The sequence below is a fragment of the Phragmites australis genome, chromosome 1 (genome assembly GCF_958298935.1).
Source record: "Phragmites australis chromosome 1, lpPhrAust1.1, whole genome shotgun sequence".
Classification (NCBI taxonomy): domain Eukaryota; kingdom Viridiplantae; phylum Streptophyta; class Magnoliopsida; order Poales; family Poaceae; genus Phragmites; species Phragmites australis.
The window spans coordinates 17,659,835-17,731,209 of NC_084921.1; the positions used below are offsets into that span (position 1 = coordinate 17,659,835).

The 71,375-nt window shown below is 43.7% G+C and overlaps 5 protein-coding genes across 5 annotated transcripts in view; 2 read left to right on the forward strand and 3 right to left on the reverse strand.

Moving 5' to 3' along the window:
* Positions 1-1,787: 1,787 nt before the first annotated feature.
* Positions 1,788-5,713, reverse strand: LOC133883185 (uncharacterized). The gene is given in 7 exon segments (XM_062322419.1): positions 1,788-1,874; positions 2,054-2,137; positions 2,650-2,736; positions 2,986-3,088; positions 3,188-3,237; positions 3,337-3,441; positions 5,546-5,713. Coding segments are annotated over 7 exon segments (684 nt in total).
* An 11,139-nt stretch (positions 5,714-16,852) lies between these two features.
* On the forward strand, positions 16,853-21,952 carry LOC133911809 (dual specificity protein phosphatase PHS1-like). Its single transcript, XM_062354228.1, has 10 exons — positions 16,853-17,134; positions 17,221-17,309; positions 17,879-18,101; positions 18,433-18,609; positions 18,683-18,843; positions 18,925-19,918; positions 20,338-20,484; positions 20,547-20,774; positions 20,876-21,033; positions 21,289-21,952. Exons 1-10 carry the CDS (start codon positions 17,084-17,086, stop codon positions 21,647-21,649), a joined length of 2,589 nt encoding a protein of 862 aa, XP_062210212.1. The 5' UTR covers positions 16,853-17,083; the 3' UTR covers positions 21,650-21,952.
* A 175-nt stretch (positions 21,953-22,127) lies between these two features.
* LOC133911816 (glycine-rich domain-containing protein 2) lies at positions 22,128-27,622 on the reverse strand. Its single transcript, XM_062354240.1, has 7 exons — positions 27,090-27,622; positions 26,264-26,671; positions 25,902-26,183; positions 23,855-24,363; positions 23,492-23,622; positions 23,269-23,408; positions 22,128-22,814 (listed from the first exon to the last, which is right to left on the reverse strand). The coding sequence occupies exons 1-7, from the start codon at positions 27,339-27,341 to the stop codon at positions 22,344-22,346; spliced, it is 2,193 nt and encodes a 730-aa protein (XP_062210224.1). The 5' UTR covers positions 27,342-27,622; the 3' UTR covers positions 22,128-22,343.
* Positions 27,623-47,454: 19,832 nt separating this feature from the next.
* Positions 47,455-48,956, reverse strand: LOC133888167 (L10-interacting MYB domain-containing protein-like). Its single transcript, XM_062328320.1, has 2 exons — positions 48,193-48,956; positions 47,455-48,111 (listed from the first exon to the last, which is right to left on the reverse strand). Exons 1-2 carry the CDS (start codon positions 48,508-48,510, stop codon positions 47,581-47,583), a joined length of 849 nt encoding a protein of 282 aa, XP_062184304.1. The 5' UTR covers positions 48,511-48,956; the 3' UTR covers positions 47,455-47,580.
* Positions 48,957-66,178: 17,222 nt separating this feature from the next.
* The window catches only part of LOC133911825 (glyoxysomal fatty acid beta-oxidation multifunctional protein MFP-a-like), a 6,477-nt gene continuing 1,280 nt past the window's right edge, over positions 66,179-71,375 (forward strand). The window contains exons 1-15 of the mRNA XM_062354253.1: positions 66,179-66,620; positions 68,174-68,245; positions 68,375-68,440; positions 68,526-68,582; positions 68,677-68,744; positions 68,836-68,917; positions 69,034-69,089; positions 69,214-69,516; positions 69,612-69,698; positions 69,765-69,939; positions 70,046-70,167; positions 70,259-70,422; positions 70,499-70,753; positions 70,893-71,014; positions 71,122-71,243. Coding sequence (XP_062210237.1) covers positions 66,524-66,620; positions 68,174-68,245; positions 68,375-68,440; positions 68,526-68,582; positions 68,677-68,744; positions 68,836-68,917; positions 69,034-69,089; positions 69,214-69,516; positions 69,612-69,698; positions 69,765-69,939; positions 70,046-70,167; positions 70,259-70,422; positions 70,499-70,753; positions 70,893-71,014; positions 71,122-71,243 — 1,848 coding nt within the window. The 5' untranslated portion in view covers positions 66,179-66,523. The remainder of the gene's footprint in view (positions 66,621-68,173; positions 68,246-68,374; positions 68,441-68,525; positions 68,583-68,676; positions 68,745-68,835; positions 68,918-69,033; positions 69,090-69,213; positions 69,517-69,611; positions 69,699-69,764; positions 69,940-70,045; positions 70,168-70,258; positions 70,423-70,498; positions 70,754-70,892; positions 71,015-71,121; positions 71,244-71,375) is intronic.

A 71,375-nucleotide genomic window follows, 5' to 3' on the forward strand; every position in this document is an offset into this window, starting at 1 on the left:
AGGAGGCGGCCGCAGCCGCGGCGGCAGAGGCGGAGATCTCCATGGGTTCGTGGTGGGGAGACGTGGGCTGGTGCGCGCGAGTGCGGGTGGCTGTCGCGTGTGGTGGAAGGGAAGCGGAGGACGCACGGGCACGGACTCGGAGGGTGCGTGTGGATGCTCTCCTCTCCTTTCCTCGTGTGCCTCACGAGTTAAATGCATCGGCGAGAAATCCTAGTCGGAGAGGGCAATGCTGCGGCTCAATTCTTCCCTACCGTAGTCGGATTACCAGGTGTAACACACGACATAACAGAGGAGGCAAGAACGGAACAGGTGTGAAGTCACGTGTAAACATGGTCAAATGGGCTGTTTGTGCCGGTTCGGCACGGCCCAAATGGCCCATCTACAGTAACAGATCTTGTCGTGCCGGTCTGCGTGTCTTCCCCTCGGTCTACGGCACGGTCCGTCGGTGATTGTGCCGTGTCGGGTCGGCTCGGGCACGATTTCGGCCCGACGGGTCAAAATAGATAAAAAAATATAAAAAAATAAAAAAATACATAAAAAATATATAGAAAATAGATAAAAATATAAAAAATAGATAAAAAATATTTAAAAATAGATAAAAAAATATTTAAAAATAGCTAAAAAATTAAAAATATAAATAAAAAATAGAAAATAGTGCCGGGTCGGACTGTGCCGGGCCGTGCCGGCCCGAGCTGGGCCGTGCCCGTGCTAGCCCGACTTGACCGGGTCGTGCCGTGCCGGCCCGTCGTGCCGCGCGCTCGGCCCAGGCACGGTCCGTGGTGTCGTGCCGTGCCGTGCCTGGGCCGTGCCTACAGTGCCATGCCTCGGGCCGGCCCAGTAAGCACGGCTTATTTGAACGTCTTTAGTCGCGTGTGTAATTCATTCCTGACGGCAGTGTACACAGGGCCGGGCTTTTATAACCGGACCTGAGAAATGAAATTCACGATCTTTCATGTAAAGATCTCTATGAAACTCTAATTCATATCGTATTTTTTCTGATCTAATAGCTGACGTGTACAGGAGAGAAAGAGAAGGGCATGTATCGTGTTAGAGGAGGACATATGTCATGCTAAGAGAGGTCTTTCGAAAGATCCGATCATATAAAATTTCCTTCGAATCCTGGTAATGGTATTGGGTGATGAATGAATGAATAGAAATTCCTACCTCCGGTTCTTCTACTTCCCTAAGCAAATTTGAATCTCCGCGTCCCGGTGATCTTCATCGCTGGCCGAGGGTTATCAAACCAGGATAGGAGTTTCTCTGCATCCGGGAACATGAGCCAGAGGCCCATTTCAAATCACATACAACAAATGGTACCAAACTTTTCTTGCATCATTAAAATAATGTTGCAACAATGGGTGAGATAGAGTGTACAAACTTGATAGCATTATGGAGCAAAACAAAAATTAACACAACTCACCAATTTCTGCCTTAATCCCAGGACCAAAAAAGGAGGTGAATTTTACCTGCATGAGAAATGTATGCACAAGGCATCAATACTCTGATAATCTTACATACCTAATTCTATTATGGATTTTAGGTAAAAATAAACAATGTATTTTTCTAACAGCTCAGCTATCCAATATACTACATCCCAACTAATATTAAGCATCATACCTATATAGATGCATTATCTTGGGCGGATAGTCTGAAGCTATCTTAGACCACGTCATTGGTAGATCCCTGAACTTTATGAATTTGAATAATCAACTCTTGGAATGAGTACAAAATACAAATTCCAACATGAAATGTGTGATTCACAATATGCAATATATTGAAATACTACCTCACAGAATAAAGCAAATAGATAGTGAACTTACTTCTTCTCGTATCTTTTGTAATATAGGTGCACTACGTCTTGAAATGCCACCAACCTATGAGTCAGAAAAAAAAATGGCATATCTATAAATAAGATAAAGCAACAAAGTCCTTACTATGAAAGAGAGACAAGAAGACACCTCGTGCCAATGACCATTGGTTGAACTCGAAATTAATGATATTAATCAAGTAAAACTATGTTTATTTCATGAAAATGGAGAGAACAAAGAATTACCAAACCATATTGAAATATTCATTGTAGTGCTTTCTCCAGGTGCTACTCATGACCATATCTAAAACGTGTAACATCACTCCTGACCTAGATAAGAAATGCTACAAGATTTACAAATGGCACTACATAAATTTGTTGTTATTTGATTATATGCTTGGCCTGTCTATAGGAAAAGATTGTCAATTCAGAGCACAAGGTTCGACTTTTTTCCTTGCAAATGTATGACATTAGTACCATTGTTAGATCCTCGATGCAGCTTGCTGGAAATTAACTGAGAATCTTAGTGTTATGCATTTTTGTTTCAATCTCCAAGATTGAAACATGCGACATCATGCTATATTATATTATGATGCATAATGATAGTAAACAACTAGTGGGGTTGAAATAGCATCATTTTCTTTTCCCATATCTGCAATATTTAGAGATTTCAATTATTAATAATTGAATCCTCATGTCGAATTCCACTCATATTAAGAGCTCCACCACAGCAAACTATTGGTTATATAGCCCAATTTACCTCTAGATGAAATATAATGGAATATAAACAGTTCATCACATCATACTTATCGGTTACATTTGGTTGGGCAAGTAAATATTACCTGCTTGAGAATAGGGGTGGCACACTTTTCTCTTAGAGCAAAAGCATCAGCGTAGGTTATGCAGGGTACTGGTTTCAGTTTAGCATACTGCATATAGAAAATTCAAGAATCAGAACACACCGTATCAACAAAACCAAGCGCCTCCAACCTAATCAACTAAAGCATTTATCACTCAATCGAAATTTCATCGGTACAAACTGCATCTCAAGACTTAATTTCAAGTATAAAACATCGAGGTGCATAATTTAGGGAAGACAAATGACTGTTGGAGGCACTCCTAGAGGCTATAAGTAACATGATCCTTCCTGAAGATTGTACATGTACGAGATTTCTTGCCTTTAGAGCCATGTCGATGATTATGAGGGGAACCCCGTAGGTCAGCAGCAGAGAGGACCACTGGGAGCCAGGGAGAAGATTGAAATACGACCCAAATCCATACCTGAGATGAAAGAACACGTGAGCTAACAATTGCAATATCCATGATAGAGCATTCTAAATATCTTAAACTGGCACATCAAGATTGAAAGAAAGTCTGAACTCACCATAGGAGTGAGATCCAAGACCGAGCCCGATCACACCAAAGGACACCTACAAAGTAGGAGCGATTCAGCACATGATTGCTCGGCATGAAAACCGCCATTTGCTAGCATCATCTTCCAAGAAGCAAGAAATACTCTGGCCGCTCACCTTTGCGAGGGAGAACTCGTTGTCCGGGACGACGGCCTTGCCGCTGCCAAGGGCTAGCTGTGCCACGGAAGGGGACGCACCTTTCGAGCACCGATCTGGGCTTCCCTGTGGTAGCGCGTGTGGCAGCGGAGTCGACTAGGTGCGCACACCGACATGGACAAGCGAGCGAGCGAGATGCCAAGGGCGATAGAGAGATAGATGGTCTCGTTGAGCGGTGGATCAGTGGAAGAGAGAGGAGGCGAGGAGAGGCAAGTCAGCGGCCGGGCGGGGAAACCCTAACCCCGCCTATGCCCCTTTTATCTGCGTGCGTGTGCATGGGCGCCCCCCTTCCGGACCGGCTCAAAGGCCGCAACAGTCCAAGCCCAAGTTGAGATGCCTTGCGACCTATCGCTAGTGAGAAATGAACATTAGTGATGGGTGATAAATGACACTCGTCACTAACTTAGTCGTTGCTACCCATCACTAATGACCATATCACTAACTTAGTCATTGCGACCTATCTCTGGTGAGACATGACCATGTCATTAGTGATGGCTTGTCAACTGATCCATCACTATTGCCATTAGTAATGGGTGATTTCCTCATCCGTCACTAATGATCTATCATTAGTGACGGGTCTGATACAGGTCCTAGCCTGGGGTGACATTAGTGACATGTCGCCACTAGACCCATCACTAATGTGTCATTAGTAATACGTAATGAGCAGTCGTCACTAATGGTATGCCACCTTTGTTGGTTTCTTACGTAGTGGTCTTAAGAACTTGTTTTTCTCAAATAAATATATGTTTAGGGTTTTTCTTTTTCCAAAGAGCAGCTGTTAGAAGTTATTAGGAGTTGAAATTGAATAGAATAAGTATGATAGAGTGTGCCACTAACTATTGGTGGAACCAACCAAGATGGGTAGACAAACCATAGTATGAAGAATCAATCACTATGTGTTCTGTATTGGTAGCTAAAATTAACTACGTGAGAAACCGAGTTAAAATATGTCTTGGCTTATATATGATGAGTGATTGATAAGTTGTTGATTTGGTTTGTCGACTTTTTTATTGCTTAAGCTTGGTTTGAGCATTTTGATTATGCACTAACTGGATTTGGAGTTGGAGAAATGTGTTTATTTGTCTCATGGTGTGCAGGTGATGGATGCAACTTAGCGGTCGACAGCGGGTGATCTGGGCTAAGAGGGTGCTTGGTGCTAGACAATCAAAGAGACCGGGCGGAGTCAAGGGTGATTCTAGTTGTACACATAGAGCTCAAGCAAAGCATGAAACGAAGGATGAAGATGGCGCATTGACAAAGTCAAGCGAAATGGATGTCGGTGCAAGTGACAAGGAAGCCTGAGGGATCGGGAGTAGGAGAGACTTGCCGATAGTCAGGATCGTATAAAGGAGTACATGTATTGACATCAGAGTGCTTGCTTAAGGTGTAAGCAAGTGGTGAGTCATGCTTTGAGAAGCATGCAGAGGGTTTCACGGTTGAGCCTCAAAACTGTGGGAGTATTGGATGAATATGTGGCACCATCACGATGCTTACGTCGAGGCAAAGTTAAGTCGTGAAGGTGCCGCGACTGTTCGATGGATGAAGCAACAAATAGACTAAAATACCCCCTATGGTACGTAGAAGTGTACTACAAGAGAAATATATTTTGGTAACAAGCTAAGAAGATATAGGTCAAGTTTCTTAGACCTATAAATAGAGGGGTAGGGCTATGAGAGAATTTGAATCAGCTACTTGAGCCTCTTATGCCACCCATTTGAGAGCCTAGTGCTAGGGTTTCAGAGGAGAGGAGGATGAGTGCTTAGCCTATGTAATAGGTAAGAGTTTTTTAGAGAAAAATCCTTGTAATCCGTTTAAAATAGGGCTGACCTCTTTAAGTAATGAAGTTTATGTTTTTGCATATGCTTGAATTCTTCTCTTTCTAGTCTCTCTCTATTAGTTCCCTTGCAAGTTTGCGATTTTCTTGTTGATTTTTGTTTTTGCCTTTAAGCTGTGTTGCCAGATGATCGAGAATGTTGCCAACATTTGGTATTCAGAGCCGAGTTATGATGAAGACAATGTTGCGCGATGACGCTTCACCGAGCAGAGCCACTGTGAGCAGTGGCTTGGGCAACTCGACGATGACAGCGACTGCAGGGAGGCTCCCGTACCCGATGCTGACAAGGATGAACTACGCAGCGTGGGCGATGAGGATGAAGTACCTCCTGTGAACCAACGGCGCATGGGGTGCTGTTGTTCGTGAGAAGGCGTCCGAGGGCATCGATGAGAGCAAGGACCAGCTGGCCTTGACGATCATCTCCCAGTCGATCGACGACGAGATGCTGTTGCGAGTTATGGAGAAGGAAACTGCCTCTGATGTGTGGGCAGCGTTGCGCTCCATGCATGTGGGCGTCGAGCGCATCCGAGAGGCAAGGATTCAGTCCTTGCGCTCGGATTTTGATAACCTTAATATGAGTGATGCAGAGTCCGTGGATGATTTCGCGGAGAAGTTCATGACGCTAGTTGGGCGCATCCGTGAGCTTGGAGACGTGATGGGAGAGAAGTACATCGTGAAGAAGATGCTGCGAGCTATCTCCAATAAATTCATCAATGTTGCTTCGTTGATGATGCCATGGAGGAGGCCATTGGGTCGCTGAAGGCACATGAAGAGCTACTCAAGGGACGGGAGGTCCAAACGGAAGAGCAATTTCTCATGGCAAGAGGACATGACTCGTCATGAGGACGAGGCCGTGGCCGCAGCGAAGAGCGCAAAGACAAGAGCAAGGTACAATGCTATAACTGCCAAGTGTATGGACATTATGCTTGGGAATGTCCTAAGAAAGAAAAGGAGGAGAAAGCCCTGTTAGCTCAAGGCTACCCAAGCGACGAACCAGCCCTTCTTTGAAGCTGCGGGTGGAAAATTGCATATCAAGATTAGGGGGGTGATTGTTGAAGCTAATCTCGATATTTTGTATCTGCATGTTTATTTTTGTTTTGCATGTAGTTAGTATATTTGTGTAGTCCGGTGTGGCTTAGCAGGAAGAGCATGCATGGACATGGAGAGGTGCCGATGTGTCGTGCGAGACGGACGTTGCCGTGTGAAGCGGTGCTGCATGTGAGAGCAATGGAGCCAACATGCTGCATGAATTAGTCTCTAAGTCAGGTGGTGTCGCAGGCTGAGAGATTTGGCTAGGTAATTATCTAGTGGTTGCATGCATGAGCTAGTACCAAGTGATTTGGTCAAGATAGTTAGTACATGCATGTAATTAGCTAGTGGAGTAGTTGCACACATTCTGGACGTGACCTTAGGAAGCGGATCAAGGTGTTGGCCCTTGGACCGTGTTAGCTACGTGGGTGTCTGTTCTATTTAAAGCATTGTCATCAGTTTCTTCATTACGGAAATAGAGAAAAGAAAAGATGTTGGCTGTGTGAAACAGCACATCACCAAACTAAGAGCCTCTCCATTGTTTTGTGTGGGTTGTGTGAATCAACCAAGTGTCCAGACTGTTGAGCGATTCACCAAGCTTCTCGTGTTCCTGGCAAGCTGTGTTGCCAGGTGATCGAGAATGTTGCCAACAGCAAACAAGTTGGAGCTAGTTTTTCTTGTGCTAACACTTCACAGATTGGATTTGCTTTGTCTTCCTTAGTTTCTATCACAAATGAGTAGGTGGACGCATTGGATGATGAGAACCTTGCGCTCATTGTGAAGTTCTCTCGCTTCTACAACATCAAAAGAGACCAGAGGAGAGAGGGTTATCGTGCTTGTTTTGAGTGTGGTGAAACCACTCACTTCAAGGCAGAGTACCCCAAGCTCAAGAAGAAGGAAGACAATGACCATGACTACGCCAAGCATTTATATTGCATCGTATCATATAAGATAATCATAGTATTTGAGCTTTGACTTGTATGTCTTTAGCATTTTTTATTGCTAGACTTGAATTTGGACTAAGTTGAGTAGTTGTGCGGAGCAAACTTTTAATCTTAGGCTCATCTTGATGCTTTGACATGAAACAATTCAAGCAAGCTAGTTGTCCGTGTAAAGAATAGTAGGGTCCCCTCGCGGGCAGACCCACTTCGGTAGAATATCAGCAGTTATTGCGTGTCACATTTTATCCTGAACCATGGCCACCCCACGCGACTAGCCAGCAACCATGCAACTAGGCTCTCCGATCAAGCTCCGCGACCAGTCCTCAGGTCACAGGAGCAAACCCCATGATAGTCCCCTCTAGTCGCGGGGCAGGTATGTGTCTAAACAGTCTAAATCACAATAAATACCTTTTCACTCGAGTATTTCCTTTCCCCAGGTCCTCTTTCGGATCGTCCAAAGCAGGGCTAGCGGAGAGCTGCCATATCCCGTCCTATAGCATTAAAAGCTACGGGACGGCCTAACAGGCGTGGCAGGAGGTCTTTTGGCAGGGGCGCAGGCGGCGCGTGGGACGGGACAGGGCAGTCCAGGCGACCGGGATGATGTGGGCGGTGGAGCGATGGGACAAACTCTGTAGCGCCGTAGAGCAAATAGATATGTCTGCTCTTAGTAATGATGGGACTAGGTGGAAAGCTCTAGATAGGCCTGATTCTATGTCTTGACTCACGTGTTTCTCTCTCCCTCTGATATATAAAGGGAGGAGTACCAGGCTTGTAGCGGGGAGAAAGGGAAGAGAGGCCTAGAGGCGAAAGAGGCCGAGAAGAAGGCTGATCAAGATCATCATCTGTACCTCACTTAGACAACAATAAGAAGAATACACAGGATGTAGGGCTATTACCCTGATAGGGGCCTGAACCTGGATAAACCCCGGTGTTCTTGAGTCACACACACACATAGCCAGATCCAACATACGCATCCCGAGCAAAGATCATGCACCCATCGTCCGATACACCCCGGAATCATTGGCAGAGATTTACCCTCGACATTTGGTGCACCAGGTAGGGGGGCGCATTTCCGAGTTCGGGATTCAAGTTGTTGTAAGGTGTTCTTCGTTGGGTACGACCTAGACGTAGCCGATATGTCCCAAACTCAGGACATCGGATCAGGATCCGAGGGCTCCGGGAGGCTGCTGAGGCATCCATGCTCCCAGCACCAAGGAGAGCTCACGGACCGCAAGCTCTGGGGGAACGGGTTTCTTCGGTGGCAACCCCACCTGAAGGATCACTCACCGAACAAGGACTGCCACGCTCAGCCCTGTGACGTGAACTCAAACCATCGAGCAGGTATGATTCAATCCGACAAAAGAATATCGGGGAACTAATAGCGTGTGTCGTTTCTTCGAGTAGGCTCAACCCCAGGACGAACGGAAGGGTCTACACCTCGAACTTTGGGCATGAGTAACGATCACTCCCCACAAGAAGGGGGTCGTGACGCGGTATTGGTCGCTAAGCGGGGCATGCTTCCTCCCGAGTAGGAAGGAGTAAGCACCGAACCATTCATCGTCAGGTACATGGTTCAATTCCATTTTTTTTCCAGTTGTTAAATGTGAAGCGGAGTATGAGGGCCTCTTAACCGGAACACGAGCATCGCCCACGTGGGGAGAAACACCTACTAGCGATGAGGGACTCGCTATGAGGTGAACCCCGTCGCCAAGGGGTATTCAGTGCTCAGACCGGATGATGGCGACATACCTCTCCAAAGTGAGAAAGCTAGAGCAACGCTCCATCGGCTGGGAAGTTACACACGTCCCTCGCAAGGATTTCTTCCCTGGCCGATGGTCTGGCCCGTCTAGCCTCTTCTTGCGAACCTGTCCTGGTTAGAGTCTTTGAGAAAAAGACTCACACGGCCACCCTCTGCGGTCTCAGGACGGAGCGGAAGGGATGCTCCGCTTAGAAATGGAACACCAGAGGCAACACCTTTGGAGGCAATGCCTCCCTCAGTGTTGTCAACCTCGGGTAGACACTATGTGGACGCCCTGCTCGATTCAGGTACGACCTGGATGGATCAGATCTCGGACTACCTTCAGAATCAAGCAACCCCTGACGACGATGTGTTAGCAGAAAAGGTCACGCGGGCTAACTGCGAGAATACTCCTTGGTAGAGGGACGCCTCTACCACTAAGGGAGCAACGATCCTTTACTGAAGTACATCGCTCGGGATGGGGGGAGCACAGCGCTCCCTAACACCCTCGGAGGCAAACGTGGAGGCCGGTCCTCCCACCACCCTCGGTGCTCGCGAGCAGGTGAAAAGGTGTGAGTCATGCCAGCACCACGACCAGAATACCCACCTACCAGCCCAGGCACTGCAATCCATACCACTCTCTCGGCTTGTCGCTGTCTGGGGGTTGGACGTCGTGGGACCGTTCTCTAAAGCCCCAAGCAACCATAAATTCCTAACCTCAGGCACGACCGTGATCACCACATGCAGAACTCGTCGCAGGTCACTAACGACCTCCAGTTTCCTGGCCTTGCACAGTCGGGTTGACCGGGGTGGTTGGCCGCCAATCATATAACTCATAGAATGCCAGCTCTACATATGAGGCTGCTCGAAGACAAGCTTGTTTGACTATTTTGCAGGACCTTCCGGACGAGCATGGACATGACTTGTAAGTTTTTCCAAATTAAAGTAATCAAACCCTTTATGTTGCAGGACTCCATGGACAAACGCGGTTTCCCGTCACATTCCGAGATTTGTTAACCCGCTCACTCGTGTTGACGGGACGAGATCCGAAACTAACCCGCTCGCACGATGACAGGGTAAAGGCGCCCGAGGGTTAACGACCACATTGCCGCAAGTCCTAAATCGGGTCGAGCGCTGGTCACCACCGAAAGGCTCGTCGTGCTAAGGGTCTCCCTCAGCGTCAGGAATGTTGCTCACGAGCGGCTTAATGCGATCCTCCCTAAGCGATACAGGCACTCCGAAGACTATCCGTCATCCAAACACTTAGAAAAACCACATAAGGGCTAAATGCCCGTCATTACAAAGCCCAGGGGCTGCTTCCAGATAGGCCTACGACATTCCTCCTAGGACCTAAAAATACCCCTGAGGGGGTCGAACCGAACGGTTCACAGACAGGAACGAACGGCATACAAAAATGAATCAGCCCGGGCGCCGAGTTCCTCTGTGGTCATCCGAGTACCTTCAAAACCAGCACCGACTGTCGGCAAGAGGTCCAGGTCAGGAAAGTGGTCGCTTACGCAGGCGAGGGCCATGCAGGCGCCAAAGACTCTGACCTCGAAAAGATGGTCTCTGATGGTCTTGCGAATCCTCTGTTCAAGGCCACCTGCCTCCTCGGATGCCGCCAGGAACCACTCGACATGATCGGACACGATGTTCCTAGGGGTCGGACGGACCTGGACGCCGGCGAACCGAAGCAACGAGTCGAAGGGGGTGAAGGCTCGGCTGAGTTGGTTGTTTAATGCCACTCGCCGCTCGTTTCTCTCCTTGGTTAGCCACTCGAGTTCCTTTCGCACCACATAGAAATATTCCCGGCAGCGACGAAGGCGGTCATAGAACTCCTCCCTCTGCTTGGCACTTTCCCTGGTCGCCCATTCCAGATCCCTCTTTGCCCCGAGCAACTCCTCTCGGTAGGCTAGTAAAAAAACAGAGCGCAAGCCACACTGGTGTCAGCCGGATGAACCCTACGAGTGTAACCTAGGACCATCACACAATGCGAGTGGTCAGGGCAGCGCACCTTGAAGGTCGCTCGAGGTACTCACCCGTCAGCCACGGACCCCCGCACACGTCTGGCCGCCACCTCCAAGGATTATCGGTCGGAAGGGTGGTCGGCGGATATGGTCGAGGATTTGATGAGGGCTAATGGGCCAATCAGCGTGGGCGGCGGATCGGTTCGGGCGGGACGCTCGGACACTCTAGGAACTCTCTAACCACAACGACACAATCTTGTCAGGAAACAAAGGCGTGGGGGGCTCCATTCAAAAAATGTTACATAACAAAGGTTATAATCGAGTTTTTTACTCCTCGGTGGCCTCCACCCGGAAGATAGACACCACGTAGTCCACCGCCCCTAGCACTCCCGCTGAAGTCCCTCCTCGACTTCTGGTCTGGCAACCGCGGCCCCTTCTCGGACCTAGTCCAGGTTGAAGTTGGGTTCACGGCTACGGTAGCACCGGAAGACATACTCCGCGGTCGTCCTCACCGCCTGCGAAACGTCCTCCGCGCCCCTCAAAGCCCGGGTGGTAGGGAGCTCAGAGAAGTGCTCCGCGAAGACCCAGAGGGCATAGGCTTAGGCTCAGGCGATGTGGTCATCCTTCGCCTCGATCACCTGTAGCCCATGGCTACTTAGGGGATCCGCCAGCGCTCCGAAGGCTTCCCAAAGAATGTTGAGGGTAGTGAGCTCATCCTCCTTGAGCTGGGAGCGCTCGGCGGCCAGCGCGGCTTTTCTCTTGGGAGAACTCACTGCACCTCCTCTACAATCAGCTAGCTGCTTCTCTAGCCCAGCGCATTTGTTGGTCGTTGTCTCCTTCTCTTCAACCAGCTTGCGAACGGCGGTCGGGAAATGGCCAACCCACCAGAGGAAGTCAGGAGTCGAAGCAGACCCCTCGACCGAGCCCGTGGGGCCTGGAGCCACCGTCAATATACCGAGGGGCAAAGCCAACTTTGGCACAGGCGCCGGGGTATCAGGCCGGGGCACCGTGGGGGGGGGGGGATGTGGCAATCGCAGCAGTGCGGCGCGAAGTGGCCGTGCCGCAACCGAGAGCGGGGACCTTTTCTATGCCGCCGACAAGGACATGTGTCGATTACTCCAGAATCGAAATCACGGGAAAGAAACAGATGGATAGTTAACAAGCTCGTTAAATTGCACAAGCAATCCTTGAACGGAAGACTGCATGTTTGTGATGGAAGAAAGGGCCCGTTCACAGCTGGTCCACTCCCGTTCAAGGAGAAAGAGGGAACGAGACCCGCCAAGAAAAATGAAGTGAAGATTACGATCTCCCCCTGGCGAGGAGTAGGAATATCTCCCCTGGAGCGGTATCCGGAGGACAAACGACGCAAAAGCAGTCGATTCTCATATATCTGCTTCAACTTCGAGTCGGCGCACTTGGACTTGGGGAAGTCAGCCTCCTCTCCGGTGCGCGGTGCCATAGGGATGCAATGGTGGTTGATTGAAGGACTTTGGTGGGGGCTGGAGGCGGAGGTCTCTATCATAAGAGCTCAGGTGGTAGAGAGATTTCTGGGGCCTTCTGTCCTCCCATTTATAGGACTGACTCGGTTCCACCGCCCTGGCTCCCGAGGATCCATCTGGGGAACCCAACATTCCCTCAAAATCTAGCGTCCATTAAAGTTTTCTCTCTCCTGCAATTCTCTCCCTTACGCACACTTCCCTAAATTCTCTCTCCCACTATCTTTTTTCCTATGGACGATTAACCTCCCCTCGGAATGCGGTTTTCCGGGCTAAACCACGAAAGTAGACCGCATCACTGACCACTCCCCGGGTGAGTTCATGTTCACATAAGGGCTCAAGTGGTTCGACTGGGTCCAGTCACGACCATCTGACAAACTGCTCAGTCTACCGCATCCGTGAAGGAGCTTGGGGGCTACTATCGGTGTAAAGAATAGTAGAGTCCCCGGACCCACTTTGGTAAGATATCAGCAAGTATTGCGTGTTACATTTTGTCCTGAACCATGGCCGCCTCGCGCGACCAGCCAGCAACCATGCAACCAGGCTCTCCGACCAAGCTCCGCGACCAGTCCCCAGGTCACAAGAGCAAACTCCGCGACCAGTCCCCTCTAGTCGCAGGGCAGGTATATGTCCAAACAGTCTAAATCATAATAAATGCCTTTTCACTCGAGTATTTCCTTTCCTCAGGTCCTCTTTCGGGTCGTCCAAAGCAGGGCCGACGCAGAGCTATCGTGTCCTGTCCCGTAGCATTAAAAGCTATGGGACAGCCTGATGGGCGGGGCAAGAGGTCTTTTGGCAAGGGCGCAGGCGGCGCATGGGACGGGACAGGGCAATCCAGCAACAGGGATGACGCAGACGGTGGAGCGATGGGACAGGCTCTGTAGCGCCGTAGAGCAAATGGATACGTCTACTCTTAGTAATGATGGACCTAGGTGGGAAGCTCTAGCTAGACCTGAGTCTATATCTTGACTCACGTGTAAATCCTCTCTCCCTCTGATATATAAAGGGAGGAGTACCAAGCTTATATCAAGGAGAAAGGGAAGAGAAGCCTAGAGGCGACAGAGGCCTAGAGGCGAAAGAGGCCGAGAAGAAAGCTGATCAAGAACATCATATGTACCTCATTTAGACAACAAGAAGAAGAATACACAGGATGTAGGGCTATTACCCTGAGAGGGGCCTGAACCTGGATAAACCCCGGTGTTCTTGAGTCACACACACACAACCAGATCCAACATACGCATTCCGAGCAAAGATCACGCACCCATCGTCCGATACACCCCGAAATCATTGTCAGGGATTTACCCTTGACACTAGTTTTCCTTAAGATGGAATTAGGCAATTTTATGAATCATATAGACTATGAAATGCTACATTCTTGATTACCATATTCGTAATTACTTTGGCTTAGTCAATGTTTGTGTTAAGACTTGTTTGATGAATATCTTGCTATAGACTTCTTGGTTCAAGTCAGTGGATTGTGGAGCATTGCATTATATTTTTTTTGTCCTTGTCAAATGTTTAGCTTATGATAGAACATTGGAGGAATATGCGTTCCTTGTGTCACAATGACACTACTTGACTTGATCATGTGAAAACTTGATTCTTTGTGAAAATATGAATAATCTTGTGAAATCAAGTATCTTGTGCTAAAATGTGATCTAATACGGTTATCTTGAAGTCTCAAGGTGTTTGCCGTACCCAATCGTGCAACACTTTGCTTAGATAAGATGCAACTTGAGGATAAAAATGAAAGAAATGTTCATAATTGCTCAATTTTGTTTTAAATCAATTGATCTAGCTAAGTCTTGGTTTCATATATGAGCGATTTCAAAGCCTACTGTTATGAATGCTTGTTTGCCTAGTTTTTAATGCTTGTATTGCCTCGGCAGGAGTGGATGCTTATGTGATGGTCGCTTTGAACGTGACTCAGCTATATGAAATTAAATGTGCCAACTGATTCTTCGGGTTTAGATTATACAACTTCATTTTCTTGTGCCACTGTGTTTTTAGCCTTTGTGCATTTGTGAGCTCCATCTTCTACTTTCCATAGTTCATGCATTTCATAATGTTTTGTCTTTGATGTTTGCATTGCCAATGGGGAGAAATGAATGAAAAATTTGCACCAAATCAAAGAAAACTCTTGCATAAAGGAAAAATGTGCATTCATCAAGGGGACATTTGATTTTGTGTTTTTGAATTTTTATTGCTCTTTTGAGGTTTTTTATTGTCTTTGCCTCTCTTAGGCCTTATGCAATTTTTCTTATGTCAAGTGACATATTTTTGCTCTTTTATGAGTTTTGATCACTTGGATGAGCCTATCTTCTTCAAACTAAAATCTTTGTACTTTGAGGTGTTGTCTGCACTCATCAAGGGAAAGATTGAGAAATCAAGTTGAAATATACATTGGTTTATATGTGATGAGTGATTGATAAGGTTATCGATTTAGTTTGTAAAGTTTTGGATTGTTTTAGCTTGGTTTGAGGATTTTGGATATGTACTAACTGGATTTGGAGTTGGAGAAATGTGTTTGCTTGTCTCATGGTGTGCAGGTGAGAATGCAACTTGGTGGTCGACGACAGGTGATTGGGGCTAAGCGGGTGCTTGGTGCCAGATGATCGAGGAGGCCGGCGGAGTCAAGGGTGATCCTAACTGTACACGTGGAGGTCAAACGGAGGATGAAAATGGCGTGTTGTCAAAGTCAAGCGAAAGTGATACCGGTGCAAGTGACAAGGCGACCCGAGGGATCGGGAGCAGGAGTGACTTGCCAACAGTTAGGATCGCAAGACGAAATAAACATGTCGACATCAGAGCGTTTGCTTAAGGTGTAAGCAAGTGGCAAGTCACGCTTTGAAAAGCGTGCAGAGGGTTTTACGGTTGGGCCTTAAAACCATGGGAGGATTGAAGAAATATGTGACATCATCGCGAAGCTTGCGTCGAGACGAAGCTAAGTCATGAAGGTGCTGCGACCGTTCGATGGATGGAGCAAGAAATTGACCAAAATATCCTTATTGGTAGATAGGAGTGTACTACAAGAGAGATGTATTTTGGTAACAAACTAGGAAATTTAAATGTCAAGTTTTCTAGGCCTATAAATAGAGTAGTGGAATTATAGTAGGATTTGAATCAACCACTTAAGCCTCTTGTGCCACCCATTTAAGAGCCTAGTGCTAGGGTTATAGAGGAAAGAAAGATGAGTGCTTAGCATATACTTAAATTTTCTTCCTTCTAGTCTCTCTCTATTGGTTGCTTACAAGTTTGCAAGTTTTCTTTTTTTTTGTGATTTTCTTATTGATTTTCGTTTTTGCATTTAAGCTCTGATTTTTCAACCTTAGAAAGTTGTTCTTGTTGCTAGAGGTATAAACGTTCATATACTCATATATTTGAGAGGGTCTTGAATCACCTTGCCTCTAGACCATCAACTTGAAGAGTTGTTTCTTTCGGTGACTATCTTTTTGCTTTGTTACTCATTCAAGCTTCAAGCTTTTGTGCACAAAGACACATAGAATGATTTTGAATATAGCACATGGTTCATATTCCATCAGTGGAGTCGTGTTGTCTTGAAACTTTCTTTCTCATTCTGTCTCTCTAAAGTTTATACTTTCGTTTGTGCGTTTTTGAGGAGTGTTGGGTGAACAAGGAGTATATCATCTATTTCGAAAAAAAATTTAAAGCACCTATTTATCCCTCTCTAATCGTCTATCTCAATCCTACACAACGTCTATTTAAAAACATACTCCCTCCGTCTTAAAATAGAAGACGTTTTAGCCTCTTCTATAACATTCAAAATATATGATGTTATACAATTTCGAGGTAACTTTAGCCTAAGTTTTTATGTCTTACCACTTCATTAAGTAACTTTATTTTCAATTCAAGTCTCATTTTATCGGTAAATAATATTATTAAAAGAGAGTAAGATGATCATTTTTTTACCTTAATAATTATGATCAACTCTAAAATATATTTTATTTTGAAACGAAGGGAGGAGAATAGAGTGTTTTTAAGACTACCCTTAATGGCTGGTATCATGCACATTTATTATGTATCACATATGAACTTTTTTGCTAAATTGACAACGAATTAAATAGGAGAGAGAATAAAGCTATATTTTATATAATATATAGCTCTACATGAAACTCATCGTGTTGGAGATTTTACAATACCACACTAGGGTGTGTCTATTTTTTGGGTCCACTATCATTGCTTAACACATGCAATAACCAATTGTTTTGAGAGCCCCTAAGTAACAATGATATAATAATATACATTGGTGGAGTTCTTTCTACACACAAATTTAATGTTTTTCTTGTGACGTGTCAATTTTGGATATATTAATATGATACAATATGTTGAGAGTAGCCTAAGTATCAACTCATCTACTGCGATGAAGTCAAACACAATAATTATTGGATGCTAAGCATTATCACCTCCTTGGTTCTGATACGTGAAACCTTGTCAAGAGCAGGAAGAACGCGAAGAAATGAGAAATGCTTGCCACGTCTACACCCTGCCCTGCCGTTTCCTCCTCCCTCTCCTGTTTCCCCCTCCCAGGATGCAAAAAGGCGCCACCTTTCCCTTCTCCCGCAAACTTCTCCAACCCGCAACCCCACCAAACTCCGCATTCCACAAGAGATTTCTTCAAGAAACCCGGATCAATCCAATCTCCAGTCGCCCATTCAGCGAGATCTCCCTGCACTTGAGTTGCGATGGAAGAAAGGAGCACAGAGTCTGGAACGTTCTCCCGCTCCTCCTCCTTCGTAAGCGCATCGGAATTGAAGTTGTTGATTTGATTCTCGTCCGCTGTTCTTGGAGGATGACACGTTCTTGATCTCGATTCTTTCAGGGAGGGTTCGAGGAGTGGGTGGCATTGGTGAGAAAGCGCAATGGGCAGCCCTGCTCGTCCGGGCGTCTGGCTCTCCGATCCTCAGCCAGGTACCATTATTTGCCTTGGTCATGGGCTCGTGTGATCTACTAGTGGTGAAGAAATTGCTTCTGCATTGTGTTTAATTACCACGCTCGGTCCCGTAATTGGATAAGATAAGGGTCGGATTAGTTTTGTATGGTTCCTGTTTTGATTTGATAAGGTGATGATTAATTGTAATTGTTACAATCGGTCCTTAGTTTTAAGATCTAATCGTCTTAGTTTACTATGATCCTTTGTGTTACTGAATGATATGAAGTTTCTAGTATTTTATTGACCAGTGGCGCCAATATGCTTACATTTGTACATTTGATCAATCAGGATGAACTTTCTAAAGGCTATGAGTTCGTCCCTAATCATGCGAATCTTGAGTACTGTGTTGTGATTGTGGACGGTCCCAACTTCTCTTGAGCCTAAACTGGTTTCGGTCTGATACTCACTGATATAAACTGAAAATGAACATTATATCCAAATGTTTTCTACTACCGATATGATTTATTTCTTCATTGGATGAGTTTGTCAAGCTAAATTATACTAATATATTGCCAACTGAATGATCAGTGCACTAACTATATTGCAGTTCAGAAGGACTAGAACATGAAGATCCTGATAACAATGTGATTGACTCAAACCCTTGTGGCCAAATGTCAGAAACAAGCCTTTGGGAGAGGCTTGGGAGGGTTTCTATGATGGATATTGAGTCAAGTAACTTCAGCTGGAGCTCTCTCACTTCACTGCACCATACAAAACATACTACCACCAGTACCGAGCCCGCTGAGGATGATAACAACAGAAGTTTTGAGGTTTGTGTTTGTTTCACTTGTCCATGTTTCTTTGTAAGTTACTTTTCCTATTGTTGCAAAAATAATGGCAACAAAAGGTGGACACCATCTTTCCCTTTAAATACTACTCTAGTATTCTCTGTGCTCAAAGTTCGTCCCAGGAATGCTTTACCTGATGGAATTTCTTATTAATTCAATGTAGTGATAAAATTCGTATGAATCTCATTAACCCAGCAGAAATATCATTCATGAGTTTTGCCCTTCATACGAAATAATAGAAATATACCAAATAAAAAGTGAGTTTATAAGTCATGTCTCCAGTTCCTTCTACCAATTGGACCATTTTGCGTAGGTGACAGTAAATTCTGGGGGAGTTGTTTTCATAGCATTATTCAGAGCAACTGAAAATAATGATTCTCCATCCAAGGAGGCTGCTGCAGTAATTAAAATAGCACCTTCAAGGATGGCCACACAGTCAGAACGCTTTGGGTACGAACTTGCTAAATGGCTTAGAGTGAGGACCCCTCAAGTAAGTATCCATGATTCTGGGAGGCAGTCACGCTAACTAAATATTTCATTGACAATTCTCTTGAGCAATGCAGGGCAGAGTGATTCATAATTCCTCAACTGAATGGCAAAAAATCAAGGATGCAGTTGAGAATGCTCGACATGTGGCAATATCTGCTGGTGATGAACTCGAGGAGATGATTTGCACTGAGATGCTAGAAGCCCTTGAATTGAGTCGATGCCTATTCCTGATGAAGTATAAACATCATGTTACCCGTAGTGTACTCGGCAAAATGGTGCCCTTTTAACATGAAAGAATTTTTATGCTATTTTGCAGTTATGTGCATGGCTCCCCTCTTCTAGAGAGTGCAATGCCGTTTGATTCACGGGAATCTGCTGAGGCTTTAGGTAGGGTCTTAATATTGGACCTTGTACTGAGGAATGAGGATAGGCTGCGGTGTCGGCCCCTTGGTTGGCGTGGAAACTATGCAAATTTGCTTGTCGCTGACAAGGAAGCTTATTCAAACCTTGATTCGTTGGATGATGTTCACGATTCTGCTATCATCCGTTACAAGCCAGAGATCATCAGAAGCCCTCAGAAACAGCAGAGAAGAGCAGCATCAATAAGTGGCAGTATCAGCTCAGATGTCTCAGAGCTCATGTTGGAGGACTCTTATGATCCTAGTGAGTCTGGGTTTTCCAGCTTTAATATTGTAGCAATTGATTCAGGTGTACCACGAAGGCCGCCCGCTGGTAAACGAGCAAAAGATCAAGAAAGCTACCCAAGGCTTGTGGAGCTAACACTAAACAACTTGGACTACTCTTCCAACCTTTTGTTTGAGGTGTCCTTTGGAAAACTTGGTCTCCCAGGACCTGAAGCATTTGATGCGTCATCTGATTATAGTTATCGTTCTCCTCTCTCCGAGAGTAATATGGTAGCAACAGTCAATTCATTCCGAGGAGGTTTTCGTAGTGCTTTGAGGGACCTTCAGCGGTTCCATATTTTTCTCCTCACACTCTATCAGAAGCTGGACGGTCTATTGAAAATTTTCTTCAATCTTATGTATAAAGGTTGCAATGAATCTGATAAGGAAGATGCTGGTCCTTCTGATTCACCATTGTGTTTAGTAGATGCACAAACGGATTCAAATGATACTGACATTCCAAGGCATCTGCGCAGGCCTTCCCGTACCTTATCTCGTGACAGTCTCGACCTATCATCTCCTGCCTGTCGAGAGAACTTTATCACCAAACATTTCAAAGGAAATGGTGATGCATCCCGTGGTCTTCGGATGACAATGAAGCTACGAGATTTTAACAAGTATGCTAAGGTTAACATCTTGAATTGTGGATGGAATTTTTTTTTTTATTTGGAAAGATATTACAAGGGTATCCTGTTGATATCTAGCTGTAGAATGTTAAACTAAAGCATCCTTCAATTTGTTTATAGAGTTATGCTAACTTCTGGTAATATCATAAACTTCAAAGGGTTGACTACTATATCATAGCACAAAATTTTGGTAATATATCCTAGCACAAAATTAGCTGTAGGAAACCAAATAGCTATCTTCAACGGGTTCAGGCTTTCAGCACGCTACTTACATTCTACTTCATCATTTAGTTTCAGACGCATATAGATCCCTTTCAGACAATCATTTGCTCAATATGACTACTATATGGTGTTTTTATTACATCATTCCTTTAAGGTTATGGCCTATTTCTATTAGTCATGCAACACTATGTTTAACAGGTGGACAGTGAATTAAGCAAAGAGATAGAACAATGGAATGACATGTTCAGGACCGATGTTGTGAAGTTGTGTCAAGACAACAATTTCAACACAGGTTTCTTTGAAGGCACTGATAATAGCATTGCTGTTGATGCTTATGAGTTGAAGGTATCCCAAATATACCCTGTTTACTAACTAGTTATGAATGTAACAAATTCTTCTGTTGTCAGGTTCGACTTGAGCACATTCTTGAGAGGATATCTTTAATTTCTGATGCTGCAAACACTGAGCGTCCTTCACAGATCACAGATTACCTGTATATTGGTGGTGCTCTAGCTGCTCGATCAACGTACACACTTCAGCACCTTGGCATCACCCATATACTGTGCTTGTGCGCAAATGAAATTGGACAATCAGAATCTCAACAGCCTAGCCTTTTTGACTATAGGAACTTCTCTGTAAGTACACCTATGAATCTCTGACTAGTAACTCCAGTCTAGAGCTTCCTCGGTCATTGTGAACTTGAGATATTTTGGTGCTTTATTGTTTCTTTATGTAGATAAAGGACGATGACAATGCAGACATTGGTGATGTGTTTCAAGATGCTTCTGATTTCATAGATTACGTGGAGCACCTGTGCGGCAAAGTACTAGTGCATTGTTTCGAGGGAAAAAGTCGGAGTGCAACTGTTATTCTTGCTTACCTGATGATGAGAAAGTAAGACTGCCTAATAATTACTATGTCTTTTTTTTTCTTTTGAAATTGATATGTAATTTATCACCATTTGCCTAAGAATCTGACTAAAAGTAATGTAAAACTAGATTTTTCTTTTTTAATGCGACCTTAAGGTTGGTTAATAGGAAAGGATAGTTCATAGGAAGGGTTTCCACTTACTCAGTTATGGGTGAAAGCCACATCTTTTCGTTTCACTACTGTGCTAGACTCAGTTCAGTTACTCGTCTCATGATTTAGAAGTTGTACTCTTCTGGAAGCATGGAACATGCTGAAGAAGGTGCACCGACGAGCGCACCCCAATGATGGCTTCGCCAAGGTCTTGCTGGATCTTGATAAGAAGCTGCACGGGAAAATCTCCATGGAATGGCAGCACAAGAGGCCTGCGATGAAGGTGTGCCCCATCTGTGGCAAGAATGCTGGTCTCAGCAGCAGCTCACTGAAGCTCCACCTGCAGAAGGCGCACCGGAAGATATCCTCGGGGAGTGTAGACAGTGCAATGACCTTGGAGATACAGAAAGCAATAGAGGCGATGAAGGCTGGTCGTGGCGGCAGCGACAGCCCAACGCAGAAATCACAATCACACATAGAAGGATTTTGATGCTTCATCTGATGTTACTCGAGTAAGAAACCATACAGCCAGGTTTGCAGTGAATGGCTATTTTCAGACGAAACTGCTCTGCACCTAAATTTTGGCATGTGTAAGTAGCCCATTTATAGAACATCGAGATTCTGCAGGTATGTGTCAAATGAGTTTTTTTTTTTTTTTTTTGAGGTAATGTGTCAAATGAGTTGATTAGCATGATTGGGGATTGTCTGGTTAATTCATATGCTTTTGTTGCCCTGAATATGATTTTGTATCATACACACTGAAGAATAAAGAGCCTGCAATTGTTGGGATGTACGTTTCTGTTGTTATAAAATGCATGCGATTTTCCTTCTGAAAATATGCATGAGGTGAACATTCATAACACTTTTAGACCTGCGATCTTGAATCCTTATGTTCATTGAAATCAGTTTGTTTGACTGAATAGAACCTTTTACTTCATCAACAGACAAGACACATCAAGACATTTCAAGATGAAATGTGAAATTTCTGTTGTCATAAACCACATATCACAACAATCCATAACAACGATAATCATCAGTACGGAAACAACACCACCAAGCCAAAATTTGTCATGTACAAAGATCATCCGATGGAGAGGGAAAATAAACTAATTTCCCTATAGTAACGAAGGGATTAGGTGTAATTCCTGTCTATCCAAACACTAGGAATCATCTCTGTCAGTGCTTCAGGGTATAAGGGCTTGCCTGTACAGCTCATCCTTTCCGTCAGCAGGTGAATACTTAGTGGGCATCACACCATTTTCTGCAGAGCTCAAAACCTGCGCTGCATTCCGATACCAAGGCTGCAAATGAGGATCTGAGGAAGCCAAGTTAGGAAGCATCACCGAACCCCAGCCTCTCTGCCCTGTCCGTGCTTCACCTATTCTTCGTCGCACTAGAAGCCCTGCCACATCTTCTCTCCTGATCTCTATCATGGTCTTTGCAATTGCCATGCACAGGAGAAGGACAAAAGCTGCATCCTCTTCAGGTAAGAACTCCACCGCAAGTAATTTCCAGTTTAGAAGCACGGTTGCTCTGGCACCATGATGATCTGGTGACTTCCGAACTAGGGTGAGATATTGCTCCTCATTGCGGTTATCCGATGCACTATCCTTGCTTACTCTGTAGCTCAATCTCCTCCCCACAAGCAGCCTTGCCTGGTGAATAGTTCATTGCAGTGCAGTTAGAAGGCATAAAAAATGGCATCATAAATTTTGGAACAGTGCAAATAAACTGTATACTGATAAAATAGAAATCACAGTCCATATGGCAGATGAAAATTCTGTAAAACTGAAATTTAGTCCCAGAACACGAAAGGTAAACTGATACAACACAGTTCTACAGTTGAACAGAACACACATGTATTACAACATGTATCTATATGAAAGGACATTATATATCTTCTCCTATGAGATACTACTGCAGTCATGTTGCATTGTCGAGAAAAATGAAGAACTCTGCGGTCTGCACTCTTTTGTAATTTAAGTATTTAACACTTTCACTAGAGAAAGAGAGAGAGTTCTTCATACTGCTAGGTCTTTCAGTGACATTAACTTTACTGCAAAATAATCCATAAGAACTCTGATTTCAGACAAAATGTACTAATCATACCTCTTCTGAGCTCCCATCTTTCAGCTGAAAGCTGAGCTCATCTCCCAACCGTACTGTCAGTATGTCTCCAGTTGAAAAGCTCCAAACCACCTTGTTCTCCTGTTGATCTTTTGTCGCAGTTGCTGTGCCCACCACCTTCTCTGCAACACCCAGGGAAATAAATGCCGACATCTTAATTACTATGATCCTGAACAAAACCAATTGTTGTGCATACTGAAGTTACCAGGAACATAACCAACGGAGCTTGTACTTGCAATGTACGACCATGAACCTTCTCGAACCTCGATGCCCCTGTCCTCCCATTTCACTGCCACGGGAGTTTCAGCACCTCTCCGCCAAATCCCTCTGCCTATTCTACACAAGTTGCAACATGCTCCATCAAAAAGTATATTGAGATATAAATTGCATGTCATTCCCTAACAGCTAATAACCATTCCACAAAAAGCTTAGCTCGATATCAAAATGAAAGGTTTAAGTCTGGTCCCCACGGCTCATATTGTTAGAATTTCACTGAGGATCTTAAAAGACACCATATTCACCAAAGCCAAACTCTAGCATATTATCAGTACTTTCTACTGAACAGTACCTCATTCGGATGACAAAACATTCTCTCCCACCATGATCAAGCACTGTGCGGGTCAGCCAACGTCCTTCTTGCGGACGGTAACCTCTCATGCGCAATATGACGTCAGAAATCATGGCCCCACCATCATCAGTGACCCGATCAGGTACACACTTCAACAAATATGGTGCTTGAACTGGAGGGGTAATTGATGTCACCGCTTTCATCCGGATATCAAGTTCCTCCGTGAGAGCGAGTGCTTTCTCATGCAACATATCACTCCATGAGAATGAGATGTTCTTGAGTAACTTGCTGTTCCTGAAGCACCCGTTAGTAGAGCGCCTGACCTCGATGATGAGGCCCCGGGTTGCAAATTCACAATACAGATGCCATGTTTTCTGCCAGTTCATGCAGGATAAATTGCACATTGATTTGTTCAGTTTTAGCGACCTGTGACACCTCTGTGTTCGCAACCGTAAGAACTCCTTGCTGATACGCACCGTATCAAATTCTCCTTTCAGGAACACATATACCTGCTATCAAGAAGCAATTACACTTTGTTGCCAGCATGTAAAATACATAAATATATAGGCATATCATGTGTCAATTCTACATAGAGTTACACTTTTTCAGTAATCTGCGGTGCATGAACTGAAGCTGGCATGAAACCTTTGCTGAGAAAAGTTAAAGCTGTCTAGGTATGATATTAAAGCTTATATGTATTTTTCTCAATGAAAATTCAAAAAATGGGTTTTGAATCTCTCGAAGAAAATTGCTAATTTGAAAAGCATTTGCAATTGCTAAGTAGTAACTAGAAGCTGGAAATAAGCTCAGTCAATTGCCTGAGGAACTCAGCTTCTTTCTCTCCAGATAACCATTGAAGATCTAAAAAAATTAGTTTTGAGCTTAGCCCGCTTCCGAAGAGAAAATTTGTATCTCTGAATCATAGATGTAAACGTTCACTATATATCTTATTTATGGGTAATCCAGGCCCAGCCTGGCCTGATATATCTAGGCTCAGGAGTTATGGGCTTATGGCTCGTCGGGCCTGGGCCTGCCTGGTCCGAAATGAGAGCCTAAAAATGTCTTCTTATACATTTGTGCATGCATTCTGTTAGAAAAACAATAAAAATAAATTTATTTGTAACATAAGTAAAATATTAATATTTTTGGGCTTCAGGCCCAACCTTGTGGGGACGAAATTTTTCAGGCAACATGGCTGCAAAATTAAATAATTGAGCATGCCTACCCAGTATTCGTTACTTCAGGGTATCAACCAAAGAAATCTTGCGTCTTGGCTATGAGTGACTATAATCCATATGGGTAACTTACAATTGCTTGTTTGACTTATTGTGGTTGGCATTACTTATTTTTGACAGCATTAAACCACAATGTGGTGCAGAAACAAATGGAAGTTTGCTGAAGTAGAGACAAATGGAATGGAACAATTGACAGGTAGGAAACTCTTCCTAGTCATTCAAGAGGACACCATACTAGCTACTATGAAATTTCACAAGTTTAGCATTATGTTAAATACGACTATTGCAGTATTGGAAACCATGATTACAGTGTGAGTACTTCTGTTTAGTTTTTCTTCTGGCATGGTGACTGCAAATAATTGAGCAAGCCTACCAACTTCTCGGTTAGTTCAGGGAATCAACAGAGGAAATCTTGCATTTTTGGCATGGTGTGACCGTAGTCCACATGGGGTTGGCAAATTTACTATTGCCTTTTTGACTCATGGTGTTTGGCATTACTTATTGTTGGTGGTATTATGTCATAATGTGATGCAGAAACAAAAGGATGTTTGCTGAAGAAGTAGAGACAAAAGGAATCCAATCATGGACAAGTAGAAAACTCTGCCTATTGCTAGGCATTCAAGGGGGCATCATACTAGCTAAAATGAAACCTCACAAGTTTGGCATTTGGTTAAATATGACTTTTACAATATTGGATACCATAGTAACAATGTGAGTACTTCTGTTTAGTATTTCTTCTAGAGCAGTGTTGTTTAATCAAAATGCTACTGAATAACTACAAATAATGATATTTCAAATAGTCTCACACATACCTCCATAAGGAACCTAGGCTGCAAAATTTTGTACAGCCGGTTGACATCCTCTTTCGATGCTGCTGGCTCCCAGTAAAATGCCTCCCTCGCTGCGCTAACTGCTGCCGCATCAACCCCCGATCCAGCCATATCAAATGGCTCATCATGCGCCTCCTCCCACAGTGCCCTTGTCCTCTCTAACACCTCCTCACTAACCACCTCCCCATAACCCGCCACTAATTTCACAACATTCTCCCTGATAGCCATCGATGCCATGTCTGTTGCATAACTCACCGGAAAACTCTGCCAACGATTTAATTGTGTCAACGAAATACATTAAATGCACACTTGCTAGCTTAATAGGATTTCATGCTTATGCATACCTGGTGAGCAAGCCACATCAGTAATATGTCCAGGCTAGGCACAAGCCGTGTGTGATCTTGCGTCGTACACACAGCTTTCTTGATGAGGTCAAGAAAACGAACATACCGCCGCCTTGCAGCAACATGGTAAACACCTTCCCACACGAAGGGTGACGCAAAGTGGGCAGCTAGGCCAGCGTACCGTCTCACCATATCGACAATTTCACCATTGGCATTGTCATAGGCAATATCATCCACACTGTTTTCATCAATCTCATTACTCTCAATGCCAAATGGCTCGGATGGGTAACATACAGCCCAGACATCCCGGCAACGGTCTTCGGCATACTCTTCATTCTCAGCATCAAGGATGGAAGGACGGTCGATGAGGCGTCCAAACCTCGACCTGCAGTATGCAGCATAGCTCTCCTTTGGAGCCAGAGAAACTTGAGATGGAGCACTTGGTGAGAAATTTTCAAGAGGTAAGGCACGGTTAAATTCCACAACAGAGAGCTTCTTGTGAAAAGTTCAAGTCCTACCAAGTTATTCGTTTCTACGTTATAGATTTTCCAAAGAGAAAGCACGGCAATTTGTACGGCGAACAGACCGGTAGAAAATTTTCCAACATGTTAATGTTCATTCACAGTAATCTGCCTAATTTCTTATGATCACAATCATCGAGAGAGACATTTGGGTATGTAGGAATTTAAAGTGGCATAGCACTATTTATTGATTAAACAAGGTGGCCCAGTGAACCGAGTAATAACTCAGCAATTCCCCCAAATCTCTGGCAATCAGCGAAGAAAGGACCCAAAAGAGAAGGTGGCAAGAAATTAAGAAAGCTCACATGGTGGAAGCAGTGGCAGAGCCAGACCAGCTGCACGTCTGGCGGCGGCAGCAGCATCGCCGCCTCCCCTCCCCCGCCGACCGCCTGCGCCGCGAGCGGCAGCCACAGCTCCTCATACCTCCGCACGGACCGCGGGCCCACCCCGGCCGGCGCGGCGCGGAGGAAGGCCAGCAGCCGGCGCGCGGCTGCGGCGAGGTCGACGGAGAAGGCCGGGCCCGCCTGCCCGCCAGAGGAGCAGGAGGAGGAGGACATGGATGCGGTGGTCCGACGCTTCTGCAATCTGCGCACTCGCGGAAATGGGATTGATTATTTGTGTCAGCTGATTGGGAGGGCATCTCTAGCTCCTGTATCTTATTTGTCTTAGCATATTTTTTAAAAAAAATCGGTTTCTAATTCATCATATCTTAACATGGTTAAAATCATCTTTAATTTTTTCTTCTTTAAAACTTAGTTCTCTATTTCCTAAACAAAATTTCTCGAACTCTCCGCATCAACTTCATCTTGGTTGTCATCCACTTCACAATAGCAAGAGGGACCGGCACATCAATCAATCATCATGGAGGTGTGGTTCGGTGGAGAGTGATTGATGCCACTTCACCTGCTCCCTGCTACGGCCACGCGATGGATGGGTAGGAGTAGAGTAGACTAGCCCCGTCCAGTTGAAATGATTTCCTGGATTTTTGTTTAAATGGCACATGTACCATTTAGGTACACTTCCTGTACCTCTGAAAATTGCACAAAGATCATTCAAAATGTATGTCTATTTTTTTCATTGCAGATTTCATTCCGTGCACATCAAATTTCAATTTTTACACTGTACATACCATGTACATTCAGCCAAAAAACAGGGGAACATCGGGAAAACAAAATTCGAATATGTCCATATGAATGAGAAAGACTAGGTGCTCAACAACGAGGGACATTTCCATCCTGCGGCGGCGGTGTTCTTATCCTGAGCCGCCGGTGTACTCCCGCGCCACCGTGGTGCTCTACTTGTTGGCGCGGAGGAAGAAGCAGGGGAGATGGCTGCCGAGTCTGAGGTATATAGATGCAGATGTGGGCCGGGAGAGGCTGCAGTAGGGAAAGTAAACTTGTAGTGAACAGAGAGGCATGTCCAATGGGCATATTGCAGGTGAACGGTGCTATGAAATGATGTTGTGTTGTATTAAGACCTTCGTTTAGAGATATAGAGTTCTAATGGTTCCTCCAAATGACGTGGAGCCAATTTTAGAGATAAATGATTGCAGATGCTTCCAGAGGCCAAATGGGCGGGACCTTATTGCAACTATAATTTCATCGCGTGTATGGGCTACCTTTGGCAAAGGAAGAATTCTTTTCACGGAATGACTTAAAGATTGCTATAGAAAAACGCAAAAACAGAAGGACGAGTGATGAGTAATTGGTGGAATCACATCATGTGTTTTAGAGGTGTGAAATCTTAATTGATTTTCATAATTTGGCTGTATATATACAAGCAGGAGAGGCAGCAAGCAATTGTCTCATCATACTCTCCCTTTCATGCATGCTCTCTCAAGACGCAACACAGGGGGCGACATGCCGCCGCCGCCAGGAACCCTCCTCCACGACCTTGTGCGGCCACTACCACCACTGCTAGCCGGTGATGACGGTGGCGCCAAGCGGCATCCGTCATGAGCTCCCCCTCCCCTCACTCTCCTTCCCTTTCTCTCCCCCTTTTGAGAGACGATGCGTGATTCTGGCAGGAGGATCTGGCATTGGTGGCGTGGATCCGGTCGCCACCCCCGACCACATGTTGCCTAACCGCCGTCGTGCAGCAGCCATCCGCCTTGCCCGGCAGCCGACCGACGACCATCGCTGGATGCTATTGGCCACCGCTGTCCTAGCCGTCGGCTGAGGCTGCCCAGGGCGCCGACGAGGAGTGTGCCCCGGAGTCCGTCCCCCGAGCAGTGGTTCTTTGTGATGTGGTCGCCGGTATAGACGATGCCCGTCTAGGAGCATGTCAGTTGGGACGAGTTCTAGGACATGACGTCGGCTCGAGCGTGCGGCGTTGGTGCTCGCCGCCATGACCAGATCAACCACTGCAATGATGTTTTGAGGTCGTCGATGCCATCCTGCTGCTATTGGTGACGGTTGCTGCTGCTCGCCACCAATGTCTGTTGGTGCTTGTCGTCGTTTTTCTACTAGTACCCGGTGCTGCTCGGTTGCCGTTTGCCCTGTCATTGTTGTTGTTCTGCCATGGTGTTGTTATTATGGTTGTCGATTGCCAAGGGCTCCTCCCCTTTGCTGATCTGTCCTCTTCCCCTAGATCTGGCGCGTGGGGAGCTCAGCGACTAGTGGTGGCCCAGCAGGGGACACGCGAGAGGCAACAACGGCATGGCTCGATTGCATGGTGGGTGGGGTTTTGGGGCTCCGGGCGAAATCCTAGCCCGGCTTCGTACCGGCCATGGTTGTTGGCGTGTGGGGAGCCTAGTCCATTGGTGCTAATTTTCTCCCTTGAGGTGTCGTCATGGTGCCTCCCTCCTACTAGAGGATTTTTCGGATGAAAACCTAGGTCCAAAATTTTGGACGGGCGACAGCGGTGTCTTCGATGTCGCATCCTCCTTAGAGGCGTTGTCTTGGAGATCGTTCCACGTGTTTAGGCGGCCGACGGCTTGGGTCCGGTGTTCGGTCAATTCACTTTGTGCTTGGATGGTCAGCTGACGCGCTTGGAAGGGGCTTGCTACGTGGAGTCGAAGCTACAATGTCAATGGGGTCTGATGGAGCTCGGCAACGATGACACAAGCCGTGACCTTTTTCTAGTTGTTTCAGTGGTGGCTACGAGTGCTAGCGTGAGCAGCGATCGAAGTCCATTGTGAGAAGTCTTAGCTGTTGCGCTGAGGACGAGCTTGACAACGATACCTGCGGTGGGCTTTTCTTGAGTTGTGGTTATATGGTGGGCGAGCCATTTAGTTGTCTTCGTTGTTTTGTTGGGAGATTGTAGCGGTTCTCCCTCCATTTAACCGCGCAGCTGTAAGGTTTTTGGACTCAATTTCCCTCGTAAACTGAGCTAAATTTCTTCTTCTAATATAAAATTGGCAGAGCTCATGTCGTCCTTTCGGTAAAAAATAGCAAGTTTGTATATAATGGACTTAGGCATAGGGAGTTTAACTGTGTGTTATTTGCTACTCCATCTAATCATAAATATATATCATTTTGGATAACATACGGGATCTAATGCATAATTTTGATCATTATTTTCTATTAGAATATATTTATAAATTAATTAAATCTATGATATTATGAAAACATTTTTAAGACAAATCTATACATATGATTTTAAGGTTTTCAAACTAAATATTTTAAAAAATTGTTAGTTAAAATTTAAAATTTTGATTAATTTTTTTCAAAACGATATATATTTATAACTAGAGGGAATACAACGTTAGGACTATTTATCTTATTTTCTGTATAAAACACAGCACCGACGATTCGCTAACTCAGAGCTTCTCTCCCCTTTGGACGCATCTAGAAATCCTTGGGAAGCTCTTGCCCTCTTTCCGCCGAGAGATGCTAGGGGAGAACTTGCTCTAGTGGACTACCTGGTTGGCTTTCCTGGCAAGGAAGCTTCCAAGCGGCAATAAAAGGATAATGCAATTATTTTTTAGATGAATAGAATTATAACATCAACAATTCTTATTCGGGATTGCTCCCGCAGGACATCGTACACTTCACAAATATTTGGGCGATGTTGCGGTAGGTTTTTTTAAGTTAACTAGATATGTGCCATTACAAATTTGTAGGAATCGAAAAATAACATTATAAATTAGCTATTTGTAATTATATCATTATAAATCTGATTCTACCACGCTAATGCTATTTTATACACTCGGGACACGTTTTGACGCCTCCGTATTTTTGTATGGTCCTAAATGCCCCTGGTCCCAGCTAACTCATCTCATTCTTCTCCTAGCCTTCTCCTGCGGCGAAGAAGCAATCGAGCTAGGGGCTCCGGAGCTCCATGGCGATGGCTCCCTCGCGGATAGGGTGGAGAACGGGGACGCGTCGTCCTCATCGATGGCGAGCGTGGACACGAGCTGTGTTTGGAAGTTGCACGTCCAAAGCACCACGGGCACGCGGAGGAGGACCCGGAGGCGGACGCGGAGGTGAGGAGGCTGAACCCACAGCAGAGTACGTGCTTCTGCGACGGGATGACGCCGAGGACTGCGTAGGCGCTCGCGAGGTGGGAGTGGGCCAGTAGGTTGAGGCACGGTGGCGCAGACGAGAGTGGCGAGAGGATGAGGGAGCGCGCGCTCATTGTGAGCCTTGGTGGCAGGGGCGGTGTCAGCGTGCGGGCCTCGGCGAGCGAGAGGAGCGTGGCGGCGTGGGGAGGGCGCAGCATGGACTAGAGGTAGGAGGCGACGGCTGATAAGTCACGCTGGTGCTTGGTCTCCTTCGCCAGCGTGAGGAGCCCGTCCATCGCCTCCAACACACTTGCTTATGAGAGCAGGAGAAGATTGGGGAGAAGAGTGAGATGAGTCAGTTTGGAATGGAGACATTTAGGACCATATGGAAATATGAAGGCGTCAAAACGTGCCGCAGGTATACAAAATGGTATTTGTGTGGTAGAATCAAATTTATAATGTTATGGTTTCAAATAACCAATTTATAGTGGTATTTTTTATTTTTATAAATTTGTAATAGCATGGATCTCATTAACCTTTTTATGGGATTTTCTTTTTGCGGTGGGTGTTTTCTCATGTTGAAGGCTAAGTAGGTGGAATCAAACGTTAGCGATTGTTGCAGAGTTGATCTTCCAGGGCTTCCAGCACAATGTTGCCTTCCATCGTCGACTCGAAATCGCCTGACGAATCGAAGTATTAGAAGTGAAGAGGAAGGGGTCAAAGCGGCGATCTGCGAACTGAGAAGGCGCGTGATCCGAGAGCAGGAGCAACTCGACAATGAGGGCCTTACGTGGGCACAGAAGCCGAGGAGCTCCAGGAAGTTGCCGACGGCAGCTGAACGGTTCAGGTCCAGCTCTGCCATATCTGTTTACCTCGAGCGGTCGGATTGGTCAGGGAAACAAGGGCAGATGGCGCACAGGAGCGTCGGCGACCGGCAGGAAGGAGCGACAAGCGGCAAGGAGGCGGCGAGCAGCTGAGGCAACATGAGCCGACTCGGCCCGGGAAGTCGGGAGGAGTCTGGATGGATGGGTGGTGACATTTATCTTTTTTATTTTATTTAATTAACGGTATATATTTATTAGGTTTGTTACAGGTTCATAGGAGGTTCAAAATGAACATTTAAATTGTAAAATAAAATCGTCTCAATAAGATCTACGTTGATCTCTGATCTCTTATTTCACCAATAGATTTAAAAATCAACTATTTCGTTCCCATAATCAACACACTCTCTTCTTCTTCTTTTTTTAACATTTGGTATTATAGTACCCACTCGCATTTTTTAAACAGGACTAAATGTTCACTTTCAATTGAATCAAGAACTTTAGCACAGCTTGATCTGGTCAATTATCATACATACAGTACATGCATTCATACAAAAGCTATATATATATGCAATTTGTATACCTATTGTGTAATATAATATTCTACATCTAGGATCCAACTAACAACCTAGTCTAACCTATCTAACCAACCTAGCCCATTTCCCACCCCCGCATTTATTGTAGCAGCCAGTACAGCCCACTCCCTTGTCGATACTATAGCAGTTGCCATTGCCCACTCCCCGATGGTACTATAGCAAATGGTCCAACCCACCCGACGGTCCTTGTAGTAGATGGATCAACCCACTCCTCCACCAGTTATTATAGCATCCAGATGTCACTCGTCCTGTGTCGCCTACTCAGTAATTGTTCAGTAGCTGTTATTCAGTAATTCTTCAGTAGTTGTTCAGTAGCTTTTATTCAGTAATTTTTTGAGTAATTTTGCTATAGATTAGATACTTTCAAGTATGAGAATTTACTATGACTTAGATTCTTCAGTAATTTTGTAATAGATTGGATGTTTTTCAAGTACAAGTTCTCACACTTGGATTCTTCAGTAGTTGAAATTTTACTATGGGTAGAAATTAAATTTACTATAGGTTAGAAATTTACTATGATTTGAATGTTTTCAAGTAAAAGTGTGAAATTTATTATAATTTGGATATTTTAGTAGTTGTCAGTAGTTTTGTTTAGTAGTTTTGAGTCATAGAAAAAATATTCAGTAGCGTCAGTAGTTTAATATTCGGTAGTTTCAAGTCATAATAAAATTGTTCAGTAGTTTTGTATCAGCAATGTTAGTAGTTGTCAGCAGTATCAGTAGCATGTACGGTAATATCAGTATTGTGGACTTGAAAATACTAAACACTAAACTATTGGGGTGTACTGCAACAACACCTAGAGGTGTAGAATAGCTTTGTAGTGCTCAGTAGTGTTTAGGGTGCTAAGTAGTGCCAATAGTGTTTAATAGTTCAGTAATCCAGTAGTATCAGTAGTGTTTAATAGTTCAGTAGTCCAATAGTATTAGTATTGTTCAATAGTTTGTTTAGTAGTGTCAGTAGTATTGAAAACTATTGACACTTACTGGGCGGGCACGTGGCGCGAGAGCAGGCGCACCTATGGGGACACATGGCGTGCTCTAGTGCACACGAGTGGGCTGGACTAGTGGGCTGATGTAGTGCTAGTGGGCTAGGCCAGGTGGGATGTACAATATTCTACAATTTAGGTGTAGAATAGCAATATCGTATATGTATGTGTGTATATATAACATCTATTTTCATTTACTTATCATCATTAATTTATTATAGCAATTTTGATCTTACGGTTTTTTAAAAACCTTATAAATACTTAAAACTTTCGTATTATTAGATTTATCATGAAATATACTTTATTAGTATTGTTTATGCCATATATGAATTCTCATGTGAACCAACAACTACCACGTAAAAAAACCACCCCGCACTAGTACCACCGAACAGCGACAACACATGCAAAGAAAACCGGCCGCACCAGTGGCACCGATCCAGACGCGGGCACGAGACTAGGAGTTGGGCCTATAATTCTACACCTAGGATATATGCTCCATTTATATATTTACCAAGAAATTTACTTTTTTTTATCATATAATCTAAGATTGTAAATAATTTTAAAAATTAGTTCATTATATAAGAATAATATTAATGACTTTTTTCATTTTTTTAAATTTTATTTGAGGCACTAACAATTGTTAGGAGTTATAAAAGTAACTTTTCTAGAGAATTTTTTTAAAATTCTACACATGCTTTTTAAGTGAATCTAATTAAAATGAGTTTCACATGGACTATAGAATACGTATAAAAAGTTTTAGAATTTTTAGAGAAACATAAGACCATTTTTAGGTAAATCTAATTCAAATCGAGTTTTATATTAAGATCTCGTTTGGTAGAATTTTGGGAGCTGATTCCGCGCTGGAATCATTTCCAGCACTGCCAAACGGATTGGTCGGGAGTGATTTCATGCGGGAATCATTTCCCGTTTTGTATAGCGAGGTGGGAGCTGAAAAAACTAGCTTTCACCTGATTCCCGACTGATTCTTCTCAATTTCAACACAATATTCTCTCAGGAATCACTTCCACCACTAGCATACTAAACGATTTTACAAATAGAATCACTTTCACAACAGAATCACTTCCACCTTACTTCCACCACAGAATCACTCTCACCACAGAATCAGAACTTTACCAAACGGCCCTCAAATTAATATATAATACACACATACATATACGGTATTGCTATTCTACACCTGTCGGTGACATGGGAACCAGGGGTCCCCGAGTCCCGAGGCCAGGACAGCAGAATGCCACGTAGCGCCTTCCCTCGGGGATCATCTCCCCGAGGCCTGAGAAGACCCAGTACCGGGAGAGGGCGCTTCGGGCCATGAACAGTGGCCCCCCGAGTACCCGTAGTTCCCCGAGGACCCGAGTAGTACAAGTTCCGGGAGAGGGCACTCGGGGCCATGAACAGTGGTCCCTGAGTACCCATAGTTCCCTGAGGACCCGAGAAGTACAAGTTCTGAGAGAGGACGCTCGGGGCCGTGAACAATGGTCCCCGAGTACCCGTAGTTCCCCGAGGACCCGAGAAGTACAAGTTCTGGAGAGGACGCTCGGGGCCATGAATAGTGGTCCCCAAGTACCCGTAGTTCCCCGAGGACCCGAGAAGTATAAGTTCCAGGAGAGGGCGCTCGGGGCCATGAACAGTGGCCCCCGAGTACCCGTAGTTCCCCGAGGACCCGAAAAGTACAAGTTTCGGGAGAGGGCGCTCGGGGCCATGAACAGTGGCCCCCGAGTACCCGGGTTCCCCGAGGGCCCGAGAAGACCCAGTTCCAGGAGAGGGCGCTCAGGGCCATAAACAGTGGTCCCTGAGCACCCGGAGACTCAGTTCTAAGAGAGGGCGCTCGGGGCCATAAACAGTAGTCCCCGAGCACCCGGAGTTCCCCGAGGATCCGTGCAAAAGACATATCCGGAAGAGGGCACTCGGGGCCATGAACAGTGGTCCCCGAGCACTCACAGTTCCCCGAGGACCTAAGAAACCCCTTGCCGGTGGACCCCCAAGGGCTCTACGATGAGGTGTCAATCGGTGGAAGGCCCGATACTGCATTTAAGAGGGATTGTAGCATGTCACTTCCAACCACTCCCCCCCCCCACACCTGTCGTACTGAGTACGTCAGCCCCTGCCACCTCCTGGCAGGAGCGCGGGGACATTTAATGCGACGGGTCCCATCGCACGTCACCCTGCGGGGCCCATGAAGGAAACGGCTTAGAGATATCATTGCTGGGCTCGAGGCATATCGCCTGCCCCTCTGCTGTGTCAAACCAGCTCTGACCGAGCGGGCATGCGGGGTTGTTCGGTGGCTGTCCGATGGGCCCCCACTGCACTGGCTAAAAGTAGGCGTGATGGGCGACAAGACCGACCAAGGGCGCATTTTCCACCCCCTGTAACATCAAGCTGCAGCCCCATGATGGTTGCTTTCCATTTATGACTCGTGGGAACTCGTGCCCTCCTTTCTGTGCACGCCAAGCCTCCCCAGCAGTATAAGACGAGGGTGCACTCCAGAGAAGAAGAGGACCGGAAGCTAACAAGTCTTAGAAGTTGGAGACACCTGAACAAGCCAAGCACACGGCGCACAAGTCTGAAGCCCGACGAGTAGAAGCTCAGAGAGATCGGCACTTGAAGACCGAAGCTCTAGACTTAGACAGAAAATCTTGTAACACAAGAGATCCACAGAGAGGCATTCACAGAGCATTAATAGCATACACACAGGAGTAGGGTATTACGCTCCGTGCGGCCCGAATCTGTCTAAAATCCCTCGAGCATTTACTCCCACTAGCAGTCGATCATCCATCCCGCCTACATCTCATATACTCGCATTAAATTCATGTACGAGGTAGATTCAGAATCACCCCCCCGGCTGAATCTCAAAGGGGGTCCTCCAGGATCCCCGCTTGAGGAGTTCATCCTCCGACAACACCTAAATTGCCCGTGTTAGCTAGACACTTGCACACATCCAAGGTGTGTGACCAGAAGATCACTACAAAGCCTTTACAATGCTCCTCTAAGCACATGTCTACCCGCTAAGGTTTCATCACAGCGCGATTCCACCTCAACAACGGAAGCCCCCTCTTGCGCCTTTCGGATCACAAGACATCGTCCATTCACCATTCTTCTACCTGGTCTACACTATGCTGAGAGTAAGCAAATTACTTGGCTAGGCCTAAACCATATCAGGCTCGTGGTTGTACTGTAAACACAGAAATGTCACCCCACGAACCAGTCCTTAGATTTGAGCAAGACTACCACTTTCCAAACTATACATCCTATCATACCACATGCTCAAATCCCTATACCAAGTTTCTATAAAAGTTGTTCCATCATATTTTATCATTGTTGCATAGGACCATTATCAAGTTCGTAGAGCATTAATCATGATTACCATCCCAAAGTAAGGCTAAGCATCATATACCCTTTCGTAACCCAAAATCATACTAAGGCGATAAGGATGATAAGGGAAAACTAGGGTAAAACCTAACTCTTGGGATTCCCAACAAATTATTAGCATGTATGTCTATAAAACAAAATATTTAAAAACTAGGATAAGTATATTCAAGAACACAACTTGCATTCACTTTTGGTCCTGAAGTTCTTCTAGCTCCTTCGGAACATTGACTAATCGCGAAAACTACCAACAAACAACACAAAGAGAAACACTAAGAACAACATACCAAACATAATCAAAACACTACGGTTGGATGGGTATGATTTTAGAGAAGAAATTTAGATGCAAGAATCATCTAAGTCGGAGTTAGGATGAAAGATAACGACTTTCGAAAGGTGGATTAGGCTGAAAAGGAAAGGCTGGTTTACCAGAGTTATCTTCCTATACGAAAAGGTTTATTGTGCAATCATTGTGTCAGACTTAACAACATCATTGTGTAAGATTCAAGAGGTATAGGGCTGATTAGACTTCACTAACTAGGCTAAAGAGGATGATGTGATGCTGACTTGGCATGCCATGCAAGCATCATCTTGGATTAAAGAAGAGGGAAGCTGAGGTCCAGCCTAAACCGTCCATGATGGATCAAATGGCTCGAGGTTGCGTTTCTAGGTTAAGGATAACACGGTGACTCTGCGTAGTGACGGCAGCTCGGATTTCGTCGAAGACAACGATCGGGTGCGTGGCCACTGACATCGATGTTGGGCTTCAGTGGTATTTCAGCAAAACTAGGGAAGAATAGCGTAGAATGCAAAGAGGCTAACTCAAAGGTATGGTCGATTTTGGAAGGGATCATCTGAGGTAGTGGCGAAAGAGCGACGACTGCTGCTAGATTTGGTGGTGACTGCAACGAGATGCAGCAACGAAGATGCTCGCGTTTTCAGAGATTGGCTATGAATTTTGAGGAACTGTCTTAACAGTGATGTTCATATATCCCGGGAACACAATTCTACAGCATGAGTTTGGGCAGATCATCCCCTGAGAGGAAGAACTAACAGCAGAGATAAGATGGGTGATGTTTGCGGCATGCTGCGGTTTGCAGCCGCGTTTTGGTTGTGTCACTGCACAACCAGTGAAGGGAAAATAAGGTCATGTAGAAGACTCCATTGGACATGTTGTGACGCAAATGGCGCATCCATACGGCTTCCAGATTGATGGGGAACGCGACAGCAAACTCGGTGCACGCACAGAATGCGTCCAGAAACTGGACAGTAGGCATGTCGACCTTGATCCCAGTGTTTGGTTGCTCTACTAGATGACTCGGTTGGTGAGGGAGTGGAAAACATCATGGGTCATGTGCTGGTGAAAGGGCATGGCAATTTGATTTCTGGTCAGCCTAGAACGTCAATGACAATCAGCGACGGCGCGGCTGTCCGCGACAGTGACGACCGTGGCAGCGTAGATCGGGCTTTGGCCAGGGCTAGGGCTTGGCTAGGGACTTAGCATGATGGTAAAACAGGGTTAAAGAAGGAGAAGGAGGGATCCTCACCTTGCTTTGACGATCGGGGAAGGAAGATTCGTGAGGACGACGACATAGCGCATCACGGGCGGTGACACCGGCGAATGACGGTGCACATGCAGGGCTAATGTGGTGGCTAGGGCATGGAGGGATGTAAAGGAGGTAGGGGAGGACATTCAACACCTATTTATAGGGCTAGGGGCGACTGTTTGAGGTGGGGTTCAAACCGGACACGAATCGGGTTCGAATTCGAGTCGATCAGGATTTTCTCCACTGTTAGGACTCCAAATTGGACGTTTCCGGACTTTAAATTATAGTACTCGAAAAGATCTACAACTTTGGTATTCATTGTAACTTTTGTAAATGCCATTTTGATTTCCAAAAATTCTTTACAAGTTAAACTATTTGAGCTGAGACTTATCTACACAACACTGATTTTGGGGGCCATAACTCCTAGCTCTATTCTCCAAAAGGGGACTTACATAGGTTCAAATCGGAGCTCTCGACGAAACCTACAACTTTGGTATTTTCAAGATTTGCATTTGAGGTCAGCTTGAACTCCGAAACTGCATGGGAAGATGAGGTTGTCCAGGACTCCACGAATATCCACATATTTTGTGGATACTTTGTATTGGGCCTTCTAGAGAACTTGTGTCCTGGCAAAGAGCTTCGGCTTAGATAGGATTTGGTCCTAAGGCATATCTAGGGTTTCAGGAAAGAAACTTTTGTATAGAAATTTGAATAGGGTTGAATTTGAATTTAGATTTTGATAGGATTTGAATTGAACTAGAGAAGGATCAGATATGATCTAGGATGGAATAGATAATGAATTCAAGGATTTTGAATTTCAACCATTAAGATCCTTAACTAATTTACTGCATAGTTTTGTAAAAAAAAATTCAAAATCTTTTTCACTCAAAACACTAAAGAGAAAGAAAAAGAAAAAGAACTCTAATGCATTTACCTATCTCATAGCAAAACTCAGCATGCAATGCATACAAAATAATAACCTATATTGATTGATTGTTTATGAAAATAAGTTTTAAACCTATTTTACTGGTGAAGCCACTTACTAAAGTTGAAATCTTTTAAAAAGTTGTAAAATCTTGGAAAGTAGGGTGTTACAGCTCCAAATGCGGGAGCTCCGTCACCTGTGGTGGTTCGACGTGCACACGCATGGCTTCCGTGTTCTCGACGTCGAGAACTACCACAAGGTTGTGGAGACAAGGATCTCATCACCACGGTTAGAGGTGCTGGCGTGCAACATGATGGGCCATGCCAATCGGCTACTGTTTGACTGCATCCAACGTCCGACGCATCGAGGAGCTCTGTCTGTACTCACACCTGCTCAGAACACGTGATGAGGGTGACCACGACCGCAACCATGACGGCTACTATGATAAAGACAATTCAGCGGCCATGTGGCTCATGCGGCATTGCACCGACGCAAATCGACTCACACCTTCGCATGTCGCCACCCCCACCTACGTGGTCGTTGATTCCACCTCCACTGTCGCTGCTCCCTATCCTGGTGAGTCTGTTTAGGTTTCTACTCCTTACCTACTCTCTCTTGAGCATCATGCTTAAATCCTTCATCTATATTGTCAGATCCGATGGCAAGTAGTAGGGAGGATTTGAGGTAGGCTAATTCTGATGATGGTGAAGCATTTCCTATGGCGAACAACCCTGCTATGGCAGCCAAGGTATTTATGGTTTGTTGCAACGTATTTTGGCATGTGTTTGTGCTGCTGCCCTTGTGAATATATATATCGACGTATCCCCGTATCGGTATTTTTTGGAAAAATGGTGTATCGAAGTATCACCGTATTATGTATACATATCGTCGTATCCGGGCAACATAGCCTGTACATTCGGGAAGAAGAAAGACATCCAAGCCATTTACATCTTCTAAAATGAGGATTTGCTGAAAAATAGTGTTGGTCACCTAACAAGAAATCCTTTTGCCATTATTTTTTTTTAAGGATAGCTGCCAGACATTCAAAGCCCCAAACACCTAGCCGCTAATGCAAGATTCAATTCTTAAGTTCATAAACAGAAATAAGGAAATTCCATGAAGCCGAACGTTTGGCTTCCTATTTTGATGCAATACATCACCTAGAACTAATTTTTTATAGGCCACCAAGTGAATTGTCGTTTGCACATTCCATTTGATCAAATACAGGTTCAGAAAAGCTAAAATTGTTTGGTCAATTTGATTTATTACGACATCTGTCTACATGTTCAATGCTTCACGCTTCCATGAACTGAAAAAGTACGCATGGTGAGAAGGTTTTGTCTTGGGGAGAATTGGCGGAGTGGACACACCAGCGGAGGATCCGACCGAGGAGGACACCGCGTGGCTGGAGGTTGTTGGCGACCCATCAGCAGACGGGTACTAAGTCCCTAACCTCGGCAGATCCCGTGAGCGAGGCTCGCCCTGTGGAGACGTTGGGTGGCCGGAGTCATCTCCTGAGCACCGCGCAACTGAGTGGCTAGGAAGGAGCAAGACACGGCTCGTGGGAGCCTCACGACGGCCCCGCGCCCCTACCTCCTCTCGCGTTCGCTGCCTCTGCCGCTGCATCATTGCTTGCCGCCCTCGGCCCTCCTCTACTGCGCCACCCTCTTGCCCTCCTTCGCCGGCACCTTCTTTGCCTGGCCGTCACGCTGCCTCTGTTACTGAATATTACTAATAACTACTGATATTATAAAAAAAAAATACTAACATTACTGAAGAACTACTTAATAAAAATTACTGTGATTTAAAACTACTAGATAACTATTAACACTACTGAAAAAAAAAACTACTGATACTACTGAAAAAAAATTACTATAATTTAAAACTACTAAACAATTACTAATACTACTGAATAATAATTATTAACAAAACTACTTACACCACTGAACTACTAAATAACTACCGATACCTACTAACAACTACTTAGCGCAGACACGAGCACAGCTAAGCGGACATGTGGCGCAAAGGTGCAGGCGTGGCTGGCGCGGCCATGTCGCACGCTCTGTCTGGGCATGGGGTGGATGGGGTGTAGAATAGCGCTCATGTGTGTGCCGGCAAATAAAATTTACTAGATGTCACTGATAAACACGGTTTATCTAAAATATCAAATATAACAGACAAAATTCAAATAGATTTAAACAAAATTCAAACAATATCCAAACAAAAATACCGCTAAACATGACACTTATTTTCTCGGGGTCCACCAATAGACCAGTAAACAGTAAACCAGGTTTATCACTGATAATGTTTTCCCTATGTGTATATATATATACATATATAATGTATGTATATTCTGCAGTATGCTCGCTGTAGTTCATGTCTACGCACACCTTATAAGTTGTAACTCACAGTGTTTCAGGTTGTAACTGGGGGATGTGCGCAATGCGAATAACAAGTTGTAACTCACAGTGTTAGCTTTTCGTGTTGCAATTATGCATTTATGGATGTAAAGTTGTAACTGGTCTACCTAACAAGTTGTAACTCACAGTGTTAGCTTCTCGTGTTGCAATTATGCATTTCTGGATGTGAAGTTGTAACTGATCTACCTAACAAGTTGTAACTCATAGCGTTTTGGGTTGTAACTAGGGGATATGCGTAGTGCGAATAACAAGTTGTAATTCACAGTGTTAGCTTCACGTGTTGCAATTATACATTTCTGTACGTGAAGTTGTAACTGGTCTACCTAACAAGTTGTAACTCACAGTGTTTTGGGTGGAAACTGAGAAATATGCGCAGTGCGAATAGCAACTGCGCATAGGCGCATAATAGCCTCGCCGTACATATATATACATATATACTGTATATATAATCTGCAGGTATGCTCACTGTAGTCTGCGCACACCCCATAAGTTGTAACTCACAGTGTTTCGGGTTGTAACTCACAGTGTTTCGGATTGTAACTAGGGGATGCGCGCAGTGCGAATAACAAGTTGTAACTCACAGTGTTAGCTTCTCGTGTTGCAATTATACATTTATGGACGTGAAGTTGTAACTGGTCTACCTAACAAGTTGTAACTCACAGTGTTTCGAGTTCTAACTGGGGGATGTGCGCAGTGCGAATAACAAGTTGTAACTCACAGTGTTAACTTCTCGTGTTACAATTATGTATTTCTGAACGTAAAGTTGTAATTGATCTACCTAACAAGGGTTAACTTATAGTGTTTCGGATTGTAACTAGGGAACGTGCGCAGTACGAATAATAAGTTGTAACTCACAGTGTTAGCTTATCGTGTTGGAATTATGTATTTCTGGACGTGAAGTTGTAACTGATCTACCTAGCAAGTTGTAACTCACAGTGTTTCAGGTTGTAATTGAGGGATATACACAGTGCGAATAGCAACTGCGCATATACGCAGAATAGCCTCACCGTATATATATATATATATATATATATATATATATATATATATATATAGGAAAACTAGTATGTACTCCTGGGTGTATGTACTTCTACCTCTCATATACCACTTTTACACGTGTGTTATATTTCTTTATCACTTTAAATATACTTCATTAGTAATTACAAGATACTACAATACAAATCCCACGAAAATTTTTATGAAATTCTATGATTTTTATCTTAATTTGCGTATATACTTCTTTTATGTATAAAAAAGAGTATATAGCAAAAATGAAAGGCTAACATTGAATTTTTTTTCATACAACTCATATTGGAGTATCTTAGAATTAGTATTAGAGTATACTAAAAATGATAAAAAAGTATAAAATGTTTGTTTAGGTGGTGTATTGCATGTGGGAGTACATACTCCTAGGAGTATAGAATATGTGTCATATATATATATATATATATATATATATATATATATCCGAACCATAAAAAGATTACCTTGACTTATTAAGACTTGAGAGGCATCATGATTCGACGCCTTCGATGGAAATATACAATGAGCAGCGTCAGCCAAAATATCAGGCTTCGTTGGAGCAGGGCGATTATTGCTTTTGGCTAATAATCCACATTCGCGTCATGGGTACCTAGGATGGCTCATATATAATTGACAACCATGTCTACAGATCTTAAAATGATGTTTTAGCTCCCTCACAAAAAAATAAATTTTTTGATGTTTTACTTTTTATATTGTGCACGCTGTCTAGGTAACCCCCAGCAACAAAACATGACTTTTGTGTGCCTTCCATCGATTCTATTGTTCAGAGAGGGCAATTGCAAACACAAATGGGTCATAAACGACACATCTATTCGGTTGTTTTATCTTTACTGATGTAAAAGATGCAGTTTATCTTTCCTCGTGGGCTAAGCCGTTAAACCATAACAAGATTAATGTAGCGGATCTTGCATTATTACTATGTACTATAGTTAATGGTTAAATATTGGGTTCAATTCCTGAAAAATATTTATAAGACAGACTTAAAACCCTTTACCTTGCTAATCTAAAGCCTACGCAAGTAGTGATGAACATCCGATGAATGTACGGTACGATTCAGGTGCTTGAAACGAACCGATATTGTTATCAAACCGGAGAAGTAAAAGATCAGTGCAAAATTAAACATTAATATTGTTTTTTGTAAAAATGTATAATTTTTCCGAAAATAATTTTATTGTATAATAAAATAAAACTTAAATGCAGAAACTATATCTTGCTTAGAAATACTTATTGTCCTGTCACATCTTTCTGAGCGAAAGTGAAGGACAGGTTGTTGTCTTGAGCCGAAGAGTTTATGTTTCCACTTTCGAACACGGGACTACACGTGAGTTAGGCAAATCGGAGAAAAATGAACGGCATGGGCAGGCAGCGAAACCAGAGAGCTGTACCACAGCACTGCTACTAAGGCCATCTAAAGATATTTGATAAAAAAAAAGGCCATCTAAAAATATTAAAAATACTGTGTCTTTAGAACCATATAAGCCTCTTAATTTGAAATAAAAGAGGGAAATTTTGGCGGACAAAACAATTTACCGGTCACCCTTCAGACTTCGTGCCTGTGGGCCGTGTTCGCTGTACATGACGCGTGAGACTACGAGTACCGGAAGGAAATTTTATGAGATCTTTCCCTGAAAAATTCTTACAAAACTCTGATCTATGCTGTTCTTTTCTGATCCAATGATTGTCACGTGTAACTAAGAGGAATGAGAGAAACACATGATATATACAAGAGAAAGTTTTTCTATGAGATCAGATCTTATAGAATTTCCTCCTATGAGTACCGGCCTTCGGCGCCCCCAGACTGGTGGCGGCGCGCCCGAAGCTCCCCGACCCGTGGCCGTGCGGAACCAGCAGCCAGTAAACCAGAAGAGAATCTGACCAACGTATTTATCTTGTTCATAATGTCTCCTCAGAAAGCTCTTGCAAAATAACTTTGTTCTTCTTGTTTATCTTAGCTTGATCTGATCGCATTTTCATGTACATGCCTCCTGCCTTTAGCTAAGTAGTCTCTATAAATTAAGCTCTTTGGGTCGGCATTCCAATTTTTGTTACCAGAGAAACCGGAGGCATGCACGGACATTTTTTTAATAATGAAAAACAAGTTTTGGGCCTCTCCACTGTACAACGCATACAACCTGACATGCACGGTGCACGGACATGGTAAAGAAAGTAAGCGTCTTCAAATCGTATAAGGAGTCCTTATTTAGCTGAACGAAGGTATTACCAATTCTGATGAACTGTCTAAGGAGTCCTTGTTTAGCTGAACGTATTACCATTTTCCGATGAACCAAATTCTAGTTATTAGGTATTTACTTTTGTATCGCTGTATGTTTTCCCGTGATTTTATTGATTTCATTACTCCGTTAAGCACAGAGTTGAAGTATCATATTAATTTTGCAATTGTGCTTTTGTTTTTGTTATATCATAATGTATGACTCGTTATAAATAGCCGTTTAGTTCAGACTGTTTCAGCAGCCTAGATTTTAGCCCTAGGCTTAGCGGAATCCTGCCTTCGCCACTGGTTGGTGACGGTGGTGCCATTGGAGCCGTAGGTGTTGAACAGTGCTAGCGGCGAGGCCGACTAACCAATGGCAGTTGGAGACACATTAGCGAGGTGCAGTGCCGATCCAATGACCATAGGCCAGAGGGTGCCAAAAATTCAAAAATAGATAACATATGTCACCGTATTTACCAAAATAGATAATATGTCGGCGTATTTGTAAATTTAGCATCTGTATTCGGCATCTAGTTCATCGAAAACTCGATTTCGGTACTGAGGAACCGAAAACTGGTGGGCCCAACCTTAGATGCCGAATATGGCACTGTGCATCGTATTCAACACCTCAGGTACCGAAAATACCCTGTATTTAGCACCTGAGGTGCTCTCTGGCCTATACGGTGCACAGTATCGTATTCAGTACCTCAGGTACCAAATATAGGCCAGCGGTCTTCTCACCGCTCATACGTGTTGCTGCTGTCCGTGTCTTGCTCATTAGGTCATACAACAGGAATAGCCAATATCTGTTCTTGTGTCGGCAGCGGCGTGCTGCTGCTGTAAATTTGTTTCGATGTAATTTTGTCGTCATTTCTTTATTCTCTTAATGTAAATTTGTGTGAGTAATTTTTTAGTGAATAATAGTAGTTTTGAAGCACAATTATCATATAACCTGGCACAAATATTACATACGCTGATAAACATTACATGAGACCTAGGGTTTTTCGAAGCTACGCGAATGGACCCTAACAATAAAGAGATGATGACAACAAACGTTGGCATGTACGTTACGCCTAAAGACTAATTTAATAGCGTGCCTTAGGGAATGAAATAGACCGGGTTATAATAGATGCTCTCTACTGAGTGCATCTAGGATATTTGCCCTTCCTCAGAGTATCGAGACCCTCCGTCTTAGCGCGACGGGCCCTCTCCTGCTGTAATGCCCCAAAAATCATATAAATAAGTGTTGATCGAACATTTTAAAGAAGATGCAAAAGGTTGACCTTTTGACCTGTCACTCGGATGGACGATCGGAGACCACGGATGCGTAGGGCTCATCGAAACATTTCCGTTTGACTACTCACATGTTATCTTCGGACTTCGCAACATGAAGCTGCGAATTGGACACTTGAGATTCAAAGAGAAAAAAAGCAGAGACCATCCTTTTCTTCTTAGGGCCTGTTTGTTTTAGCTTTGGATTCTGGAAAGCAGATTTTAGATTGTGGATTTTAAAAAGCTGGATTGTAAAAAGCTGAGGGTCCAGAAGCTAAGGGTTGTTTGGCATCTGGATTCTGGGATGGATTTAATGTTTGTTTTGGTTGCGTAATGTCTATAATACCCTTAGTTTTTGTAAGTGTACAGTTATGTCTATTTAAGATTTTTTTTCATTGTATATTTTGAGCATAGTATATTTTCGTTGATTGTATATTAAAGTGGTCATGCATGCACGTTGAGATCATATCATTGGCGGAGTCCCTTTGAGCTTGTAAATAAAAACAAAAGTAATAAAAACCATATAAAATAGCAATTATTACAACACGGATCATCAATCTACCCTCTCATAGAAAACAAAGCATTAGCAATATTATCACGAAATGCATTCATGTCTCCATCTTCATCTCCTAATGCATTGCTTCCACCTCCTTGAGAAGAAGATTGTTGGCCGACATTTGGAATATAGTTTTCATCTTGATCACACATGTCAAAGTCTTCATCTCTCAAAGCATTCTCTTGGATCATTCAAATTTTCCATAACCTAAACATGACCTGAAACACCAGATTCCCTCCTTTTAGATTTGTTCAAGAAAGTATCACCATAGTACGTACCAAAAATGCATGCTAACGCTCCATATTGTGCAAGGCACTCTTGTTGACTACGAGCAATCTCAAATATTGCATCATCATCATCACTTGTCACATCATCAGAATTACCACTGGAACTCATCTACAAATAAATATAAAGATAGGTTACAAAATGGTAATAGCACTATTGTTCCATGCAAAATAAAAAAACCATACTACCAACATTGGATCATGCAAAATAACAAAACGATAATAGCACCATTGTTCCATGCAAAATAACAAAACCATCCTAGCAATATTACATAACGATAGTAGTACTACTTCCAAATTAAACAACTACTCCTTTTTCTTCTCGTCACACCATCTTTTCAGCCAATTGAGCCTTCCTTCTTTGGTGGTTAAAGTGAGAAACATATCACGGTTTTCGGCTTTGACAAAAAGCTTGGTAGCCATAAAATGTTCGTCACTTCCTTCAATTGCTCCAGACTCGACTGTCAAACGCATCACTTCCTTAATTGACTCGGACCTCATTTCACCTTGCAACACCTTGTTGGTTACAGCACTAGATGATTGCATATTTTCCATTATGCCTTTCATTATCTTAACCATAGGGTTCTTTCTATACTTCTTTGGGCTATCATTGTTAACAGAAGCACTTCGCTTCAACATATTGGCACCCTTCCTATTGATGTTGATTTCCTCCACGCCTACATCACCCAATTGTTCCTCATTAATGACATTTGCTCCCACTCCTTCACCGGGAACATAAGAGGAAGAACCATCGACATGACTGTTATCAAACATCCTTTCTAGTTCTGAAAGATTTTCAGGGGGACCGTTCCGAAGTTTCTTCCATTCTGCATGTCCCTGGAAATCAAAAAAGGTAATGTTATGTTAACCTTAGCTATAATAAAATGAAAAGTAACATGTGAGGTAAAAAGTGATTACCTTTGTATTTTCTTTCCACCAACTGTCGCTTGCCACAACCGTTCCTTTAGCACTGTCCCATCCAAGTCCAGTAGCTTTATTAATGGTTAACCAAAAGTTGTACAAACCCTTCAGTGCATCCCATCGGTTTTTCAGCTGCAGTTTAGTGTGTTTTCTTCCTGTCCTAGAGAAGAATTTCTCATAAAGATTCTTATAGCCCTTGGAAGTTATACTTCCGAGTGGCCTATTCCCAGCATCTATTTCCTCCACACAAATTTCACAAAACACCCTATTATGAAAAGCGTCCCAATTGGCTTTATCCGGCACAAAGTCTTCCATCTATTTATCATAATAGTAGGTAAGCTATAATTGAACATCACATAAAGCTCTATGAAAATTCAATAGCCAAAATAGTTCAATTAAAAATGAAAACAATGAGTTTTCTGGACAACATAAAACATAGATTATGGCGCAACAGTTTCACACAGTGATATGATCTAAAGAACACATATCTGACTATAGATTGCAGAACGTGGTGACCACAAACCATACCCAAGGAGCACTGAACTTGGATGAATGTTTGAGCAGGCATAATTGAGCAGGCTGAAGATCCAATACCTGTGAGATCGGGATGTTTGGAGGCGGCCTGGACAGCACAGGCGCTGGCTGGAGGCGGCCTGGACGGACAGGGCGCCTGGATCGGCGTGCTGCTGACGGGCGGGCGTCGCTGCAGGAGGGCCGGCGTCGGCTAGAAGGGGGAATCCGGCAGATTAGATTCGCTGCACGAGGACGGGCGCCGGCTGGATCCGGCAGACGGGCGTCGCTGCAGGAGGGCGGGCGCCGGCAGGAGGAATCTGGCTGAAGGGCGGTGGCCGGCAGGAGGACGGGCGGTCTGCTCGCGGTGGCCGGCTGGAGGACGGGCAGTGGCCGGCTGGAGGACGGGCGCCGGCTGGAGGAATCTGGCTCGCAAGCGCTGGCTGGAGGACAGGCGCCGGCTCCGGCAGATGGGCGGTGGCCGGTAGGAGGGATCCGGCTGATGATGTGAGATCGGGAGAGGGAGGGGAGCTGACGTGAGATTGGAATAGAAGGTGGAAAGAAAACGTTTCGGGAACATAATGGCAATGGTGGGTAATTTCATGCTGCTTGTGTGGGTATTTTTATTTTTTCTAAAATCACAATCCGTAAAAAGCTGGTTAGACACAGATTGTAGATTGTGACAGAAAAGAGAACCAGATTTTAAAAAGCGGATTGTACAATCTAATTGTTTGTTTTAGCTTCAGCTTTTAAAAGCAACTTTTCAGAATCCAAAGCTAAAACAAACAGGCCCTTAACCCTAGAGTCATGCTCTCTCCCTCCCCACAGCAGCAGCCACCCTACCTTTTTCTATACTGCACGTAGAAGGAGAAAGAGAGGGGAAAAGAAGAAAGAAGGGGGAGGAGATCAGGAGGAGGAAGAACGGGGCCGGTGCCCCTCTCACCCAGGTAGGAATTCCTCTCCTATTTTTCTTGTGCTGAGCTCCTCCCCATCCCCTCTCATCTGCATCTTGTGGATTGTGGAGCTGCTGGTCTGTGCAGCAACAAGGGAGGAGGAGAAAAGGAGAAGGGAAGTAGAAGGAGGAGAAGAAAGAGGAAAATCCTGAGCTCTTGTCAAGTTGCTCGTGGTTGCCCTAGGTGAGGATTCTCCACCCTAATCCCCTCCTTTTGGGTTATTTTTTGTGGTTTAGATCTCGAGTTTAGAGGGGGCTTAGGTTGAGGTTTCGTCGAAATCTGTTTCCTCCTCGTTCTGAAAACCGTCAGTTTTGTGCAGTCCCTGTTCAAAATCGTTTTTGGGCATCTTAGTTTCTGAAATAAATTTTCCCACCATGGACAAAGTTGTAGGAGACTTCAATAGCTTTCTTTTGGCACCAAGATTAACCTCATAGCATCTGTAGTTTGAGATATATCATTGTTTCAACTTGACTGATTTTCTCTGTCAAGAATCTGGACAGTAGTAGATCAAACCAGTTTTTTTGCCATCATATTGGAATATTTTTAGGATTTGATCTGAAGAAAGGTTGTAGAGTTTTTCATAATCTTTCGAACGGCGTAGAGAACGTTATCATAGGATGAGTAGAACTCCAGTTATGGCCTCTTAAACGTTGCTGCTGTTGTTTCATCGTCAGAAAGTTCAGTCATGTTCAGAGCGTGTTTTAGCCACCTTAGCTGCTTCAAATACAAAAAGCTATAACTAGAAAGTGGTAGACAATGGAGTTTTATAGCTTTTATGAACTTTTTAGAATTTTTGGATTTGTGTATTATTTACAGGAAAAATGTGAAGGTTTCTGTCAGACTTTTCCGGACAGTTTTCAATGCTGTTTTCAACAGCAGATTAGAGGCTCATATTGACCTGATAAAAATATGATTTCTCCACGAAAGATTTAGCCAGTGTTGTGTAGTTTCCAGAAGTATGTTTTTTTGCTATGATATCAGTTGCAGAAAAAGGATATGAAAATGTGAAGCCCTACTGCTTTATCAGTAGAAGGATGTATATACTGTTTTTGTGGTTCTCTTTTGAGCGACGGCTTGGGGTGTTAGGATCATGTTTCCTATTGTATGTGCATGATTGTATGAATGTTTTGCTGATGTGTGGTTCATAATCAGGTGGTGGTGCTCCTGCTCGTGTTTGAAGGTTGTCGGTTGTATCGAAAAAAAGCAAGTAAACGTAGAGGTTGCTTTGCTTCTAGCTTTAACTTGCTATTCATTCTACCTCCACCTAAATTATATATTCAGAACTATGATCCATTTAATATGAACTGATTAATTGGTGTTTTGATGAGGTGAGGCACGATTACTTGTTTATATGTGGTTATGTTGCCTTATGCTCTTATATCCATGAAGATTGTTATTATTGTGGTGTATGTGGTTGATGAAGGCTATGAGGTGATGTGGTATTTATAGTTCATATGCATTCATTTGCATTGCACCTCATATGAAGTAATATGTCGCCGTTTGCTGGCCGCGACTTGTACCGGTACGCGTCGTACGTTACCCGAGGAGGGGTACGGTGCAACTTTACACCTTGTTGGGTGTAAAGGCAGTGGACATGCATTTGCATTTTACAGTATTTAATTGAATTATTTCCTATTCTTGAAGTGGATGTTGAGAAGCGAATGCCTCTGCAGAAGATATGAGGATGTGGCTTAATCTTTTTAGATGAGGTTTATGATAATCTTGGATGTCTAAGTTGGTTTGTTTTTATGCTATTGTTACTCTCTTTTAAATCGATGTCTAATGAACTTGTAGTTTAAATAGCTTGTTAAAGCAGTTTGCTTGCTGAGATTTTATATCTCACTCCTCTTAATAACCTTTCCAGGTGCTTGATGCTTGCTTGCTTGGACGGGATGGGAGTAGCAGCACTTCTACATGTTATAATCACACATATTAACGCAGTAGTGGTGTTGTAATAATAATGCAAGTGTTGGAGTTGTTTAGCTCTTAGTGTTGCTTAGAGTTGGTAAACTTGTTTTAGTTTGCTTTGTTGGAGGTCAAAAATTTAATGCCTTAATGCATTGGTTTTGCTAGGATACTTATGTGTTAGTGTGTGGTTTTATTTAAGCACCCTATATCTATGTTGTTGCTTCCGCTTTATCTTGTTTTAGAGGAGGTGCTGCCGAAATTTTATAATTTTGGCAAGTCAAGTAGAGTAGTTTGTAGTAACATTCCAGGCTTTCGCGGTGTCTGGGGTGTTACACCTGCTTCCTTTCCCTCTCTTCTTCACGAGCTTCAACCGCGGCACCCTCTTGTGCTACCTTCCTCATGCGCTCCTCCTCTTGACGCTTGAGCCGTAGTTCCTCCTGCTGTTGTTCGTACTCCCGGTGTTCATACGCTTCCCTGCTCCACCGCATGCTCATGTCGACCCACCACTTCTAGTGCTCATTTTGCTCCATGTGCAGCCATTCCATGAAGTCACAGATAGGTGGAGTAGACTGGACAAATGAAACAAGAGGAGAGATTAGTAAGATAGTGCATAAAATCGTATGGAACGTGCCACATAAGTGATCTATTTCGCTATAATGGTGGGTACTCATATGGTTTATGTCGAGACTTGTCGTACTGGTAGTTGGCATATATGAACAAGCGTAGGTCGTGGGTGTACGAGATGTCCTGGGATTCTTGAAGCCTACACAGGTCGCCACAGAAACACATCGGTGGTTCGACCCTCTAGGGGATGAAAATCTCTCACTGTTTCTTCGGTGGGTTTGGTGGAGCTAAGGAAGATATTGCAGTTGAGAGAGCCGAGGAATGAGTGATATATCCATGATTGAGGGTGGGGTTATTTATGGTGGTTTGGGGCTAGTGCATGGACTGAGTGCATAACATAGGTGGGGGCTGGAGCATGAGATTTCCTGTGAAAGCTGAAAAAGTTGTGGCATTGATACTTGACGTAGATTCCCTGTGAAAGTTGTTGCTTAGTGTGGTCATTTCATTCTGCAAAAGTTCAGCAAGGATTTATTGTTGCCTCTGCATGGAAGAATGAGTTAAGATAGAGGTGTTGTCATTTAATTTATGATTAAAGCTCTGTCGTGTGATCACTTCATATTTAAAGCCTGAGCCCATACAGAGGTTTTGTCATTTTATGGTTAAAGCTGAGTCGTGTGGTCACTTTGTGTTTAAAGCCTGATTCACGACAAAGGTGTTGTCATGTCATTCTTGAATCTATGTCATGTGGTCACTTCTTGTCTAACGGCTAAGTCAGGATAGAGGTGTTGTCATTTAATTTATGATTAAGGTTCTGTTGTGTGGTCACTTCGTGTCTAAAGTCTAAGTTAAGATAGGGGTGTTGTCATTTCATGTTGAAAGCTCTGTCGTGTGGTCATTTTGTGTCTAAAGCCTGATTCATGATAGAGGTGTTGTCCTGTCATGCTTAAAGCTTTGTCGTGTGGTCACTTCGTGTCTAAAGTGTGAGTCACGACAGAGATGATGTGTTGGCAGGAAGGTGTTGTCATTTCATGCTTAAAGCTGAGTCATTTGGTCACTTCATGTCTAAAGTCTGACTTATGACAAAGGTAATGTTTTAGCAGCAAGGTGTGGTTGCAGCAGTGTGTGTTTGCAAGTGATGCTATGAACGACTATAAAAGGCAACACTGAACTGCGCATGTGATCCCTTCCCCAAACACAAGATGAAGTAAAGAGATGGCGAGCTCTGGTATGCATACGTTTGCTATACCATCGCCGTTGTGCAAGTGATGTACTGCATGCGAAATGAAGGTATCCCATGAGCTCAAAACCTATGGGAGGAGATTCTTCCGGTGTTCAAACTTTGATCCTCCGTTCGTGTGTCATGGGGTATTTAATTTATGTTATATTTCGCATGATTCATCAACTTTTGATTCGGATAGTAACTAAATCGTGTGTGCAGTCATCCATTAGACTTTGTGACTTCATAATGTGGATCGACTTTGACATCAAAGCCGAGGACAAGGAATGGGTGAACCTGTTGAAGAAATGGGATATGGAAGACCTTGAGATGAAGCGACAAGCGAAGGAGATGAAGGAGAGGTTGAAGAAAATGGGCGAGGACTTTGCGGGGTGGGAGGCGGAGAAAGAAAAGTCATCTCGCGGGAAGGGTGGTTCAACAAGTGCAGACCATTGAGTTTCTTACCGCCAATGTATTTCACGAAAGGCATTCATGCGCCGTATGCTACGTGTGTTGTTAGTTCTGTATGACTAGAAGCAATGTATCCCGATGTACTGTCTTAGCCTAATGTAATATTTCATTGTACCATGTTGTTCATAATTGAATAAATTGTACCTTGTTATGTAACGTTATATTCATGTGTGAATGGTTTTGATGTGAAAAGTTGCAAGCCAATGATTTATTGCCTGACAGGACGGCACACAGATACATTCGGAAGCAGCTAAGTGATGCTTTTCACATGTTGTAAAGAAGTATGCTTGGATAGTACATTAATATAATACACTAACCATCACATGCATTAGACATGAAGGTCACAAATAGTTCATAACATAGTACAGTAATATAAGACACTAACTTATACCTATCAAATTGAACTAATGTAATGGAAAGGTACACAAAATAAATAGTCATGCAAGAGTCAGAACAAAATACATTGCCTAAGCATACAAGTAAATAGACTACACTTGACCCCTACCCTAGCCCGTACCTTGACCCCTATCATGAACCTTGCCTCTGGCATGCTTTGGCTTGTGTGCTAATGCTTGGACGGCTGCCTCCTCCTCCACACGAGGATGGCCATTGTGGCAAACTTGTGTGGTAGTCTCAATGAGGAAAATACCTGCATCACAGCATGCACAAATAAGTTATTATTGCCACATAATGTGTACTGACTCAGAGAATATGGAGAATACCTCGATCATCTCGAGATGGTGGTGGAAAATGCCGATGCAAAATAGCAGAGAATGCTCGTTGTGCCAGTCAATGCTGCCAGGGTAAGATGGTTGTCGTCTCTAAGGTGGTGATGGGAAGTTGTAAGGATGGGTAATAGCAAATCCACCATCATCTTCATGGTCATTAGTGTCCTTCGGAGATGGAGGCCTCGAAGGGAGAGGTCGTTGTGGCATGAAATTGTCGTTGTTGGTGTCATCTTGAGCGATCACGGTACGAGCATGTCTTATTTCATTGTTGGTTGTATGCCATCTCGATGTAGTGCATGAACATTCTCTTGTAATATTCCTTGAACCTTCTTCTATATTGTTGCTGCAACATTGAGGTATTGGTGGAATGTAATCATCATCCTCATCCTCATCCTCATAGTCCTCATCATTTTCTGCTTCAATAGCAGAGGACACGTCTGTACCACTTAGATTCGCTGATCTTCGTCGTCTTCTACGCGAACCAGGCATCACACCTCCACCGAAGAGCATATATATCACCAAGAAGTTTGGAATTTCTTTGTTGATCAACTCTGCGTCTTTTGGGAACGCCTAACGCAAAAGAGGAGTGTTCAAATTAGTGAAAAAAAGATAAGTAGGGTGATCAAATAGAAAATGATAAATCTGAATGTGGGATGCATACTGATCAGGCAACATCGCTATCCTTCTTTGCCTCCTAGAGAAACCTATCACAGAAGGATGGTAGGCTAGTTCGCACACCCTGAGGTACCTTTGACGCTGCTCGTGCAATAGGGCCCTAAGGTCATCGATGGTTACATGTTGGAGTAGAGCGGTTAACGCAGAACAGAAAGGTTTTACATGCAATTTGGACACAGCTTGGATTAGGTTGTTCTCCTTTAAGGGATCATCCTTCCCTCCATACACAACCTATAATGAGGCATTAAATGCTATATCGATCATTGTAGGTGTCCATGGAAAGCCTGAACTAGAAGATCCGGCCATAGATTTATTGATTATTGACTACAACGTTCTACCTTTGCATAAAAGCACGAATCCCTGATTATTTAGCAAACATTAAACTAGTATTCAATATCATAACTAATATGTAACAATGCTTAAGAAATAACTAATAGATAAAGTTATGTGCCATAATTATTTGACAAACATTAAATAAATTAAAAGTAATTACATTAACAATACAGTGAATAAGACATAATATGGATGACTACTACATGAAAGTGAATAGTACATATGTCATGAACAAGTACAAGTGCACCAAATAACTGCACTAGCTACTCAACAACGATGACGCAGCACGCCATCCCCAGGAGTGTAAGCGTCTGGCAGCTGTGTGGCTCTCATCCTAGCAGCCTACGCTGGTCCCTGCCTTGTGTGCCCTTGCCCTTCATCATCACCGACCTCCCATGTGGGACCCTCACCGAACGTGTATCCAGACCCTCTAACTCGGCCCTGTATGTACCATGACGAAGGATCCTCATACGGAAGTGTGGACGCCCCTAGAACGTGCTCCGATGGAGTTCGGTGTGCCAAAGGCTCGCCCTGCTGGTACCACTGTGAACCCCCAAGTGCATCGGGATATTGGGGCTACTATCCACTGAGGAGATCGGTGAAGCTTGTGGCCTGCATTGCAGCATCCCACTCAAAATCATGCATGCAGCTCCAGTCAGGCGTCTACTACGTATAGTCAACGACGTCCTCGTGATGAGTTGATGCTGCAGGTGGAGGTCTCATCATAGTCTTAGGAGGTTGTGTTCACTGCGGGGCCTGTGAACCAGTGTACACTGCTCGGGCTCAGGAGCCTACGTGCACTCCTCGTGCTCAGCACCGGAACATGACACATGATGCTTCGAAGCCGAAGGTGCCTCTCGCGAGTGTGCCCGAACGGATAGCGGAAGGAAGCGGGACCCTCTCATCCTCATGAAATCCCCAAGAGGGTTTCGATCTCTCCGCGTTGATGACCCGCTTTCTTCCCCACAAGCTTTCTCCACCTGCGTATGCATCTCGTACGCCTCTTCGGTCTGTATAAGATGAGGGTCAGGTCACTAATATAGAGATTTAACCAATAAAAATCATTATAAGTACCGCATCACTTACCCCAATATGAAGAAGGCGGGCACGATCCTCGGGGAAGGATCTGGGGCCTGGCTCTACAAGTTCGCTGAGTAAGGTAGAACGCGTACGCGGACGGTACAATGAGAGGTACTCCCAGTATGTGGCGCCATCGTATTGTCCAATAGGAACAACGACATCCACCGCGGCTGACTCCGTCTACCTCTGTATGTGCTCGGCATTCACGGATGCCCAGTCTTGCATGCCTCCACCCCCCTGTGCGCTCCTCCTATACGTGACATAAACAATTATAATTTGTTAACATGGATCACCTAAGGTACTAATGCTACCTATAATAACACACTTACTCGTGCACTCGTCCGAAGTCTCGTGGGGGAGGTAGTGGCAGCACCTGTCGATACTTGAACTGCCTCTGTACACACTTAGAAGAATATACTTCCACATTATTCATATACAACAAGAAGCATTTTGTCATCCATAAGTCTGAGTCAAGCCAACAAGAGGATTCGATGAGCCCTTCAGTCACAATTTTGGTCACTTGTGCCATATGCTATGGATCTCACTCCACAAGATTAGCACTGAGAACATCCAGATCACTGATCACCCAAGAGTACCTACCATGGTCTTGCTGCTGGCTCCATCTCAGTCTGGTATGAATCCACCGATACCCCATCGTAGACCTCGTGTCGTATGTAATGTCATCAGAGATGGGGACTGGATATTAGCTTTTGAGCGCCCAAGACCGACAAACCGGGAGGTACTCCCAGCTCCGTAGCTGTAAGAGGTGTAGTGTCACATCCCAAAAATACTGATCATGCCATTAAGCATAAACATGTCATTAGCATCATAATCATCATGTTTATTTATTAAGCATTTTGGTCTTTGTTTGTTTTTCGTTGATGGTTTGTTTAATTATATGTACTTTATTAATACCCGATCATAGAATTGTCATTAGTTAAAAATCTCTGCTTATGCGTTGTAATTGAATCCTTTTAGAAAAGGTTTCATCTCATTTTGAAATCGGGTCGCAAATTTTCTAGAATTTTTGAAACACTAGAGTTTCTCTTTTAGACTAATAGAAAAGGGAGAGGAGAAATAAAATTTCTGCAGCTGAAACTAGCTTCTCTCTATTGTGAGTGGGCCCCACCTGGCCGGCCCCATCCCTCCTCTCTCCTTGGGCACCACCAGCAGCAACCTACTCCTCCCTCTCTCTCACCCACTCACTCTCCCTCACTCGCTCTCTCTCTCAGCTGGAAGAGCAAAGGACAACACCTCTCCTCTCTCTCAACTCTCTCATTTCTCCACTCAAATCTTCCCCTCAAGAACACGATTCAAGGTATGCATGTATTACCACTACAATCCCCTCCTCCTTAGATTCCAATCCATCCAATTCGTTCTCACATGCATGAAGATTTGAGGGAGTTGTAATCAAATTTGTCACTACCTTTTTTCTGAAATTTCAGCAGTTTGTGCACCTCTCCTCTAAGCCATTCCTTTGTCTTCCCCCAAATCGACAGACACAAACCTTGGTGAGGATCTTAGGTAAGTTCTCTAGGTTTCCCTTGGTAGAAATTCACGTTTGGTTTAGTTGAATTCAATGTTTAGGAGCTGCAAATCGAGTAGGGTGAAACACTTTGTGTTCTTGATGAAATAGAGCAAATATGAGATGTTTGGATGAGTTTGAGCTACGGTTTTGAGTTCGTAGAGCGAGTAAATTAGGTTTAGAACTAGTGTATGAGTACCTTTGCATGTTTACGTGGTAAGGATTTTAACATGAAAATCAAATCCACTGAAAATTTTGCTTTGCAAAGTGCTCTCTGGAGGACCCGGAGTATCCAGACTAACCCGGATAGTCTGGGTGGCACAACGAGCATCCCGTTGATTTCTATTCAAAAATCATTACAATTTAGAGTGTGTTTTGAGTTTAGAACTCTTGTAATAGTCCTTATTCATGTTTGGGTGGAAGGGATTTAACGTGCACTTTTGAATCAATCGTGAGAATCGTTGCGAGTTTTGGGGCTACCAGAATCTGAAGTGTCCAGATCCACCCAGAGAGTCCGGGTAATTTAGTTTAAATTTAACCGGCAGCCTCTTTCGGAGTATAACCCGGACAATCCAACTAACCTGGAGTATCCATCCTAGCCCGAATAGTCTGGACTATTTTGAGTTAGGATTTAACCGAGAGCCTCTCTCGGAGTATAACCCGGACAACTCGACTGGCCCAGAATATTCGGCTCAACCCGAATAGTCCGGACCAATTGATTTAGAAAAATACCGAGAACCCAAGTTGACCCGGAGGGTCCGGCCTCACCCAGAGGGTCTGAACCCGGATACTCCGGCCTAACCCGGACTATCTGGGCAGTTGTTATTTTCCAACATTGTTTAGTTCACAAATCTTCTTTGTTCCTTTGTATGTCTTGTGCCTTTAGCTTGTGTTTATGATGCATCTTGTACTGTTATACATCATGTAGCACATATCATCGCATCTCTTTCATACTCATCATTGCACGCATTCTTATTTAGTGAACGATTGACTGGAGGTTAACGCGGGCGTGATCGAGGGCGATCCAGAGGTTGATTTTTTTGCTGTTTGTGATCAAGCTGAACCACAAGGAAAGCATATAAGCATTTTCACCCCATTATTTTGGATCCTATATTGCGTCCAGTGATAAAGTATGCTTTATGTATGTTGCATTGTCAATAAGTCGTACGTCAGTTTTGGGAGTAGATCCTATTTATTGCATTGTCTTTCCTTGGTATTGTTATCCCTTAATCTTTTGTAACCCTAGGTATAGCTTTGAATGGTCTAACATAAAACGAACACGTTATGCTTAGCAAAGCTTAGGTCACTGGTAGAAATTGAGCGGTGGTTCGACCATCGTTCGCGAGCTTAGGGATTACTTCTATTGCACAAAGATGATGATGAGATCGTGAATCAGTGAGGATGAGACGAGATTTGAGCGGGCGATAGGGATGGCTCGAGAAGGGAGTCTCAGATACTTTAGGCCCATTTGAGTCAATTAAGCACTGTCCGTTGTTGCCGATGGCTTTAGCACTTTTCGTACTAACCACATGTCGATATAATGGTAGATAAGCTGAATATCTTTTGCAGCTGTGACCTTTTGGCTTGTGGGCCTATGGTGTCGTGGGCATAATAGGCTTGTAGAGGTAACGTCGTAAAGGTGGTGTGCGCATAATAGGCTTGTAGAGGTATCTAGTTTGCTCAGGGAGTAGTTCTAGTTACCTCCACACCTTTAGGCGTAACTGGGGTGCTTTGAGAGTAGCCCTAGTGGACCTCCGCATCTATAGGTGCATGTTCAAATGGTTAGGGCTCAATTGGGAAAGGTTGTCACGAGTACCCTCTTGTGTGCACTTTAGCGGGTGGCGCAAGCCGAATGGTCCTTGTGTCATGTGGGTAAAGAGGTACCCCCTATAGGGTGTAAGATCAATTCGAATTGCCGCGCTCTCGATCATGAGCAAGCTATTGTCCATCCACATCAATCATATAGATTCGATATTGGGATGTTATTGTGGTATGATGGTTAGTGGATGGTGATGTTGATGATGAGTTGCTACGGTTCAAGTACAACTATGTTATGTTGATGATCTCATGGTACAAGGGTGTTAAGTTAAGTGTAGGTGCTTACACTTGAGTCCAAATTTCTTTCGTATGGTAAATGTCATTTAACCCTTTGTGGCCGAGTCCTTGCTACTTTACCCAAAAATGTATTCTCCTTGGAGTCGGTCTATTTATAAGTGCCCACTATGGATTAAATCTTGCGAGTACATTCGTACTCACGTGCTTATTTTGTTTTCCAGGTGAGGAAAAACTTGTGTTTAGCTACTTTACGCCCGCCAATGTTGGCGAAGGGCATGAGTAGTGCTGTCTACTCGGTTGATGTTATTTTGGAGTAGTTCCTTAGGGAAAATGGTGCTATTAATCTTTTGTTGTCTTGTATTTTATTCCGCTGCGTAGATACTCTATCGGTGTTTGGGTCATGTATTTTGTTGTAAAGTTTAATTTGCTTAAAGACTTGTAACTTATTTTTAATTACTCGCTCTTTATTTTGTCTTGTGATGATGTGTTTGTTGTAAAGACGTGTTTCCGATCCTGGAAGAAACACATGCTGGGACTACCGAGGTGATATTTCGGTTAGTCATGAGAGTCGTGATTCCACAAATGATCGACTTAGTGACTAATTGAAATATTATCTGGACGGTTCCTCACATGTAGGCAGCCTATAGCAGATCCCTTGTTCTTTGACTGCTAGGTTGTAGTACACAATCCTCTGTAGATTGCAGCCAACATAGTAGATCCCCAAGTGTAAGATGTCGGCTCATAAGGATGTGACACGAGTTGACTCGCCAACCATACGATATGGGGGACGATATAATCGTCTGCCGTGTTGCAGAACATGATGTCTCCTAGCAGGATGTACAAGTAAACCTCATAGTGCTGCATAACTGTAGCCTCGTCCGCATCCGGTGGGCATGGACCGAACTGTGGCAGTCCACGAATCTAGGACATGGAGATCCCACATTCTTTATGTCATATTGCATACCAAACCTACAAGATGCAGATGGTCAATGAAGCTTGAATAGGATTACAACATTTGAAGTGCATTACATAACAAACAATTACCTGCCCTCAACGTAACCCTTCCACTGCTCCTTTGCTGGTCGCAAAACTACTAACAGGGCGCCCCTGATTAGCAGCCCGGTCAGCATGACCACGTCCCTCAGTGTTACGACCATCTCGCCAAAAGGAAAGTGGAACGTGTGCGTTTCAGGACGCCACCGGTCGACGAGACCTGTGAGCAGTGCCTCATCAATCGCCGGCAGAGGTGTCCTGCCACCGCTCACCATGGAAGCTCCGGCCATCATGAGAGAGAAAGGTAGTAGTCCTGCCCGTGCGAGTGGCTCGTAGAATCGAGGGTCTAACTCCTTAATCTTGTGAACACTCCGGGCTCGCAACGAACCCAACTGCAAGAGGTATCAAATACATGTACATAGTTAGTTCGAAATTATCGTGGTAATGAAATAGCACATATAAACGTGGTACCTGCTGCACTGTGAAAATCATCCTTCTCCTATGGTTCTCGTCGTACTGCTGCTGAAGAAGCTCGGGAGACCACTATGAGCCATGATAATGATTTAAGGCTTCATGGTTCAACAAATAGGTGAACAACAAATTAGAATATATTACAAGCTCCATGGTTCAATAAATAGGTGAATAACAAGCTTCATGGTTCAAATAAAAATACAACGTCTGTGATGCCAGTATCATACGATATATGACAAAATAAGTAGTACAACTAACAGGTGAATAACATTTTACAATACAAACCATGTCTACGAATAGCTTCTAAGAACAAAATAAAATGCAAAGACTCTAATACAGTTCAGTTCGATAGTGGCATGATAGTTTACTAACGGGTCGGGCAAGTCCTCCTGTCATGGCCAGGTTGTTTGCAAACTTTGCACCTGCGTAGACCGTCAACAGCATCTGCTTCATCCATGTCACCTTGTAGCCTCATAGATCTAGGCCTTCCAGGATCTATGCGTCGTGCTCGTGGATAAGGTACCCACTTAGGTCCCTCGAGCGCTTTGTAGTTGGTTCCGATGTTAAAGGATCGCATCTTTGGAAGCCATGTGCTCCTTAATGCATCGATCGTGAAGTACGGTGATACGTACTGTGATCCATCATTGCCACCTATGTCCCTGCAAGCGGTTAAGACATGCGAGCACGAGATATGGTGCAGTTTTGGCTTATTGCATGTGCACTTCACCTCGTTAGGCCCAAGTTGACATTGTTGCACGGTGTCCCCTGCGCTATACCCTGAAGCATACCTACGGTGGCACATGACCTCAAAGTCATTGTTGGCCAGGTCGTAGATCCTCGACCGATGAAAGTGTGCCTTGCTCCTCCTTCTGGATATGATTTGCTCCACCTTAGGTGCGAACCGCGTGCTGCACTTCATAGTAGCATTACCACGGTCTCGAAAGTAGTCCGCCGTTCTGTAGAATGTGAGCTCAATAATGGCACACAACGGGAGGTCCCGTACTCCCTTTAGGATATTGTTGAACACCTCCCCTATGTTCGTTGTCATGATGGTGTACCTAACATAGGATACAATAATTTTAGAACAGCTATTTGCATAAGAATCGGTACAATATGATCATTACAATTCTATGCGCTAACCTATCACCGTGAGTGTCATGGATTAGGGCCCAATGCTCCGTCGACTCCCCCGCTATCCACTGGCTAAACGTAGCACGTGAACGACTAACGATAGTTTGGCTCCCAACCATTTGTGTCGGCAAATGATCCTCCCCTGCTTGCTGGTCTGCCATCATCTTGCGAGTGGTCTCATTTAACTCTCTCCATATCTCGTTGAACTTCGTCTGCTGGTTCTAAAGACAAAGCCCTTTGAATCTCTTTACAAGCGACTTGCTGCGGTACCTTGTGTACAAGTTCGCGCCCAAGTGTCGCATGCACCATCTTCTCTCCACATCAGGCCATGCAATGGAGTAGTTTGTGCTATCATGCAGCACGTCCAACGCATGCAAAAGGCCCTTGTTGGGGTCTGAGATGACGCAAACTCGTTCCCTATTTCCCACGATACATATCCTCACCAAGGTGAGGAACCACAGCCATCTATCATTGTTCTCACTCTCAACCATTGCAAAGGCGAGAGGAATGATCTGATTATTTGCATCCGCCGTCATTGCTGTCATAAGGGTACCATGAAACTTGCCGCTCATAAATGCGACATCCACACATACAACCGGCCTGCAATGCCTAAATGCTTCGATGTATTGTCCAAAGGACCAGAATAACCTAATGAGGTATCGGTCAGTGGTGCTATATGACCCATCATCTAGCCTGATCAACTCATCCGCCATGGCCCACTGAGTCCCTGGATTCGTCATGGCAATCTTCTGCAGCAGCCTCGGAGCATAGTTGTAAGACTCTTCGAAGCTTCCAAACAGCATCTTCAACACATTCTGCTTCGCTCGCCACGCGGTGTGGTAATTGATAAGCATGCCAGTTTTAGTGTGCACCTCCCCCATAATCGATTTTGGCGACAAAAAAATTTCCGTGCCAATAAAGGTGATGAGGAGTTAGGCTATGAACCTTGCATCAACGGCGTGGCTCACATTCCTAATAGCCTCTTCGCTGTATGTATGTGTGGTGTGTCTACTTCACAAAATAGTTCTCATATTTCGGCTAATGTGCTCGTACGAAGTAAGGGCAATTCGGGTGCTTGGTACACCTTACCTCATACTCCGTAGGGTTAGACCGGGCGCACTTGTGGTCCTTTCTTGTTATTACAGCATAGTTGCTAATAAAGTGGATGACCTCCCCTCTGTTACGAAACTGTTGCCCGACCTGAATGTCGCTATTCTGGTATCCCTAGTTAGATAAGGTGTTATACTCAACGAAGGCACAATCCAACAGCCCAGTACCACAAAAGTACTGGATCGCCGGCACCGGTTCATCATTGTCAACAGCTTCTTCATCCCCGCTACCACTGGCTTCATCATCCATGCATCCTGCATCGACCTCAGAAGGGTCCACTCTAGCTCCCGCTCTACTAGAACTGCCCTCCCCGACATGCCCTCCATCCTCTTCATGCATCACCTGCTGGCCTGAGCCTTCCACGGTAGTCACTGCATCACCTTGCACTAGTCGTGGCACTATGTTTACGTACACCCCCATATCAAAGTTCTCCTCCAATGCCTTGCGTGAGTAAAAAGCCCATACGTTGTTTCTACCCATCTCGAGCAACATCTGGACAACGACCGAGCTGTTTGGAACAAGCCGTGGCCGCATTACCTCCAGGACAACAGTATGAGACTGTTGGTTCACATGCAAAAGGCTCATAACATGTGATTTCAGGCCATCTAGGTCAATAGGTATCTCAACCGAACTCTTTATGTTCTGGCAGTTTTGAATTGTTACGAGCCTCCCGTGCAAAACAGCGAGACGTTCTCCATAATAAATATGAAAAATCATATTGTATCTGCTAAACAAAGGTACACGTAATTTTTTATAATTTTACTGGATAATGATATTCATATAATTATACTAAGAACACAATCTAATTACAATGCTGAAAGAAATTCATGATATCAAACTAATTAAATAATCTAATTATACAGACTAATCAAATTCATATAATCAAACTAAGCATTGTAATTAATTAATCTAAATACTCTAATTTATCAAATAATCTAATTAAATAAACTAAGTACTCTAAGTACTCTAATTAAATAATCTAAGTAATCTAATTACGTAATTAAATAATCTAATTCATATAATCTAAGTACTCTAATTAAATAAACTAAGTACTCTAATTAAATAAACTAAGTACTCTAAGTACTCTAATTTAATAATCTAAGTACTCTAATAACGTAATTAAATAATCTAATTCATATAATCAAAGTACTCTAATTTATCAAATTAATATAATTAAATAAATGTAATTGAACGGATTAAACAATCTACTTCAGAAAGAACTAATCTACTTCTGAACGGACTAACCAAATAAGCTAATTACTCTAAATACTATTACTAACCTAAGTATTAACTAGGTAATCTAAGAACTAACCGGTACGAAAGTGAGCGCTCTCGAAGTGTTAAATTGGCGTTGCTACTGCTCGCGTTGCTCCTCTTCTGCTGCTTTCTATACTTGAGCTGCTGCTCCTCTGCTGATGCTCCTCGCGTTCCTCCTCTGCTGCTCCCTTCTCTTCTCCCTACTCTGCTCTACTGCTGCTCCCTCTAGTGCTCCTTTCTCCTCTACCAGCGACTTCATTTTATGCAGCATTGGACGTGAAAGCATCGACACCCTTCTCCTCTACGCACCGCATGCGACCAAAGCAACGACACGACGAGACGTGACTCGACCACATGGCACCGAAAGCAAAAAGCGATAGCACGGGATGTTAAACTGAGTACATGCATGAAAAAATCACCAGCTCGCCGAAAGCATCACCACGCATGGGTGCTCACGGAAAAAAAGCGTTTGACGTGACGCGGCCAAAAGACTTGGCGTGATGAGAAGCGGCCGGCTGATTTCAGAAACTCAGTGCCGAATACGGCATGTTCGCTGTATTCGACGTCTCAATTGCCGAATACGGGGAGATTTCGGCAACTGAGGTGCCGAATACGGTGAACAGTGCCATATTCGGCACCTGAGTTGCCGAAAGCTGTGGGGTCGGGGTGTTTTCAGAATTTGAGTTACTGCAAGTCAATTTTCGGATTTTGAGTAGCGAATACGAGTACTAGATTTACAAATACGCCGATATATTATCTAATTTCGTAAATACCACCACGTATATTGTCTAAATCAAAAGTTTGTCGTGAGCTCGTGGGCCACGGAGCGGATATACTTCTTTTTCCCAGGGATGGGAACGGATATTTGAGAGCGTCACGCAACAAGTATCTGCAACGATCGTAACTTCCCAACAAGTTTCTTGTTTCACCTGTTTCCATGGTCCGTACAACTCTAAGTTTCATATACGCTCTCTCGCTTGACTTTCTTTTCAAACGATATTTGCAACAATTCGATGTAAAACAACAAATATATTTTCCTGGATTTTTTTTTTTTTGAAAAGGTCCAAGACGAACACGACTATACAAGCGGAGATCTTCAGATCAACAATGTTATCCTAATCCAAAAATCCTTTTCGTTGCCGAAGTGGAGTCCCATAAGCAGTAGATGAGATGAGATAGATCGCGTCAGCGCGGCAACCGCCTGCCGTACGCGCCACAAATAATTGGAGATAAATGCCAACACTAGTAGTTGCTTGCCAGCTCCCAACTCCGACAGAACCATAAGTGCAAGAAATCAACAGCAGCAAGCAAGAAACCTTGAACCATCGGAGCAGAGATCGCGGCGGCGATGGCGGCGAAGGGGAGGACGGAGCTGGAGGTGGGGGCCGACGGCGTCGCCGTCATCACCATCTGCAACCCGCCCGTCAACTCGCTCTCCATCGATGGTATGGTACACCGTCCCTACCTGTCCTCCCCCAAATCTGTTTTCTTGATTTTTTTTGGGTGACCGGCCGTTTGATGCAAGATCGGGCGTTTGAGGTCAGCGGGTGGTCGAATTCGATGAAGGGATATGTAAAAGTGTCTCCTTTTTGTGGATTGTTGCTGTCGCTTGGCTTAATTTCGTTTTTGTGATCTGTCTGATTCAAGATTGGGGCAAGCGGAGCTGTAGAATTAGGGTGGTGCTCTTCAAGTTTTGTATTTAGGCTAATACTTGGCTAATTTTCTCTAATTTAAGTTACACGCTGTGAAATATCAACCTTAGTAAGAAGATGTTTCCTTTGCGTTTGCCCTTTATCATGGTGTGATCAAAGTATCTTCTCAGAACTGTGGTATTTAGCTCTTTTGTATTGTCACTTCTGAATTATTTTAATTAAAATTCTGGGGATTATGCTGTTCTTGTGTTCAGTATGCAGAGTTCTGCAAGTTGTTTCTTTTTTTTGTTCATGCGAATAAATAGTGACTGAAACTAAATTTCCAATTCAATCAAGTTGAGCTATTCCACAATAGATGAATCGCAACACATATTGTTTATGTGAAAACCTACTTGGTCAGTTGATTTTTTTTTTTTTTTTTTTTTGAAGTTGGTTGTGTTGCTTTATTTCTCCTTATAATAAATTCTCCACTGGACTTTCAATGTTGTTAGTTATAACAATGAGGCCATCAAATGCAGCTTCCTGTGACAAAGTTTGATATTCGTTTTACAGCATTGATGACTGCTGAGCGTGTGCCTTGTGAGTTTAATTGTGAAAATGACACGAGTGAACTGACATATTATGTAATTAGATATCTTATAACTTGAATATTTAAATAGGAAAGTATCTTCTTGAGGCAAAAGATATGCTTTCTACCTTGTTTTGCTTGTTTTCACCCACTTACTCCCAGTTTGAATGAGTGGATTGCTCTAGGAAACTTTAGAATTTGGATTCAATATTAAATATGCCCTTGGTTTGCAGCTGACACATTCCCTTTGTTAAATAAATGGGGTTGGAAAAATATTTCATGAAGTGTTGGTTGTATATGAACCATAGTCAATATAATAAAAGTTGGCAATCACTATAAAGCATAATACAACAACAACAACAACAACAACAACAAAGCCTTTGTCCAAGCAAGTTGGGGTAGGCTAGAGATGAAACCCACAAGATCTAACTAAAAAGATGATGAGAAAACAATAATGATAATAAATGTACTAGAAAGCATAATGTTGCACAAAAAATATATGGCATATTGCAAGTTTTGAAGTAATGCGACTGTGTCTTCCATGACCAGATAATTTATACATTCAAACAATTGACCAACATTATAGCTGTTTCCTCGTAGACGTATACATATGTAGGACAAGCCTCAAATAGTCAAATACATCTGTATACCAGACATTCAGAATGAAGCTCAAATCATTAGATTCAATGTACTAATTTAGTCTTATAATGTGCTTTAGTAGATAACTGGTAACTTCTTTTTCTTTTGTTGTTTCACTATTGCATTTTTTTGCTTTCAGTCTTGCATAGCTTAAAAGAAAGCTATGAAGAAGCTCTTCGAAGAAGCGATGTCAAAGCCATTGTTGTTACAGGTACAGAGCAGTTTATTCTTATAGGCAATACTAGTGCCACTGTTTGAGGCAAAGGCACAAACACAGCACCTCCCATCCCCCCTCCGCCTGTTTCAATGACGACAACATTTCTTTTATAACCTATGACAGGGAAAGGAGGGAAATTTTCAGGAGGATTTGATATTAGTTCCTTCGGTGGTGTTCAGGGAGGACAAAGTGTGTTATACTTTTCATCTTAATTCCTGCATCATCCACTCTACAGTTCTCATCACTATCTTAACTGTTTTGTTATTTTTAACAGCGGTGCAACCAAAGGTTGGTTACATAGCAATAGATATTCTCACAGATACTGTAGAAGGTATCTGATTCATTCACCTTTCTCGATTCGCTTTTCATTATTTTTCTGCTGAAGAATTGTGTTGATCATTTTTCTTATGTATTTTCCTTAATAGCTGCGACAAAGCCATCGGTTGCAGCAATTGATGGCCTTGCTCTTGGTGGAGGATTAGAAGTTGCCATGGTACTTCCTTGCTTTATCGTTGTCACTTGTCAATTAAATTTCACTATTTCTTATGTGAGAACATTAATGAAAAGTTTTACGTATCCATTAGGCATGCCATGCACGCATTTCGACTCCCACAGCTCAATTAGGTCTTCCAGAACTTCAACTCGGAGTTATTCCTGGATTTGGAGGTAATTTTATATTTGTCTCTTCTATTTATGGTAGAATTGTTTTATGTACTAGGTATCAAGTGATTCATTACTGAGGATCCTTTCACTATATGCTTTGCCTGTTTCTTAACTTTTAGGAACACAGCGGCTCCCCCGTCTTGTTGGACTGACAAAATCTCTGGAAATGATGCTGGTGAGCTCTGCTGCATTTTTCTTTGCTTCTTGAGCCTAAGGATTTTTTTCCTGCGATGATATATGTTTGCATTCTTGCACCTACTCCAATTTTTTTTTTAAAAAAAGGAATATCATTTTACCAGCTATCAAAGCCAATCAAGGGTGGCGAGGCACACCAACTGGGTCTGGTTGATGCCTTAGTTTCTCCCAATGATTTGGTGAATACTGCTCGTCAATGGGCTTTGGATATATGTGAACTAAAAAGGCCCTGGATCAAAAGTCTTTACAAGACTGACAAGCTAGAACCACTTGGTGAGGCAAGGGATATTCTGAAGTTTGCAAGAGCTCAAGCTCAAAAGCAGGCAGCTAATCTTCATCACCCACTTGTTTGTATTGATGTCATTGAAGAAGGTATAGTTGCAGGACCTCGAGCTGGGCTCTGGAAGGTACTTGATATTTCTCATGTTTCAACCAGCTTTTTATTTTTTTATGGAAACAGCACTTACAAAATTCTGGATTCACTTGCTTAATGAAAATGCAGGAAGCAACTGCTTTCCAGGACCTGCTTTTCTCGGATACTTGTAAAAGCCTAGTTCATGTGTTCTTTTCTCAGCGGGCAACCTCAAAGGTATGAGGAACCTTTTTAGTTTTAATATGAATCATACAATGTCTTAACCTTTCTTATATGCAACAGATTCCTGGTGCTACAGACTTGGGGTTGATGCCTAGGAAAATAACTAAAGTCGCCATTTTAGGTGGTGGGCTTATGGGTTCTGGAATTGCAACCGCAATGATATTAAGTAATTATCCTGTGATACTTAAAGAAGTAAATGAGAAGTTCCTAAATTCTGGAATTGACAGGATCAAAGGTGTAACATTCACCATCTTACATCCTGCCTACTCTTTGGAGAATTGCATGGTACTTCTATACCAGCGCAGTTAAAAATAAACTGACTCACTATTTTGTTTCACCAGCCAATTTGCAGAGTAGGGTGAGGAAAGGGAAAATGACCGAGGAGAGATATGAGAAGGCTCTGTCTCTTGTCACAGGTGTCCTTGATTATGAAAGTTTCAAAGATGTGGACCTAGTCATCGAGGCAACTCTTTACCCTTATTCATGCACCAAATTTTAATTGCTTGTTTTAGTCAGCTCAGTTATCCTTATTCATTTGCTTCTCATAATGGCAGGCAGTTATTGAGAATGTGAAGTTGAAGCAGCAAATATTTGCTGACTTGGAGAAGTACTGTCCTTCCCATTGTGTCCTTGCTACTAACACTTCTACAATTGATCTTAATCTAATTGGAGAGAAAACAAAGTCTCACAATCGTATTGTCGGTGCACACTTCTTCAGGTAATGCAGTGGACATTGATGCATGATTATTTCTTTGCAAGACCCTACATTGACTTATTATTATTGTATTATGTAGTCCTGCGCATATAATGCCACTTCTGGAAATAGTCCGTACCCAGCACACCTCACCACAAGTTGTTGTTGACTTGCTGGATGTTGGGAAGAAGATTAAGAAAACACCAATAGTGGTTGGGAACTGTACTGGATTTGCAGTTAACAGGATGTTCTTTCCTTACACTCAATCAGCGCTCTTGTTTGTTGATCGTGGTATGGATGTTTATAAGATTGATCGTGCGTGTACCAAATTTGGAATGCCCATGGGTCCATTCAGGTCAGATAATAGATTTTTTCTATTATTGCTTGCAATCTATAAATTTGTATAATCTTGTCAATGTTTCATATGATGTGTGCTGTTGAGTGATATCAGATGGACTCAAACTTGTTGCTCTATTTCTGTTACTTGTGTCCAGGCTGGCAGATTTGGTTGGTTTTGGTGTTGCTGTGGCCACTGGTATGCAATACCTTGAAAACTTCCCGGAGAGGGTCTACAAGTCAATGCTGATTCCTCTGATGATGGAGGACAAAAGGGCAGGTAAAAATAATGAAACAACACTCTTATTTGACTTCTGCTTGTTCTCTTTGCCCCTATCTTTATTAGTTTCTGAAATGTTTTACCTCAACCTACCAATGTTAACTCAGGTGAAGCCACTCGAAAGGGGTTTTACAAATATGAGGACAAGAGGAAGGCCACTCCTGATCCTGAAATTATGAAGTATATTGAACAGTCTAGGAGCATGGCAGGAGTTACACCAGATCGTGAGGTTTGGTTTCACAATCTCACGATTATCTACTCTCTTTTATTACTCGTAGAGAAATCTGCAGCTTTTTTCTTAGAAGTGTATATATTGGGTAATGTGTAGCAATAGAATGATTTCGTGGTTGGGGCTTCATAC

Coding starts and splice junctions, on each gene's coding strand:
- LOC133911809 (XM_062354228.1), top strand. CDS start 17,084: ATGGAAGAAAGGAGCACAGAGTCTGGAACGTTCTCCCGCTCCTCCTCC. Junction 20,775..20,875: donor TTGACTATAGGAACTTCTCT/GTAAGTACACCT, acceptor TTCTTTATGTAG/ATAAAGGACGATGACAATGC. Junction 21,034..21,288: donor GCTTACCTGATGATGAGAAA/GTAAGACTGCCT, acceptor CTCATGATTTAG/AAGTTGTACTCTTCTGGAAG.
- LOC133911816 (XM_062354240.1), bottom strand. CDS start 27,341: ATGTCCTCCTCCTCCTGCTCCTCTGGCGGGCAGGCGGGCCCGGCCTTC. Junction 24,364..25,901: donor AGCCTAGGTTCCTTATGGAG/GTATGTGTGAGA, acceptor TCTTGATAGCAG/GTATATGTGTTCCTGAAAGG. Junction 22,815..23,268: donor AAGATGGGAGCTCAGAAGAG/GTATGATTAGTA, acceptor ACTATTCACCAG/GCAAGGCTGCTTGTGGGGAG.
- LOC133888167 (XM_062328320.1), bottom strand. CDS start 48,510: ATGGAAGACTTTGTGCCGGATAAAGCCAATTGGGACGCTTTTCATAAT. Junction 48,112..48,192: donor GGTGGAAAGAAAATACAAAG/GTAATCACTTTT, acceptor TTTGATTTCCAG/GGACATGCAGAATGGAAGAA.